This window comes from Microtus pennsylvanicus, chromosome 3, assembly GCF_037038515.1.
Source record: "Microtus pennsylvanicus isolate mMicPen1 chromosome 3, mMicPen1.hap1, whole genome shotgun sequence".
Taxonomy (NCBI): domain Eukaryota; kingdom Metazoa; phylum Chordata; class Mammalia; order Rodentia; family Cricetidae; genus Microtus; species Microtus pennsylvanicus.
The window spans coordinates 84,855,270-84,926,145 of record NC_134581.1 but is presented as its reverse complement, the minus strand read 5'-3'; the positions used below and the strand labels follow the sequence as shown (position 1 = coordinate 84,926,145).

The 70,876-nt window shown below is 43.3% G+C and overlaps 3 protein-coding genes across 9 annotated transcripts; 1 reads left to right on the top strand and 2 right to left on the bottom strand.

Annotated features, from left to right (window-relative positions):
- Positions 1-13,054: 13,054 nt before the first annotated feature.
- Positions 13,055-29,052, bottom strand: Ddx25 (DEAD-box helicase 25). Of its 3 annotated transcripts, none has more exons than XM_075966387.1 (12): positions 28,854-29,052; positions 28,218-28,284; positions 27,921-27,965; positions 27,146-27,281; positions 26,381-26,473; positions 26,170-26,272; positions 24,667-24,781; positions 23,216-23,393; positions 16,769-17,006; positions 15,774-15,936; positions 14,538-14,726; positions 13,055-13,261 (listed from the first exon to the last, which is right to left on the bottom strand). In XM_075966387.1, the coding sequence occupies exons 1-12, from the start codon at positions 28,914-28,916 to the stop codon at positions 13,200-13,202; spliced, it is 1,452 nt and encodes a 483-aa protein (XP_075822502.1). In that variant the 5' UTR covers positions 28,917-29,052; the 3' UTR covers positions 13,055-13,199. The 3 variants fall into 3 exon arrangements, with proteins under 3 accessions (XP_075822502.1, XP_075822503.1, XP_075822504.1); XM_075966388.1 differs by having other exon boundaries at positions 23,216-23,333; positions 28,854-29,049; XM_075966389.1 differs by having other exon boundaries at positions 28,218-28,261; positions 28,854-29,044.
- Positions 29,053-29,870: 818 nt separating this feature from the next.
- Pus3 (pseudouridine synthase 3) lies at positions 29,871-37,635 on the top strand. 2 transcript variants are annotated; one of them, XM_075966381.1, is made up of 4 exons: positions 29,871-30,045; positions 35,034-35,437; positions 35,543-36,108; positions 36,905-37,635. In XM_075966381.1, the coding sequence occupies exons 2-4, from the start codon at positions 35,063-35,065 to the stop codon at positions 37,404-37,406; spliced, it is 1,443 nt and encodes a 480-aa protein (XP_075822496.1). In that variant the 5' UTR covers positions 29,871-30,045; positions 35,034-35,062; the 3' UTR covers positions 37,407-37,635. The 2 variants fall into 2 exon arrangements, with proteins under 2 accessions (XP_075822496.1, XP_075822497.1); XM_075966382.1 differs by having other exon boundaries at positions 30,041-30,166.
- Positions 31,342-40,698, bottom strand: Hyls1 (HYLS1 centriolar and ciliogenesis associated). 4 transcript variants are annotated; one of them, XM_075966383.1, is made up of 4 exons: positions 40,417-40,698; positions 39,123-39,166; positions 34,350-34,464; positions 31,342-32,614 (listed from the first exon to the last, which is right to left on the bottom strand). In XM_075966383.1, exons 3-4 carry the CDS (start codon positions 34,361-34,363, stop codon positions 31,660-31,662), a joined length of 969 nt encoding a protein of 322 aa, XP_075822498.1. In that variant the 5' UTR covers positions 34,364-34,464; positions 39,123-39,166; positions 40,417-40,698; the 3' UTR covers positions 31,342-31,659. The 4 variants fall into 4 exon arrangements, with proteins under 4 accessions (XP_075822498.1, XP_075822501.1, XP_075822500.1 ...); XM_075966386.1 differs by lacking the exons at positions 39,123-39,166; positions 40,417-40,698 and adding an exon at positions 33,025-33,078 and having other exon boundaries at positions 34,350-34,465; XM_075966385.1 differs by lacking the exon at positions 34,350-34,464 and having other exon boundaries at positions 31,518-32,614.
- Between the last annotated feature and the right edge of the window lie 30,178 nt (positions 40,699-70,876).

Here is a 70,876-nt window from a genome sequence, read left to right as displayed (position 1 = left end):
GCATGGTGGCGTCTCCTCTGTGGCCATATCTTTCCTTCCTGGCCTCCTAACCTCTTTCAAAAGGCATTTCCTATGTCAGTGGCATCTTCTACTTCCAGACAGCGTTGCCTACTCTTTGCTTTCAGTGCGATGCTCTGCCAGACCTCCTTCATGAGCATATAAAGAAGGATATATTTCTCTGCTCGGCCTCTCCAGGATTCTACTCAAATGCTGAAAATAACCTAGAAAATCAAAGATTTGGATGTGTTCTAGGGGACACTGGGGCAGACTGTTCAGAGTATAGAGTTTATTGGAAGAGTTATTAATGACACAGACAGATGGGGGCTCTTAAGGGGGGAGATTAGGACCCATGTGGCAGAAGCAGGGGGATTTCTTTTATCTTCCTGTGTGTGAAGGGTTCACAAAAGAACCCTGTAGCCATGTTCGTTGCTTCCCAGGCAGGAAGCAGGTAAGATGGGAACAGGAGGGTGTTGGTGCAGGAGAATTGTCTTTATTCTGTCAATCATGTTTTAAATAAATGCTGATTGGTCAGGCAGGAAGTATAGGCGGGTCAACCAGACAGGAAGTAGAGGCGGGGTGATGAGAACAGGAGAATTCTGGGAAGGAGGAAACCCATTCCTCTGCAGTCCTGCCCAGATCACCAAAGAAGCAGGATGTGACCTACCCCACTGAAAAAGGTACTGAGCCATATGGCTAACATAGATAAGAATACTGGGTTAATATAAACTACAAGAGCTAATAAGAAGCCTGAGATAATGAGCCAATTAGTTTATAATCTTATGGAGACTTCTGTGGGATTTTCTTTTGCTGAGTGTGGGAACTGGGCAGGACAGAAACCCCAACAAGCAGGCCCTCGTGTTACAGGATGTGAGCACCAATGCTGCCTTTGATGTAACTCACTTCCCTTGGTGAGAAACCTTGGCACATGGATATCTGTTAGCCGGATTCACATCCATCACAGTATCTGTGAAAGGTGAAAGATAGCTGTGGAGGGACTGTGGCCTGAGCAGGGGCTGTATTCTAACAATGCATCCTTACTAGACAATGGTTCCTATGTTACACTTACATCTCAGAGTGGCTGTTCCCTGACCAGTGGCTACTCTCGTTTATGCAAGGACATTCCATACCATGCTGTTGTAAATGGTAGATCCTCTCCAGATGCAGCCTTTAAAAATGATCAGCACATTTCAAATGCTCAGTTGCTGCAGTGTAGTGATGAGTCAAGAAACAGATGCATGCTGTGGGATACTGTCCTTGTTCACTGTAAAGATCTGTCACTCGTATTGGCTCAATAAAATACTGGTTGACCAGTAGCCAGAGGCAGGGCAACCAGACTGGGAGAATTCTGGGAAGAGGAAAGGCAGAGATGCAGTCACCAGACAGATGCAGAGAAAGCAAGACGAGAATGCCTTACTCCAAAGAAAATACCAAGTCACATGGCTAAACATAGACAAGAATATTGGTTAATCTAAGTTGTAAGAGCTAATTAACAATAAGCCTGAGCTAATAGGGCAAACAGTTTGTAAGTAATATAAGCCTCTGTGTGTTTCTTTGGAACTGAATGGCTGCGGGGCCAGGTGGGACAGAAATGTCTGTCTACGGATGCAAGCAGGGAATGGTGGTGCATACTTTTAATCCAGCACTCAGGAGGCAGAGGCAAGTGGATATCTGTGAGTTTGAGGCCCAGCCTGGTCTACATAGTGAGTTCTAGGACAGTCAGAGCTACACAGTAAGACCAAGTCTTGAAAAATCAACACACACAAAAAGAGAAATAGGAAGGGTCTTTTGTTTTACCCTGATTTCAAACTTGAAAAATGGAAAATTTGTCTTCTAAGGCTGCCAGTTACAGTAATTCTCCTTCAGGCATTCAGAATACAGTCAAGGCGTCTGCTTTTAAAAAATTATAGGTGGCTTAGCTTTGTATTTAAATAGCAAACAAAAAAGAAAAAAACTTGAAAATTATTTGTCATCATAAAAATAAAGTGAAAAGAATTAAAATATTTATTGCCAGGCAAAAAAAATAAAAAAATTATAGGTATGTAAGAGACCTGTAGAGAATTGTTCCTCAACACAGTGCAGGTTTAGAGCTTTTCCATCATTGTAGAATGTTCTTGAGAGCACTGATGTAGGTGTGGGGAGCTCATTTAGTTCTTGCATTCTTCTCTCACCTCTGAGTTCTGACCCTAGAAGTCACAGGTAAGTAAGAAAAGTAAGCAGGTATTATGCCCTGCTGTGGTAGGCTGCAGGATGTTTGCCCTGATGAAGAGGCCATTACGTGTGTTTTCTCTTTCTCAGGCAAACCATAAAAGGCTGCATCTGATTTCATGAGCATAATGACCCCGAGAGAAGGGGCAGGGGCTTGAGCCGTGCAGGAAAAGGTTAACAGCGTTGGCAAACACTCAGAGAGAGGATCAGCAGAGGAGGCTGGAGCTGCTGGCACACACAGAGAAAACACCCAACCACTCTAAAGCGGTCAGTACTGGCTAAGAGGTTCTCAGTAGGTACACCAATCAGCTGTAGGCTTTGAGAGAAAAGACGGTTAGCCCTCACCCAAGGTTTCTGATTGAGGTGGTATGTGCTGGGGTCCATGGTTTTGTATTTCCTTGTGTGTATGCATATATGCTGTGTGTGCTCTCTTGTATACACACGGAGGCCAGAAGTTGAATTTAGTGACGTCAGCATGTTTTCAGCGAACCAGCAGTTCACCCTTTCAGTTACGCTGGCTAGGTAAACGAGCTCCCCACCCCCACCCCCACTCTCAGCCTCTAGGATGTGTTTCTGCCCTTTGTTGCTGGGACTCAGGAGGCTGGGAGCCACACCTAGCTTTTGTATGGGTGCTGGGAGAGCTGAACTCAGATCCTCATGTTGGAGCAGCAAGCACCGACAAGCACTTAACCACTGAGCCATCTTCCAGTTCCAGAATTTCTGTTTCCTGGCTCTGGAGTCCACACGGAAAGCCACTGCCAGAGTCTGACCTGGCAAAGATCAGCCAAGATGGCCAAGCAGCTGAGGAGTAATGGAGGTTTAGGTAGTACCAATGCAGGAGAGACCTGGAGTGGGCCACAGTCCACATGAGGGACACTCATTGTCCCAACTTCATTTGTATAATGGGACAATGTGCCCATAGTGTTTCTCAAAACTCATTTTCTTCTAAACTGGCACCGTTCTTTCTCTTGGACTATCTCACAGTCATGGGCACATGGTCAGTTACCCAAATGCAAATAACTGTAACAGTTCCAGGACCCCCCAGCCATCAGAGAAGATTCTGTAAGGGGGAACCCGGCTCAGCACGTGGGAGGAATGGAAGGTTATTCAGGTGTGTCCTTGAATGGGCAGGTATAGAACCTGACCTCCAACTTGCTCTTTGTTCTAATGTTCCTTTGCCTATGTCTGTGTACTATATCCATACCCGGTGCCCTCTGATGCCAGAAGAGGGTGTCAAGATCCCCCAGGAAGTAGAGTTACAGATGGTTGAGATCTACTATGTGGGCGCTGGGAACCCACCCTGGTTCTGGAAGAGTAGCCAGGCTGCGTCATCTCTCTGACCCCATCTCTGTTTTTCTAGTTTTGCTCCCTTCAGATGACAGACAGCAAAGCTGCTTGGCTAGTCCTTTTCTGCTTATTTTACACTTTAATTTATTTCTTGTGTGTGTCTGTGTGTGCACATGAATTCAGCGGTGCCACTGGCAGCAAGCGAGAGTCAGAGGATCACTTGCAGGAGCCATTTCTCTCCTACCTTGTAGGTTCCAGGGATGGACCTCAGACCATCAGAATTGGTGACAGGCACCTTTTCCCCCTGAGCCAGCTTGTCAACCAACATGAGAGGGATGGGCCTTGGTGAGGCCCCAAAAGTCCATCCAAAAGGAATTCATATTCCTTTTTCTGGATAGACTGACATTGTCCCAGCATTTAGTGATACAATGGTAACAGGTCAGAGGAAAAAAGAAAAGATACAGCTTACACAGAAAGAAAATTTTATGCATTCTAGAGATCAGCAAATGAAGAGAACTTCCTCGTTTTGTTTTCTTCCTGACGTAGATCACATGATGAGGACTAGGCCAGTTTGCAGCTTACTGTGTAGACGGGGCTGCCCTGGAACGTATGACCATCCCCCTGCTTCTGCATCTCATGTGCTGTTACTATAAATGTGTGCCCCAGTGCCCAGGTGAGAAGAACTTTCTGAAAGAGCTTTCCCTTAGTTAAAACTCAAAGCTCATGTCCTAAAGACTCACGACAGGGGAGAGACAGGGTAGGAGCGAACAGCCTTCTAAGTGAACCCCCATATCCAAGCTCTTGGCTTGTCCCCTTGATTTCAGCTGGAGTTTCCATCACGCCATTCAGTCCTGAGTCTCTCTGCCCCCTGCCCACCTCGATTTAATGACCTCAGATAGACATAAAACCGGCTGAGCTCAGAGTAAGTGACTGAGACATGAACATTGCCTCAGGTCCCCGCGGACCCCAGCTGGGTACCAAGCCGCCCTAGGCTCCACTTCGACAGGATAAAGTGAACTCATTTATTCAGTTATTTTAAGTGAGCTAACACGAACCAGTGCCAAAAGACCAAGACATAAATCTTTCCTAGAACCCAGCTTCGTTGCCAAACACCTTGGGTAAAACTTTCTGCTTGCTCAAGACAGTTTTCCCACCCCCCCCAAAAGTGAGGGGGGAAAAACGCTAAAACACTAAGGCCATGGGGATGGGGTGGAGCGGCGGTGCTAGCAGGTTCTGGGAATAACACAGTTGTCAACACTTGAGTCTCGTAAAAATTCTTCCAGTAAGAAAGGGAAAAAAAAACTTTCCTCATGGTACTGAGGATCGACCCCGGGGCTTAACCACTGAGTTAAAGGGGCTTTCTCTTTCTCTTCTTGATAAGGTCTCTCTATTTGAGCTAGCCTCAAATTCATGATCCTCCTGCCTCAGCATCCTGAGTGTTGGGATTACAAGTGTGTGCTACCATGCTCAACTTAGAGGTGTGTGTGTGTGTACATACGGGTTGCTCCTGGATATTGAAGGTAGGGCATCGGACATGGTAGGCTTTACTCCTGAGCTAATCTCTGGCTTTCCTTTTCCTTTGGGAGAAAGTCTCACTAACTGCCAAGGTTGGCATTGAACTTGTGCTCCTCCTGCCTTGGGCTCTTGAGTAGCTAGGATTTCAGGCCTGTGTGAAAATAGGCCCAGTAGTCAGATCTTTAAAAATGATGCCCTTGAAAGGTGTCGAGGCAGTGACTGGTCAGCTGCTCTGGCAACTTTTCTTCTTTCTTCAGGCTTCTTCTACTAGTGGGACAGAGTGTCACATGTCACCCTCTGGGCTATGATCATATTCTTTTATGTTTGTTTGTTTGTTTGTTGTTTTGTTTGAGACAGGGTCTGTGTAGCCCTGAGTGTCCTGGAACTCATTAACGTAGACCATGTTGGCCTCGAACTCACAGAGATTTGCCTGCCTCTACCTCCCAAGTACTGGAATTAAAGGTGTGTACCGCCATCGCCCGACAGTGCTTCCAAACTATAGTAAAATCAAGCATGCTATTCACAAGCATTTTGAAACTTCATAGATTCAGAGAGGCTTTCCCCCAGGAGCACAGAGCAGCTCAGAACAGGGGGAGAGTGCTATGTCGCACAGGCTTCATGATGCTATAGGAGCTACTGTTTCCTCCCCTTTGACAAAGCTCTTTCTTCAACGTTTCCGTTCTTTGCAGTAGACAGCAACAAACGTACAAGAAGTCACCCATAGCCTTACAACTCCCATAATGTGTCAAGTAGTTTTATGTTTCCAAGCTTGTCCATACCCAAATTTATATAGGCTTTAAGTATAGTTGTGGCCAATACTGAAGTAAGCTCCTTCTCTCTTTGGGAGTCTTACCTAGGCAAACATTCTGAAACTGAACTGTGGTCCAGAAGCTTACACAATCCCCAGGAGATCTGATTTTATACTGGAGTCAGTGCTGCAAGATGCAGTGGTCCACACGAACCTCTTCTCCACCCAGGGGCTTCCTGCTTTCCCTCTCCACTTTCTACTCTCTCCCCATGTCTGGGAAACACATGTTGGGTGCCCAGCCCTGGGAAGGGCATTGGTCCCAAAGAGGAGGAAATACAGGAGATATGGCTCTGCTGTCTCTAAGCCAGGGAAGCTGAAGCAGAGGTTGAAGCTCAGGGCACAGGGGCATCACTAATGAAAAGGATTGCAGAGATGGACAGGACAGGTAAAGAGCCTTCATCAAGCCTGGAGCTTCTGCTGGGGCCTCTACTTGAGCATGGCCCTCTGAGGACTACCTCATCCTTGAACCCGTCCAATCAACAGCCACGGGTTCTTGAGCTGGTGTCTGTGTGTCTTTATACCTACCATGGCTCCTGATGTTTTCCTTAAGACAGGACCGACTGATCCAGCACTTGGTCAAAATGTGTAAAGAAACCAAGATGTGTAGTGCCCGGCTGTCACCTCAGCAACCTGGGAGGCTGAGGCAGGAGGATTACAGGTGTGAGACCAACTGTATCTATGTAACGAGACTTTGTCTCATAACACAAAACAAAACCCAGATGCAACAAGAAACAGATTCTCTGCAGAGTGATATATGGACTACATTAATTATTATAGCCAAATGGTGTAGCCAAAACCCAGAGGGTTTGATTAATAAATTCTAAAGTTAATCTTGAAGAATGGGTGAGGATTTTGTTAAAAAAAAAAGAAATAGAGTAACCTAGAGGAGAAATAAATATTTAAACTACAGTCTGTACTGGTTAATCTTTCAACTGATACTAGGGAAGAAAAAACAAATACAGTCTGTAATGGTTAATCTTTCAACTGGTACTAGAAAAAAAACCCTAAATCAATAGATCACAGAATTCTATGTGTTCAGGATATAGAAATGTATTATGAAAAAGGAGATAGCAGAAGAAATGCAGAACAGATTTCTCCACAGCAGAGGTTAGACTTGCCCCACCCTGGTTGCAGGACACACACACTAGGCAAGTGCTCTACCACTGGGTTAAGCCTGGAGCCTCACAGTCACTGTTTCTTAAGCAGAAAAAGATGGGAAGATGTTTCTGGTGGGTTAAAGCAGAGTGCGGGCACTGGCTGCCAAGCTGGTGAACTTAGTTTGGCTTCCACAAGGTTGAAGGGGAGAACTGACTCCTGAAGATTCTCTTTTGACCTCCTCGTCCATATCATGGCATGGATACACACAGACACTAAACAAATAAGTGGAATCAAATATTAAAATCACAAAATAACGTAGCATAAATCTGAAATGTATCTAGAGTATTATTAACATTTAGAATCAATAAATGAAAAAGATGTCACAGAATTATGAACCTATTTCATTACAAGATTAAAAGTTATTTTTAATTGTGTGTGTATACGTGTGTGTGCGTGTGTGTGCATGCATGCACATGCGTGCACAAATGTGAGTTTATATATTTCAATACAAGTGCCTGAGGAGGCCAGAGGCTTTGAAATCCTAGGAACTGAAGTCACAGGCAGTTAGGAACTACTTGATGTGGGTGCTGAGAATCGAACTTAGGTCCTCTGCAAGAGCAGTCTATGCTCTTAACCTCAAAGCCACATCATTATATATTGGACTGTAACCTAAAATTTAAAAACGCAGGCATGGGAAATACATTCTCAATAATAAGGTTAGTATCTTTATTATATCTGGGAAAAAAATCACACAAGTATTTCATACAACTTGATAGCATGATCTTACAAGACAAATGATACTACAGATGCTTTCCAAATGGTAAATCACATACAAATAAGTAATCCCATTTGCATGGACAAAATGTCAATCAAACCCAGTGAGCCTGCAGTGTGAAAATGAAACTCTCCCCTGATCGCAAGCTGAGGCTAGACTGATGGTATTCTTTGGCCTCGGGAAGCAGCTTGCTGCCATCTGTTTACAGTCATAAGAATCCTTCAGTTTGGCATTCATACTTAACACCTTAAATCCTAAGAAATAATCCAGACTATTGTACAGTATTACTTATAATGTTGGAAAGCTGGGTACTACATGATCATGAGCAAAGATTTATGTGCATATTTCCAGACAATAATCTAGTCAATTATTTTACTAAATAATAATCCCAAGACTGGTAACAACAGGCAAAACCACACTTCATTATTTCACTATCAGACGTGCACTATGGTGAACTGTGCTCATGTCAAGACGAAAAGGGTGTATCAAGGCAGCAACCGCTACAGCGAGGGAGAGTTTTGTTACCAGCGCTTGCTTTTTATTGCTTTTATAATAGAAATATCAAACTAAAATAACCCATATTCTGCATAAGCTGATGGATCATGGTGTAAAGGCATGACCACTTGAGGAAGAATCCAGCGGATCTGAGACATAGAAGCTAATACCCACCCACCCCTCTCATTTGAAAGCCACAGTCTGTACAAAGCCTCCATAGCTTATATTTGTCATGTGTGTTGCTTCTTTGTGTGGTCGCAGAAACATGGTATCTCAAATGGGCAGAGCCTTAGAGATCATTTTGTGCCAAATTTGCACCGATTGTACATGTGCATACAAGTCACCGTCAGCTCTCTGACTGCGCACTCCCACGGAGGACGGTGAATTCTCACCACTTCACAGGATGGACTGTTCAGTGCGTATCTTCTCAGTACCAACAGAGGCTTTTATATGTGACTGGGCCTCTGAACTGAAAACTGGGCTTCCTAGTTAAGCACTTCATTCCAACCAAGATTTCAAGCCAAGACCATGAACCACAGGTCAAGAGTAAGACTGTCTATTGGTTCAAACTTAGGAAATTATTAAGTTCAAAATAGGAGAGCATCCATATTCAGTAAAGATATGTTCTCAGACCTGAAATAAATTCATAGTTATTTTGATCAAGAAGAACAGTAAAGACCCTGGTTTGCCATTAAATGAAGGACAGTTTCCCCAGAGTTTGTCTTCCTCATAGCAGAGCTTTCTGCTTGTTTATAACTTCCCCAGAAGTAGAAGGCGAAAACGCTGGTCCAAGGAGGCTGGGAAGTTAACGAGCTGGCTCGGGGGCCTTCTGTGAGGGTGTCTAGACAGTTACTTTTCTCGTCCAGCCTCACCATACTTCATGCGTGTTTCCTATTATTTTACTAGTTCTGTCTGAAGCAGAAATTCTACATTAAAATTGGAGAATGGGTACATGCCTTAATCCTACTCAGGAGGCAGAGGCAGCTGGAGCTTTGTGAGTCTGAGGCCCAGACTGGTCTAAATAGCAAGCTCCAGACCAGGCATGGCTGCACAATGAGGCTTATCTCAGACCTCTCTCTCTCTCTCTCTCTCTCTCTCTCTCTCTCTCTCTCACACACACACACACACACACACACACAGGTGGCTCATTGGTAGAGGCACTTGCCACTAAGCCTGACAGCCCGAGTTCCACGCCAGAACCACTGTGGTGGTAGGAAAGAACCAACTGTGAAAAATGTCCTCTGACTTCTACATGTGTTCTTTGGCATGCACGTGGTCACAACAGGGTAAAAAAATAAATGTAGTTAAGAACTGTGAGTGGTACTTCAGCCCCACCCACATTACAAACAAGAGTTTGCAAAGCAGTTGGGGAAGTCAGAAGAGTAGAGCAAATGGGCCAGGCCACACTATATGAACAGGCCAGAGCACAGCACACCTGACCTTCTAGGATGCCCAAGGCAGAGTCTGTACAAGAACCCTATCCTGGAAACGAGGGGCAGCAGCAGCAGGAGAAGCCAGCCGACAGGCATGAGGGGGTAGAGTGATACCTAATTCTCCCCATGCTAGATTGTAAAGTCAGTATTCCTCAAAGCATATAGCTAGGCTATATTTCATGTGTGGTGGGGCAAGATGACACACGGGGCTTAGATAGTCCTGATTATTCTCTGGAAGTGGCGGAGGGCTGCAGCAGTCAGGATCGAAAGGAACGGAACCTTCTGGAGCTCCCTTGGAAGACTATCAGTGTCGCAGGGCAGCACAGGCTCTGGGAGGACCACTGTGAGGATCCGTTGGCATGACTGGTCAGTGTGCCAATGGAAGAGGGTCCAGTGGGAAAGAGCTGCAGGCCTAGCCTGAGAGGCTCAGGCTGGGACTTGTCTTCCTGTTACCAGCCCAGCAGCAGGGATGTCTCTGGATTCTTTTTTTGACCTGTGCACCTATATGAACCAAGAGGCCCAAGAACCAAAGGCAGGTTTGGCACAGCCAGCCTCCTTCCCTCCCCGACCTCTGCAATCCTCTGAGACTTTAAGGGGAGGAGCAACACTTTGTCTAATCACAATAACGTCCCTTGAGCTGTCAGACATCCTTCCAGACTGCAGGAAACTCTTCACCTTTCCTTAGATCCGGCAACAGGCCCCAGGCTGATCACTGGTCACTCACGGTTCCCCTGCAGGTCACAACCCTACCACATGTGATCACCAAGTTCAGTAGGCTAACAGGACGGAGCTGGCCAATATAAACCTCCTGGATTTGGTTTGATCTTTGGTGCCAAGTAACACACAGCTGATTAAGCCAGCTCTCAGATGTTCTGAAACCGCGTGGCTGTTTCTTGTCTATTTATTCCCTCCTCAAGCCAGCACTCAGACGACCCGGTCAGGTCACTGTGGAGATAGAGAAACTGCTTATGGTTCCGAGCACGGAGCTGCCCGACTCGCCGACCTGTGACAGCAGTTTCATACAGCTGTGGCCTTGCAGCCTCCTAGGTGGTGACAAAGGGATGGGAAGAGAGGGACAAAGGGCAAGGCACAAGAATGTCTGGTGTTTGCAGACTCTGTGGGAAGAGCTGCAGGGGAAGCCTCCCAAGGGCTCTTGTGGGGCGGTGACCTGCTGAGGCCTCGCCAGAGATCTGCACTGGGGATGGTGTGCATGTACGGCTTCATTTAGGACACTGAGCTGACTGGGATGGAGAGCCCAACTCAATTCTCAAATAGCTAGACAAAAAAAAAAATAAAACAAAACAAAAAAACCTTATTATGTCTCTCATGCTTGCTTATCCTATGTTTTCCTATTGGGGTTCAAAACTATGGAAAAATGCGAATGAACGAGGAGGCATCAAAAGATGAAAAATAGTTACTAGGAGAGTTGCTATCATGGTCACCGTGACGGGCGAGGTACTGAGTACACAAGGTAACAGTTTCCAGTCGCAGAGAGGACAGCAGATGCATGTAAACAGGTGAGTAGATATTCCCAAATGACGGCTCCTTCTGGCAAACTCTGTCTCCGAGAACCTCTGGGCCTCAGCTTGCTGCAGACAGTGCCCCTTCTATCCACTGCTCAGCCAACACTTAGAGTTCTCTACCTAACATCTTCTGGCTTTGTCTATGCAGACAGGGACGGGCAGGATGAGCTGGCTCTGGGACACTGCCCCGGTGGACCCATGGTGAGAAGTATGTCCCACTTCCCTGGAGGCGGCTATTAGGGACCCATTTGTGTGACACTAGATATATATGTTCTTCCCTCTTAGCTGTTTGGATGCTGGCTTATACTGGGTCTCCGCCATTACACTCTCTGCTGAGGTGTCTTGAATCTTATTTATCTTCCTTTCCATGCTGCTTAGCACAAGGATGCATGATAAATACCCGGCATTGCATGGGGGAGCCTGCTGGTTCTTCCATCCCTACACTTAGGGATCAACATGGGCACAGTGCACTGTCAAAATAGCTAAGCCACAAACCGCATGCACAGCAGGGTGACAATCACTCACTGGAGACACCTCACCCACAGCAGGGTGACAATCACTCACTAGAGACACCTCACCCACAGCAGGGTGACAATCACTCACTGGAGACGCCACTCTCAGTGTAGAGTGTGGCAGAGCTGCAGGCTTCAGGCTTTCTGAGACTCTAGCCATTCATCCCATTTTTTTTTTCAAGCTCATGATTTAATTTCTAAGTAGCAAATGTGGTTAATGAAGAACATTTTTGCTGTCGAGCGTGGTGGTGCACTCCTTTAATCCCAGCACTCGGGAGGCAGAGGCAGAGGCAGAGGCAGGTGGGTCTCTATGAGTTCAAGGCCAGCCTGGTCTACCTACACAGAGAGTTCCAGGACAGTCAGGGCTGTTTCACAGAGAAACCTTGTCTTGGGAAAAAAAAAATTTTTTTTTTTTTGCTTGCAGAAATAGGTCTACATTATTGTGGAAGATTTAATTTTTTTCTTTGAAACAAACTTTTTTAAATTTTGGGACAGGGTCTTGCTGTGTTGACTAGGCTGGTCTTGAAATTGTGGCAATCCACCTGACTCTCCTCCTTGAATGCTGGGATTGTAGGTATGCACCACCATGCTCTGCTACCATGAAGCTTTTATAAACAAAATCTTTGATTCCCTGACATGTTACTTCTGGGTTTATTTTGCTTTTAATTTTTTTGGTGAATTTGTGTGATGCACGCATGTATGGGGTGTGCATGTGTGTGTCTGTGTGTATGCATGTGCATGTGAGCGCAGGTGCTTGCGGGCATGTTTCCGAGGCACTGTCTCTTACTGCACTAGGAGCTTTCCATTTCAGTGAGTTCCTAGATCTATGTCTCTGGCTCCCAACTCTGGCCTTTCTGTGGGGGCTAAGGATGTACACTCAGACTCTCAGGCTAGCACAAAGACAGCCAGCACGCTACCCTCTGAGCCGCAGCTCCTCAGGTCCTCGCTTCTTGTTTTTGAAGCCTTCACTGCCCATTTTTGGGAAATGTCTAGAATAAAACCATATTTTCAAAGACTATGATATAACATGACAGAATAAATCCTAATTTGAAGACAGTTAACAAGCAGAAGAGGGAAAGATTCTGAAATTCTGGATATCACTTAAAATATTAAAAGGTAAAATGTTCTCTCAGAAAATTTTAAAGTATACTTTTCACCTGAGAGCATGGGGCAGGAATGGGGAAATTAATATGCAGAAAGGGCAAGGTGCAGCGAGGCCTGACAATGGGTGGCTTCTGTCTCCAGCTGGAATTCTAAAATCAGTGATGTTCTACTGCCCCCTCGTGGCCAGGTTCATAAGTAGCTCAAAGGAGTAGTTCCTGAAGAGAGAAGATGCAATCTTGAGTTCTCATTTAGAATGGCCACGTGCTTTGAATCAAATTGGTTCAAAAAGACCCCAGGTCTTAGAATGAAGAGTATCATGACATTTATTTTTTCATCTGTGCCATTTTCACCTTGACAGAGCCTCAACATAGAAAATTATCTTCAAAACCTGCTGGAGCATTCTCACACAAACTAGGAGAGCCCACAAACAACAAAGGCCTTTCTTCAGTATTCGATCTTTTCAATCTCATCCAAGTCTTCTGGGTCAAGCTGCTTAATATTGCTATCTGAAAGAACAAAGAGAAAGGAAGCAGTCTCAGCCCAGGTCCTAAATGCAAGTTAATGTGAGCCAGCGAAAACAGTGACACCTTTGAAGATAACCCTTTTCTAACTAAGCAGGGTGTGGTGGCGGCACACGCCCTTAATCCCAGCACTCAGGAGGCAAAGGCAGGTGGATCTCTGTGCGGCCAGCCAGGTCTATATAGTGAGACTGTCTCAACAAACAAACACACACTTGCTCCTGTGACATTCTGTAGAGAAAGCCCAGGACAAGTGACACATCAAATAGTTGACCCACATACAATAACACAGCACAGATAGACTGGATCGAGAAAGTACACGTCCAGATACTTGAGAAAAAGAGGCTATGCCGACAGTGAGAAAAGCTGGGGAGGACCACGCCTCCCCACTGTAGTTACTTAAGAGTTAACATGGCAGCGGTAGCCTGCATGGACCCTTATCTCCTAGCCACTCCAGGGAATGTAAGATGGGGTGCCTAAGCAATCCTTTAGAGGGTCAGTGGGATATGCATCAGTCAGCCTGAAATTCTACCCCAAATGTTCTATGAGTCCACTTCCTGGGGAGGGTGCCCACTGCTAACAACAAAGGCCCATCAGGAAAACAGCACTTACTGCCTTTCTGCCACGCTCCCCGCTCACATCTATGCTCTCTTGGGCTTGGAGTAATTTTGCTTGTTTGTTTCAAGACGAATTCTTACTATGTGGCTCTGCCTGTCCTGGAACTCACGATGCAGACCAGGCTGCCTCTGCCTCCTGAGTACTGGGATTAAAGGCGTGTGCCAGTACACTTGACTTTTGCTGGTGAGGGGGTACAACTACTGGGTGATAAAACCCCTGACGCTCCTGTGAGGGCATTCTTCCAGTTGTGGGGCCCAGTTGGCTAGCTGAGGCTGCTTGTTTAGGAGTGGGGCTGGGGAAGGGTTACAAAGTTCAAGTCAGGTCAGAGAGTGCGGGACAAGAGAAGGAGAAACTATGAAAGTGGAAATTGGGAGACAATAGACCCTGAAGGAGTTCTTTACCTTGTGGTACTGCTCTATGGGCATAAAATTCTACAGACTGCAGAGTGAGCTCATGTGACTTCTACTTGACACGTACAACTTCTGCTTAACCACAAAGGAATTATGTGTTTACTTGTATGACTCTCTTCCTATGAATTAGAAGCAATTCCCTCACGACCTCTGCTCCACACAGCCCCTCTCTGCCCTCATGGCTGGTATGAGTAAGTCTGTGGGTCCCACTGCGCATGTGAAAGCCTGCTACTTACTGAAGTGGTCCTGTATTTTCATGAGCAGTGGCAGTTTATCCACTTCAATCATGTTGAAGGCGAGACCTTTTTTCCCAAAGCGTCCTGTCCTCCCTATACGGTGGAGGTAAGTCTCATAGTCTGGTTCTTCTGACTGGTTTATAGGAAGGTCAAAGTTCACAACGATGGTGACCTGCTTCACATCAATTCCTAGGAGAAGAAAGGAACTATGGTGTCTTGCAATAATTTCTTCAAGACAAACCCACCAAGAACTGTATTTGCCAAAGGAATTCTCACATGTGGGTCATAACACAGATCAGTCTGCTTGCACACTCGGTGCCTGTGCTGCTCGGTAAGAATGCTACATCTGCGGAAATCTAAACAGTCACAAGTCATGGATGTGTATAGGCGAGCAGGGAAATGGAAGACAGAGACCCTCGCCAAGCTCCTCCCAATCTGTGGCCTAAGTGCCCTGCAGGCTCCTAGGTCCATGGTCTTCTCACCCATTATGGGGTGCAGCTCAACTCTACTCCACGACTGGGTTCGCATCAGGTCTTTTTCATCTCTTGCCCAGCGTTACCACCTCTACATTCCATTCCATGCTACAATGTTTTTCCCTCTGTCTCTTCTCCCACTTCTCTAAAGTCTCACAGGATGGGCACCACAGCCATGTCCAGGGCACTTGCGCCACACCTAGAACATACACTCCTCCAGCCATCCAGCCATGCACAAGCTCACCTCATCCTCATGTTCAGCTCCAGTTACACAGGCAGCCATTTTCCAAAGTATTTCCCTACCCAGCTGAACTGTTCTCCAGGCTGGTGACGTGGCTCAGTGGTAGAGCTCCCACCTTGCAAGCACAGGGTCTGGGGTTCAATACCAGCATTAAGAACTAAGCTGAACTATCTTCCTTCCTTCAATACTTTTCAACCCTCGTGCTGCCTAGGATACCTCTATGCTCTCTGGGCCTTCCATCCCCACGCTGACAGGCTGCCCTCTCTGCTCCGAGCCTTCTACTGCTGCATGTAGCCAGCATCATGTGAGGTGGACACATAGTCAGCCACAGAGGCTACACACTATATGATGCAACTCAGGCATTAGTCTGAGACAGAGAAATACTGAAATCTCATCAACAACTGCCAGAGGCAACGTGCTGGGAGGAGATAGGGCAATGTTGGGGGGTGGCAGGCTCTGAGTTTGATTGCGGTGGTGTACACCACTGCATACACTTCACAGTGACACCCAACTCTCACATACCTCGAGCACAGACATTGGTTGTTATCAGAACTTTCTCTTTGCCGTCTCGGAACCTCTGGATGATGGACGCTCGCTGCTCCACCGTGAGTTCCCCGCTCAGCAAGGATACCTGGTGGCCGTCCTGCATCATTTCCACAGTCAGCCACTTGGCGTTGCGACGGGTCTGGGAGAGACAGAACAGCAGCAGGTCAAAGCAGACTGGCTCTCCTGGGATGCTCACGGGTGTAGGGTGAAAGCTGCGGAGGGGTTTTGTTTCCCCCCTTCTCTAAGTCTTGCAAGAAGCCTTAGACTGTGGCATGGCATTCTCTGCAATTCTAAGAATCATATTCTGTCAACCTGACCAAGCTTTGGCCTTCTTTTCCACAAACTGAAGCCAAAACCAAACCAACAAACACTACAAGAGTTCTTTGCAGGAGCCATGCGATTAACATCTTTGCGTACACAATAAAATAGCTCCCCCATTTCTGCTTCTTCATCATCAGCATCGTTTTTGTTAAATGGAACAAAAAGAAAACAACTGCAAAGCCAAGACACTGCCAAGTTTCCATGGCTGTCCTGGGGCAGCAGAGACCAGCTGAGAGCAGGAGCCATGTCTCAACAACCTGCTCACAAGGCTTAGCATGTTCACAGGGTAGGGACGAGAATAGAACATATGAACGTGAAGTGTCAGAGAGGAAAAAGAAAACACCCCCCCCCATAAAATAAGCAGTGGGACATCAGTATAAGTAACACCATGGACAGGGAAAGGCTACAGCAAACCTCAAGCCATGTGTGGAGGTGTCAGCAGCCGGGCCTCGGAAAGGGACCTTTATTTAAGATCCCATCCCATTAGTCAACCTTCCTAAGTTCTGCCCTGAAACTGGAGATTCTACTCAAAGTTGTTCTGAGGGTTAAAATGAACATGGAGCCTGGCTAGATGGCATGTATTCCCAGTACTGTCTCCCCTCTGCTCGTGTGGGATCTGTCCGTGGCAAAGACACAGGCAGCAGGCTTGCCTGGCAGAAGATGATGGCCTGGCCAATGGTGATGCCACCATAGATGTTACACAGGGCTTGATACTTGTCTTTTCTGTTTTCACACAACACATAATACTGTCGGATGTTGTTTAGGGTCAGTTCCTCTTTTCGTAACTTGATAACATTGGGGTCAGGAATGATCCGTTCCGCAAACTGCCACACAGAGTCCTCGAAGGTCGCGGAGAAGAGGAGCATCTGGCATTCGGAGGGTAAGGCTCTGGAAGAGAAAGGAAGGTGGCCGTCACCCAGCTAGCAGGCTGTCGCCCTTCAAGCCCCGGCATCAGCTGCTCTGTGCACACTTGTAGCATATGTGGTGCTGTGTGCCGTGATCAGCTCCACCTTTACACCACAAGTCAAGCAGCCTGTCCCTATCTGCCACCAACAATCTGGAAAAATATATATGGGATGTGAGTCTCAGAGCCAAGTTCAGACACGCAGTCGGGAGGGTCGGCAGTCATGCCCATCTCCTCCTACAGTCAGGAGTCTCACACTGGCACACATCTGAAGGGGATGCAGTGAACCACTTGTTTTAACAACCAGAAGAAGGGAATCAGAACAGGGGGTGGGGAGCAACCAACACAAGTGCTCCAATTATTATACAGTATCCTCCTGAGCAGGAAAGAGAAGGGGCCTTTTCAGAAGCCCCCTTCGACTACTAAATCTTGAGTTCTGACTCATTTACTTTACAACATAAACACATTAACTTACTGGTTAGAGGGTAGCAAGAGGGGAGTCTCTCTTGATCTCTGGCCATAGTGAATGGCTGGATCCCTCACTTCAGCAGATAAACACTACCAGGAGACTAGTGCAAAAATTCCATATTTGGAGCTATGAGCCGTAATAGTAGGTGGAGATAAGTCATGTGGCTAAAGGGAGCGAACCAAATGAAAGCATGTATACTTCCTGGTAGCCTCTTCTCACCCAGACTGCCAGCAGCCGAGCTCTGCCACCTGGAAGGAGACCTGAACACCATACATCTCTATTCCAATGCCCCCGTATGACAATCCCCCTAACGTAAAGCTTTCAAGGTATTGACCTTGAGAGCTGGCTAATGCAATTTAGTCTCTCAGATTATGGAAGAGCAGGCAAGTATTGGCAGAGAAGCAAGGTCAACCTTTGTGAAAGGCAGATGCAGCAAACAAACCAGGCAAGCAGCCAGTTTAGACGATGTTGTAAACTCAGAATTGGAGTAGGTGGGCCATCTGTCTATGTGTTACTTTCATTGGTTAATAAAGAAACTGCCTTGGCTTTTTGATAGGGCAGAATTCAGATAGGTGGAGTAGACTGAACAGAATGCTGGGAGAAAGAAAGCAGAGTCAGGCAGATGCCATGATTCCCCTTCCCAAGACAGACGCTGGCTAGACTCATGCCGGTAAGCCACGACCTTGTGGTGGCTTACAGATTATTAGATATGTGAGAGTTAGCCAATAAGACACTAGAACCAATGGACCAGGCAGTGTTTAAATGAATACAGTTTCCTTGTAATTATTTCAGGTGTAAACTAGCTGGGGAGCTGGGATCCCAGCAGGAATGCAGCCCGCCGCTCCTTTTGCAACACAGAATAGACAAAATAGCAGCAACAATACCCTACAAAAATACTGAAATTAGTACCCTCAGTGAGGGAAGGTAGGTGCTGCATCCAGAACACAAGAACAGGAAGTGGTGGAAAAGAACTAGAAAATACCACCAGTAGGATCCAGACAGGAAAAAGAAAGCCAGAGACTGCATTTTAACCTCAGACAGGGGAAGTGCACAACAAACACAGATGAACACAGTACCTGGAGGAATGCGTTGAGACTTGGCGCTAGGGCCAGGGGTCTAAGAGGTCAGTGTGGAGACGGATTTGTAAGCTTAGAGAGAGAAAGGCAGTACCTCCAAATTTTTAAATGTGGCTTCCTCAAGGGCTGAGTGCTGCTGTGAAAACAGTAGCCCCTCAGTTACCTCAGCCATAGCACCCAAATGAGCATGCGTCACCGTGTTGTCCCTGGCATCCTTTTCCATGACATGGAGTAGCTGCAGCCCAAGGCTTACAGTACAGTGTCTTACTGTGGCCTGAGGCCCCGTCTGGGTTGTGTAACTGAACATGGGGATTGTGAAATAGGTTGCAACAATGAATTCAAAGGCAAACACGTCATGAACCTGCGGTGTTTCTAGCAGAGCTTGCCTGGGCTGCACAGTGCAACTTCACTGCAGTCTTGGCTCTTGTGCTGTGTTTGCCACTGAGGCCATACAAACTATCAGCAAGTGCTGCTGGAGACACTTGGCTCAGACTGGTCACTACTGTATATACTGTACACTGTATGTGGATGAGGGCCCTACACAGCTTTCTGTTCTCACAGAGATATCCGCAGCATGGTCTCAAGTCAGTATGCTGTAACTGCTGGGTGGTTTGACTTTAAAAACTGCTTAAGTTGCTGACTTCAGTTTCATTAAGAAAAAATAAATCACAACTGTGGCTTGGAATTAGAAAAAATTTCTAACAATTTCCAAAATGGTGTGAAACACATTTCCACTGTTTGTATTAAATACTTACAAAAAGAGGTACTTCCAGCATTGGCAATTTAAACATAGCAACTCTAGAAAATACTGAATAAGCTTTGTTTCAGACAATATTTCATTCTTGATATAAAAGGCACACCTATCTCATCATTATGCAAATTTATCACTAATGATAAAATTATATGCTTACTAAAGACTTTTAAAATAAATCTATTTATGACTTATTTTCAGTAAATGCTTGACATGCATACTTATTCCATGCACCTAGATATTATGCACAGAGCAGACACGGGTCTGCACCCGGTCCTCTGAGTATATATTAAAGCTTTCAGCTTACTGTTTTTATGGGACTCCTGTGTGTGAGAACAAGTGGGTCTCTGACTCTGGTACCTGCTCTTCTGTCTCTTTTCCTCCTGTTGGGTCACCATGTCCAATTTTGATATGAAAGTTTTTCTTCACCTTTTTGTATTTTATTTTGTCAAGCTTAGTTTCTAATGAGAGACAGAAAGGGAGTGGATCTGGAGGAGCAGGGAATGGGGAGGAACTTGGAGGAGTGAAGGAAGGGGAAACTATAATCAGGATATACTGTAAGAGAAAATAAAGGGTTGGGGGAGACCCGTTTATAGGCCTAAATAAAACATTCTCGGAGCAAAAACAAAGGCCGAAGAACTGGTAACAGAGGACACAGCTTTCGGTGTGAGAGTTGATTCTTCTAAATCTGTGTCAGACATGTAATCCCATGCTACACCAAATCCCAGCAACAAAAACATGCCCCCTGTTAAGCATGTTGGCTCACACCTGTAATCTCAGCATTTAGGAGGCTCAAGTAGTAGGATTGTCATGAGTTTGAGAATAAGCTGGATATAGATACTCAGTCCTAGATCAGCTCAGGCTACAGCAAAAAAGTCTTTCTCAACACACACACACACACACACACACACACACACACACACACTGTAAGATACTAAAATTTTAAAATGGAGATGATATCTATGAACTTTTCATAAAACAAAAGACAGGTTTGCTCACATCTCATTCAAACATAAACTAATGGTAGAGTGTAAATATAAATTCTGGCAAATTCTATTCATCCCACAAACTCCTTACCAAACAAGCAAGAATGGTCCTAACAGCTACATGTCTTGCATAATTAGCACCTGACATCTTAAAAAGCACACAGTATCTGACCCTAATATTGAGCCTTTCATTCTCCAAGTTTGGGCCACTTTTCAGTTTAAAGTTTACACGCAGTTAAGATCTTCAGCTATGAGGACATGTGCTCACGTGGTGACAATACTTTTGGTGGCTCTGGAAAGATGTACAATGGGTCAAAGACAGATGTTCTTCTCCAAACTGGAAACACAGTGAAAAGGAGAACAGAGAATGGGTCACCTGGAAACAGAAATGGCGCCCGGCTTTAGTAACACATGTGTAATTATTTCCATTTTTAATGCTTCTTATTTGCAATGACTGTGTCCTACACTGGCTTTCTCAACAGTTGGTCATTCTATGAAAAAAAAAACAACTTCCGAGAATTTCCAGAACTTGCAGGCACAAGGTTCGATAATAAAAGTCAACAAACTCCAGTGAGAAATATCAGGATACGGAGGTGGCAGCAGACCCTGGTAGGCTAAGGACAAGGTCTGGGACAACAGGGTGACACCAAACCTTTCAGCCACAGAAGCAGAGGCTCACAGGGCTAATTATATTTAAAGTTACCCCAGAAAACTGTTTTGTTTTCAATAAGCATCTGAAATTGGAGGAAGAATGGTTTTTAATACAGGATTCCTATGCAACAAATACCAGTCAAAAACCAGGTTTACAAGACAATAAAAACATGCCAAGACACAGACAAGCAAAAAAAACCAAACCATGAACTTCTTATATGCTTTAGAAAAGAGACCAGAAAATACAACCCAGCACATTAGGGAGATTACACAAGCGCTCAGGAACTGGGAAATGCAAGGCAGCCAATGAACCAACAGCACAGCCATGATTCAGCTACACAGCAGGCCTGGACACCCACACAGGCAGGAGAGGGAGACCCTGAGATACAGAAGCCAGTGGATTAAAAGCATGACTTGAGGCCTCGTGGTCTTTCCTCCATCCACTCTGGCATGTCTCCTACTGCTGTCCCCGCTAAACTCCTGTTGATGCAGTCTTGCCAGTGATGCTTTGTGGGTGTAGCTTTTGACATTACTAGGAAACACAGTATCACAGCAGACTACCTGTTCCTTGGACCCTTCAGCCTCTTCCCCCCTCTTCCTCAGCAATCTCTGAGCCTTAGATTTCTGTAGAGGTATCCAATGGGACTTGGCTCTACAACTACATTTTGATCAGCTGTGGTTTTCTATAATGCTTTCTGTCTGCTGCAAAGAGAAAGTTTCCTGGGGTGAGGACTACAGGTATCTGAGGGCTTCAGCCCTACACAAAGCACTACAGACAGCAAGCAATGCTGAGAGCAGGAGAACGGCCTTCCCCAGGGCAGAGTGCACCAATTGGTCAGCCCTGAAAACACACATACAGGTAACATTTCGCAGACCAAGCAGGTTTTACTAAGGAAGGTATGTACAAACATATAATATATGTATCTAACAACAATTAAAAATAGAGGCCATGGATTTGAAAGAGAGTAAAGAGGGGTACATGGATGGTTTGGAGGGAGGAAAGCAAAGGAGGAAATAATGTAATCAGATTATAATTTCAAACATAAAAGAAATAATTAAACCCTTTAAACATAAAAGCATGATTTGACTATGTGAAGAAACCACTTGCATATGACACGCATGACAGAATGGTTAGGGAAAAGCTAAAAATCCTTACACAGGGATAATGCACAGGAAAAAGGCAATAGACAACAACTCTAGAGGAAAACTTGTACAATAAAAAATAATACTAACACAACCATGCTGGGCCCAGCAGTGAACAGTGCCTGTGTTCACATGCGTGTGCTTAAAAGGATATAAACAGGGTTGGCATAGTCAAACTCTTAGGATTTAAGCACTGAGAGGAAACGGAATGGACAAGGGTTGTAGTTTAAAAGAATTCAGGCCTACTTTCTACACTGACGAGACAAAGACTTTACATCAGGTAACAGTAAGGTGAGCATATTATTTAAGATCTGAAGATCGACATCAGAAAAGACAGACATGTTCTTGGGACTGAGCAGGTGGGGACTGTTGCTCTCATAATCAGACTTTCAATAAAGTTGAATTTAAAATTGAGTAAATACTACTTTCTCCCCCTTGAGACTGGGTTTCTCTGTGGGTTTCTTCTGGCTATTCTGGAACTTGCTTTGTAAATCAATCTGGCCCTCCAACTCACAGAGATCCACCTGCCTCTGCCTCCTGAGTGCTAGGATTAAAGGCGTGAGCCACCACCTTAACTTTATTAAGAAAGAAAGGAACAAAAAAGAGCAATGCGGATTCTTAACTTCCCTCTCCAAAGCTCAATGCAGTAAGTGTGAGAAGGCCCAGAACTGGGTTACCGGAAGCCCTTCGGGTGATCTGGCAGAGAAATCGGGGGAAACAGATGATTCACTTACAACTTAGAAGCAGGGCCAGACCTGCTCCAGCACCATGTGCTTTCTATTCTAGCTCATTAGCCACCACGCCTCCAGCAGCCTTCAGCAGATTCAACTGGATTCTGCTCGGGGTATAAACATGACTGGCAACACCTGGTGTGATCCAGGACACACACTTCACCTGTAGGCCTGCTCGCCAACAAAGGTACGGCAGAGGGCATACCACAGGGTGAAGGCAGGCACTGTAGCAGTCTGAGGGGTCCCTGAGCTGCTGAAAACCCAAAGTCAGTCCGAAGGTGAAGACGGCAAGAAATCAAGCAATGGAAGTGATTAGGAAGGGCAGACAAACAAAACTGATCATTTAGCCTGAAAATCCAGGAGGAACGGATGAACGTGAAGATTACCTTTGGATACGAATACTCTGATCTGAGAATCCTTGGGTGTCAATCATCACATCTGCTTCATCCAGGACAAATACACGGATCTTAGTCAAATCAATCAATTTTCGCTTGAAACACCAATCTAGGACAGTCCCAGGAGTACCAATTATAATCTGTTTGGTGACTTCAGTGCCCCTAGGAACTGTGGAGAAAAGGGTTTTAAGTGTTCCTGTAGATAAAAACAGTTCGACTCACTGTCACAGGGCACAGGCCAGGGTGATATGATATAGTGCTTGGTGGTGAGAGAAATACAGCATCATTTCCCAAGTGCAAACCCCGAGGGGCATGGATGCATTTAGATGCTGCAGAATTTTAGGATGGGTTCCAAAGTTCTAAGGTTATTGTAATAATAGTCCTATATATTTGATGGTGCTCCGTGGTCATTTAAAAAGCTATGCTTTGATAAAATGGATACTGTGACATTCTGTAAGCCCAGCCATTCAGAAAGCTGAAGTGAAGTGATCTCTTGCTCACGTAAGTTCAAGACCGACCGGCCTGGGCAACACAGTGAGACATTGTCTCAAAAAAAAAAAACCAAAACAAAATAAAACAACAACCCAACCCCTCCCCAATGAAACAAAAACCAACCAAACAACAACAAAAAATCAAAAGCATATAAACAAAACCACATTCCACATTTCTATTGTCCCAGGGGACTAATGGCATGGCTAAGGGGACACTGGTTAGGTGTGGCAGTACAGGAAAAGATGCCAGTTGTTCTGGAGACTGCAGTAGGGGTGACGCGCACGGCCAGTCTGTCACTGCATGAACTGGGAGACCCCATTCAGCTACAGGAGCTGGGGGACACTCAGGGTGAGAGCACTTAGCTAGCATGCCCGTGGCCCAGTGTCTATCTCCGGCACCCCAAATCAAAACCAAACCCTCCAAACAGCAAAGCCTTTCCAAATGGGAATTAACAAAAATATTCAGTAATAATCTAGATGCAAAAAACACGTGATGCTGGGGAGCCAGTCAGAGGGTGGTGTGACGGGCTTCTGGGTTGTGAGCACACAAGGAAACAACCATGCAGATGATGCTCATGGGCTCAAGGGAGAGCAAAGACTAGCTCCTGTCCCTTCCTGGGGCAAAGCAGTGCAGACTTCCATCTCCTCATCTTCGTCCTTTAAACATCTCAGTTTCTATGATAAGCATGTAGAATTTTAGTAAAAATTCTCCAATAAAACTTGTTTGGCACAAAACCATCAAGTCTCAAAAAGCAGACCATAAAAACAGCATCCTCTTACAAGATGTGAACTTGTTTGCTGTGCCCTCATTTTACGACAGGCTGCACCAGTGCTTAAGCCTGGACTGCTTCATTGAGAGATATTTTCCCCACTTCAGAGGTGAGAAAGCAGAGGAGCTAGGTGTGAAGCCAGGATTTAACAAGTAGCCAAGACAGGCTGACTGATACATACTTCGATTTCCTCGAATGGCATACATCACTTCAACATCCACACAGAATTTCCCCATCCTTTCAACCACACGGCCAGTCTGCAGAGCCAGTTCATAGGTGGGAGCCAGGCAGAGGCACTGTGAGACAGAAGAGGGGAGGGGGCAGGTTCATACAAGCCACTGTTCACATTGGAACCACAGCTAAAAGTTGTACGGGAAGAGTCACAGAAATGGCACTGAAGATTCTAGCTGATGAGACATTTTAAATTGAATATAATTTGGCAGTTGATAAGTAGCTGACAGGTTTGAGGTGAATACTAGGGGCATTGGAGCTGAAGGGAAAAGAAATGGTTACTTTATATACTTCTCTCTATGGGGCTACTTAGAAACGCAAGTTACTGGTCACTGTCTTTTGATGGAGAAAGGGATGTAGCGAGCTGGGAGTCCATGAAGAAGGCATGACGAACCACAGCATACAATACCTATCACCTTCTACTTGCTCCTAAGAGTCTGCCTGTTCCGGCATGATCTGCTTTTAATCCATATTATAGATGCATAATCCTGCCAGGATAATATTCCCCTCCTAGGCCCTCCCATAGAAATGGTGACTGTTGAATGAAGACGCCAGTGGAAGAAACTGATGATATTTAAAGTGTTCATGTTCAGGGTCTATGGTAGAGAAGGTAACTACCAAAGCACTGAAATAGTTTCCACACACATTTTCAAGACAAGGGCTCAAACATTGAATAATTTAATGGATACTAAAATCAATAACCTTATGTGGAAAGCACACTCCCTGGGCGTGGCCTCCATCACACACATCTACAATTTATAGGAATCGCTGCCGGAGGAAGGCTTTTTATCACATATGGGAAGTCAGCCCATGAAAGAACTTTCTGGTGCCCTTTGGAGGAAAAAGGGAAACAGTACTAGATTTCCTTTTTGTGAAAAAGAAATGAGGCCAGAACTGTGAGCTGGGTGCCTCAACCAGGCATTGTGATGATAGGAAGACACTCTGAGAAATGAGGGAATTGTATGCCTTTCTGACCCTACAGCTAAGCAGCCGCCATCACTACATGCCTACTTAAAACCAAGCATAGTGCTAAAAAGGGTAGGTGACTTTAGGAAGAGAACACACACCTACACACTCAGTTATCATCCAATGCTTAATGAACTGCCTCTATGATCCAGGCACTGCGTGGGTGTGGGGAGTCCAGCATGAACGGGTCAATGAGTAGCCATGTCTTTAGAGAGATGGCTTTACAGGAAGGAAACAGATGCTGGGAAACGGGCACTCAGCTAGGTGGGCAGCGGTGGGGAGGCTGGGACTGGAGGCAGCTGGACTCTAAGGCTGGGGCTGGGCATCGCTCATTATCCCCATACTCTACCCAGGGCGCTAGGATTTTAGGAAGGAATGCCTAGTCTTCGTTTTCCTGCAGTAACCCTAATATTTGCGGAAAGACCTGGCACCGCTGAAACGTTGCTGGCATGGCAGTCACAATGATTCCACCACTGCCCTTCCTTACCTGTGGGAACAGCTCCAAGGCATTCACTCTGCTGAGCATCGCTAAGACAAAGGCAGCTGTTTTCCCCGTTCCAGACTGGCTCTGTGCTATGAGGTTCTGGGGACTGTGAAACGGAGGAGAGGACTGGGTATAAACTGAGCACAAGATCCTGGGTATAAATAGAAGAAACCAAAACCAACCAACTTGGAAGACCACTACCCTGTAAACTCACGGATGTGCGAGCATCATCGGGAGGGCCATCTCTTGGATTTTGGATGGTCTGTTAAATCCCATTGCATAAATCCCTTTTAGTAACTCTTCCTTTCTGTAAAATAATAAATAAACAGATGAATACATAGGTAGCTAAATAAATAAAATTCCCAGACATGCAAAGCCTCTGTGGTCAGCGTGTACCACATTCGGGAGTGTACACTTTGCAGCTGAGCACTGGGACTGTTCTGACACAGTGCCTGACAGAGCAACTTCAGGAGGATTTATTTTAGCTCATGGTTTGAGAAAGGGGAGAGTCCACTATGGTGGGGGAGGGCATACGGGTGAAGAGAGTCAGGCTGCTGCTCTCACTGTGTGCTGCCACTCGGCCGGCTTTCTCCTGCCCTACCTGTTCCTCAGAGACCCCAGCCCACGAGACAGTGCCGCCCACAAACAGGATGCTCTTTCCTCCTCACCTCAACACCCTGAGTTATAGCTTAATGACATGTAATATTATACAATCTATTTGACTACAGCATACTAGAGAATAAACGGGATTCTGGTGGTTTTAGTACCAGCATCCTAGTTAGTGCTTGCTGACATGAGCTTCTTAGGCACTAAGAGTTAAGGTACTCACAGCTGTAGCTAACACGCGCCTTCTTAATCACTAAGAGTCAAGGTACTCACAGCTGTAGCTAACACGCGCCTTCTTAATCACTAAGAGTCAAGGTACTCACAGCTGTAGCTAACACGCGCCTTCTTACGCACTAAGAGTCAAGGTACTCACAGCCGTAGTTCTTCAAAGGTTTTCACCGAGTAGAGTGGAGAGCTGGGATCCTTTTGTAGGACTTCCACTCGATGGCTGGATTCTACTAAGGACTGACGGATTAATTTGTTTAAGAGTGAATTGGCTGCCAAATCCACTAGAAAAGCAAAAATAAAAAAAGGCATCAAACCTCCTAAATGGCATCTAATTAACTGCTTTCTCCCACACAGTAAAGTATACAAAAAACAACTACAGCTTAGTCTCATCGTTCTTCTACAGAAAGTTCTAGAAGGAATTCCGTAGCACCGAGAATGTCCTCTTTTGCAAAGATCCAGTTTCTTATGCTCTGTTGCACCAACCCCTGACCTTGAACAAACCAACATTGAATCATGACAGGACTGAATAATTCTTCCTTGCAAAACTGAATATTCTTAACCCACTCCTTGCAGTTTTCATCTTGTCTAAAGAAATACACCCCTCCTAACTTAGTATTTTTGTCTGATAGTATTCATTCAAAATAAAGCAAATGGCTGGGCGATGGTGGCGCACGCCTTTAATCCCAGCACTCAGGAGGCAGAGGCAGGCGGATCTCTGTGAGTTCGAGACCAGCCTGGTCTACAGAGCTAGTTCCAGGACAGGCTCCAAAGCCACAAAGAAACCCTGTCTCGAAAAACAAAAACAAAACAAAAATAAAGCAAAGACAGTGCTTTCCCAATGCAATCCTATTCATTAACATTCCTGAAGTGATGATAAACGGAGCAACGCCAGAAAGCGCGTGCAAACAAACGTCTCTTACCTACATCGTCTTCTTCATCTTCCTCTTCAGCGTTAAGAGAGCCGTCTAAAATGGCAAAAGAAAAACAATGAATGTAAAGAAAAACGTTGAAAAGAAATACAGTGGACTCTTAAAATTTCTCACCGGTTTTATAGTGTATGCAGACAGAGTCACTTCTAGGGAGATAAAGTGATTGGGAAGGTAGGGGACGGTTGTGCATGCAAAATTAAAGGAGCCGAAGCTGTTTCAACTGGCAGATACTGGGGGAAAGCAAAGATGTTTAATTAAGAGAGTCTACTTTAGCCTAACAGCACTCACCTATGTTTGGGACTGTGGTACTTCTAATACCACGGAGGTTCTTTCTGGGGTGGACGAGATTTGAAAACTATTGAAAGGCACAAATTTCAACCAATGTTAGGAAGCAGGACATCAAGCAGCAAGCCTGGTGCTATCCTACAGCAGCGGGAGGGAAGACCACCCCAAACAGCTTCCTTTGCAATGTTAAGGATTAACGATTTCATCAGTCGGGCCACTGGATGAATTATCCTACAAAAGGGTGTGAGTTTCCAATCTCGTCTGGAGCTCTCTTAGTCTGAATATGGGCAGTACCTGGATGAAAGGTGGTTCACAACACCTACAAGGGAAAGGTGGCTACGAAGAAGGGAAACCTGCTAAATGGTGAAAATCAGGAGAGGAGAAAACTCAGCAGTGCTAGGACCAGCAGCTGTGCCCTCTATCTGTATTTCCAGGGGTCTTCGCCCTTTCAAACCCAAGGTCTGCCCTTCCTCTGGGAGGGTCCTTTCCCGTGGTCCTTCCACCCCTGCCCACACCTCCCCCATCACCTGACACCCCACTCCAAACGCCAGAGGGGCGCTCCCCCTCCCAGGGGACTTCCCTCGGGAGTCCTTGTTCTAGCTCCCGCCCGTGGGCCCTCCCCTGCTCAGCGGCGGTTACGTGGCTGTTTAGCCGCTCGTTCTCTGCCGCCCCAGCGTCGCCTCCCCAAAGTAACGACGCCATAGCTGTGGTCTCCGCTCTCGCCCCCGGCACGTGCTGCCGCCCCCGCGCGGGGAAGCGCCGGCTCGGCTCAGTGACCAATGGTTAGGCTTCGGGACCGGCGTCCGCCTCGCGACCACCCGTGGTGCGGCGCACTGCGCAGGCGCGGGCCCAGCGCGGGGCGGGCGGAGGGAGAGCGAGGTGCGGGGCGCAGCCGTGCGGGGCACCCGCGAGCTTTCCGTTTGGCCAGCCGGCCATCGGCACAGCAGAGAGAAACTGAGCACGGAGGCGGTACCCGCACCGCGCTGCAGGCTCTCGTGCTGGTGTCTCCCCGGACAGCTCCCCCTGGTCATAAAAGGTGTGAGATTGCACAGGGTAGTGGAGGAACAGAGGGATTTGACTGGAGGTTCGGAAAGAAAGCAGAATCCAAGTGCAGACATCTGTCTCATCCCTGGGTTTCTCTGATGTGCCCTCCTATACACGTATTTTAATTTTTATTCTAAGGTGTGGTCGCGTTAAAGCAACACTGGTCACCACTACCTACATCATATATTATTGCACAGCTCGGGAGTAAATCCCTTATGCTAAGTTTGGACCAATGAACCAGAATTTTATGTTTTCCGACTGGAATTTTAAGAGTCGTGGCAACATTTCTAGAAACGACAAAAACAGAAAAGCAGCAAAACTGTCGCCATGATCTCTCCGTGGTGCTGAAGCAGCACTCCTTCGCTCTGCACTGTCACAGTCTCACTCAGGCTATAGCATTTCCCTTTAGCCTTTACGTTACCATTCTAATAGTAGATGTCTTTTACTCTCAATGTTAAATTTCTGTTAATTAAACGATGTGCAAGATTGGAACACGATCTTCAATCTCCTAGTTTTTATATAGATTAGTCAGCATTAAAAAAATTATTTTAGACCATAATTATAATTTCGTCATTTGTTCTTCTCATTGATTGTGCCTTGGGGTAAAGACAGGGCTGAGTCAGAAACCCGTGCTTACGATGGGTTTTGGCTTAAAGCCGGCCACCAGACCTCGGAACTACATTTCCCAGAACCGCAGGCGCGCCTCCCGTGAGACGGCGCATGCTTACTGGAGACACGAAGTCTCAGCTTCCTGCTAGTCGCGTGGCCGCGAGCTGATGACCGGAAGGTAAGTATGCACTCTTCCAGGTGGGCTGTTTTGAGTTTTAGAGAGGAATGAGCAAATGGAAGCTAAGTGACTATCTCCTGCCCCGGTACTTAAGGGCTTCAGGAAGGCGCCGGTGGATGAGGTGGGACTTTGGACAGCGCGCGTGTGTGTCGTGTCTGGGACTTCTTGGAGATAGGTCCCACCAGCGGGGCTTAGATTCTGCAACTGGCGTAGAGGGCCTCTGAATTGCTCAAATACTAACAATAGTGTAGCCCAGTAAAGAAAGTATGGGAGGAAGTCGTGGCAGAAACTAGTTTATTTTGGGTTTTGCTCTACGCTTTACTTAGTTATACAGAGTTAATGATCGTAGCGCGTTTTGAACCCTTTATCACGAGGAAATGTTTATCCACCCCCCACCCCCCTTTTGTAAACTTCAAACACTCCGAGGCTTACTATTTTAGGGTGGGTGCTTAGTACACTCAGGAATTTCCTTTGTGGGTCCACCTTCCAAATTTCATTGATAAACCTAGTGTACTGGGCCAAGTCTTGGGGTCATCCCACTTAAATCTGCCTCATGACTGGGTTTATCTATGCTTAGGAGCTAAACTGGGATTCATACCTTCAAAACCCCTTTGATTTAATTTGAACTTTGGGTCCAGGCAAACTTTTTTTTTTTAAATCAACTGTTTTGAAAAAGCTGTTCTATTTTTAATCTTGCACCTAGAATTGAGTCTAAAACTTTTTTTGTGCTCTGCATGTATGATGGATCTTGCTGAGTTACAAGGTCCTTAATTTGTATCCCCAGGCATTTGTGGCATCGTCCTTGCTCAGATGTACTATTGGAGTTTGCAGATTTTACTTTCCTGGAGTCAGTCCCTCCACAGCATTTAGCTATTACTGATTATCTTTCTTCCTGATCATGTCCAGCTGTGGGTGGCCCTTGGGTCAATGTATTCTATCTCTAGCCTCAGATATTGTTTGGAGAGTGTTTCAGTAACTAGCAATGACCAGGACTATTCATGTTTATTTTCCTTTTTGAATAAACACTTTAATAAAAACTTCAGGCCCACATTTAGTGCTTGAAATAGACAACTCTGATCTTTAGGTATTCCTTACTGGATTATCAAGAATGTAAATTCTAGCAAAAACCCAGAACTAGTGTTTTGATCTGTACCCAGACAGTTCATTTCTGTGTCTTCATGTCAGACTATATACAGAAACTTTGAGTATCATTAGATGATCAGAGGAAGAATCATGGCCTAGAGCTGGCTGAGGCCCTCTTACACAGGGAAGTACTTAAAACAAGGTTCAAACTCATCATTTGCCAAATTCTTTAATAGTTGAGCTTAATACCCACTAAAAAAAAACACCACAGTTTACAAGTCTTTTCAAAATGGCACTTACTACTTTGACAAAATTCACATTTCAGGTAGTTCCCCCAACCCCCAAACTGCTGCATTTGAGAATGTCAGTTTAGAAATCTAAGTGGCGTATGGTACCTAATGTGACATAGGAAGGACCAGTGAAGTCCTTACCCTGTGTTCTGCATGCTTTTCTAGTCAGTTGTATTTAAAAGGAGAGAGAGGAAGAACTAGGTTATCCTAAAAACGATGGAAGGAGACAGGTAAAAAAGACTTAAGAAGGAGAAAGAGGGAAAGGAAGCTTCTTAGGCATGACACCATTTGCAAGGTCACAACGGACACCCCACCGAAGGGCAGATCTTTTCTTCTCAGTTGGTACTAGGTAATTGTTTGGAACATACACATGTTGAGGCTTGGACTGGGGTTCTGTTCTGGAAAGCATTTGTCCTCGGACATTCCAGCGTAGCTCCTTTCTATGATCTTCACCAGGAAACCGCATTGAATCCCAGTCCCTTTTGTATTCAAAATATCTGGCTACTCGGTCTATCTTGCCCCGGTTTCTGCTTAACTGATCCAGCCTGGGGAGAATAAAGGATTTGGGTCTGCTGGCAACAATCAAGTCTTGTTCATAAACAGGAGGGCCCATTTCTTCTCTTCGCAGATAGCAAATGAGCTGGTTTTCTTGTGAAATTCCTTGATATTCACGTGATAGGTTAACTTGATATTCATGTGGTAGGTTAAGTTTCTGTGAAGCATCATTTGGGGATTCTGTGCCTTCTTGAAATTGTAGGTTCATCAGCTTGTGTCGTAAGTCCCAGAGATCCAAATCACTTTCTGTACCAGATTCGGACTCACTGATAACAGACTCATCTGTCACTAGTACTTCCCCATCTGGCTTTCTGCGCAGAACCTTTCTCTTTATCACCGGCTTTCTGCATTTTTGGGAAGCCTCTGAAAATGTTGATGAAGTGACGCGGCTTCTGATGTGTGGGCAGTGCAGCTGCACAGGCAGAGTAGGTCTCTTTCCTGGGGTCACTGAGGCTTTACTGTAGGGATCATACTGGCTAGCCTGGGCTTCTCTCCTAATATCTCCTTCGCCCTGCCCTGCACAGATATGTGTAAAAGCTGTAGCAGCAGCTAACATTCGTTCTTCTGGGTCCATACTGGCCCATTTTTGTCCACCGGATCCTATCAGTTGCTCCATTGCTTCTTCTACATTATAAGGCTGTCTGTAAGAGATAACAACTGGTCAGTTTCCACCTCATTAATTGCTCATTCTTGTCTCAATTTTATAGTCAAATGGAAAATCCAAAGCAATAATAAATTCAATAGTTGTGTTAGAGTTCTATTACTTGCTGTCATGTCTACTCTTTTCTTACACTGTTACTGCCACATCACATTTAGTGGCTCCTATGATATGGGCTGAGTTCTGGCATATGGAAAGCTTGAGACTTCATGTAATAGAACATGATGCTTATTGAACATTATATAACATGCTTAGAGGATGCTTTATGCATATGGCATTATTCATGTTTATTAATCCATATAATCCTTATATTTTAGGATGAGTTCTTTTTCATAGGAAGCTTTAGGAAGTTAACTTGCCCAAAGGTAGTAAACAGCAGAGCTGGAATCGTACCTTGGCAGTCTGAATCACACTGAGTCTTTGCTTTTACTCCTAAGTGATAATGACCTGAAGATCAAAAAAATCAACATAATGGGCTGTACACATACATAAAGCACACATATGTATGCATATACTCTGTGTATATGTATAAGACAAATCTGTCCTAATAAAATTCAACCACCTAAACACCTAGTGGTTGGTTTCCTGACTGGGATCAAGGTAGTTTTATCTATTGCTTGCTACTTTGCTTTCCCTATGCTTCTCTTGAAGTTGAAATACATGCTTATAGTTTCAAAGGATTTTCCCTCCTTGATGAACCTTCTCTCTAAAAGACAGTTTCTTAGCAGTTTTCTAATTTTCCGTATTAACACTAAATTTTTTTTCACTAGAGAGGAACATCGCACAAAATCTTTCTGAACTTTGAATTGTGGTGATTCAGCTGGCAGCACATGAAAACTACTTTACCATTTAATGTTGTATCAGATTTATCCAGTTCCTTATTGACACTAGACTTATAGTCACTTGTTAATTAAAGTACAGTGAGTACCTTGTAAGCTTTTACACACTTGCATAAGCATGTAGCATAGGTTCAATTTCCAAGATGGGATTACCTGTGAGTTTTCCACTCCTCCACAGTAGTATACCATCAAACTTTCCAATCCTTGTAGACTGTTCCACAATTAATTGTTCTCAAGTACTTGAACATGTTTTACTTAGCAATGCCTTTCCCCTAGGGATACAGCTTAGTGACTGAGTAATTGACCAGCATATCATACAGGAAGCTCTAAGTTCACTTTTTTTTTTTTTTGTCTTTGATTTTTGAGACAGGGCTTCTCTGTAGCTTTGGAACCTGTCCTGGAACTAGCTCTTGTAGACCAGACCAGATCCTCCTCTCTCCCCCCCACCCCCCCAATGTTGGGATTTAAAGGCAAGTGCCACCACTGCCTGGCTTCTAAGCTCAATTCCCCACCAGGCTTTCTCTGATAGTTTAGTAATATTAAAAACATCATCTCCCCATATTTCTTCTAGTAATTTTAGTTTCACCTGTAAGATTTTAATGTTTAATCTTTCATCATAAACTCCAAAGATTAGAAGGGAACCATTTAGTCACAGTCAGCCCTAGAACAGATGTAGAAATGCTATCCAAGTAATTTCAGTCATAAATTAGTTAGAACCACCTAAGTGTTCAGACTGTGGTATTGCTGTTTGGTTACTGAAATACATGAGAAATTTCAACTTCCAGATCTAAATTATGTCACACTAACTCTTGTATAACTGTTATAGAAATCTTTTATAAACGAAAGAAATTTGGTTGTAAAAAAGCTAGTAGTTATTACCTTTTTTCTGCCATTACAACTGCTTAAAGAAAAATTTATCTCCAGGTTCTACTTCTAATGTGAAATATAATCATTGATTATATTTCTTCAATTAAGACAGCTTCTATTGGGCCACCTTTAAAACAAAACAGAACTTTAGATAACAATATATATGCCACTTACTTGAAATATTATAAAACAATAGAAACAGAAGTAGTCATATAAGTAATTGTCACTATTAAAAATACTGTATAAATTACTGAGAAGTCAAGAGGAAATGTTATAGGGAGGAAAACATTCTAAACGAATCATCTTGGTTAGTAAGGAATAGAGAAATGAAATTGAGGCATTTCCCTAAATTTTAAAAAATAGGTGCATCCTTCCCTTTTCCTATGTGAAGTAGCCAGATAGAATGTAAAGGGACAGTGTCTGAGTGATGAATCCATACTAATTAAACTGTACCTTGGGCAATCTAAACCTACACTTTTAATATCAAATTAAATCTGAATGTTCTTTTGTTTTCTCAAGGTAGTATCTTGTTCTGTACCCCTAATTGGCCTAGAACTTGTGCCCCCAGGTACTGGGGCTATAAGATTGCACTGCCATGTGCAGCTTAGATGATAACTCATTCATGTGACACTAACATCTCCAAAGGACCAGGCACTGGAACTGATGTATTACTTCACCTTTTTTTTTCCCATGCAGGACCTGCATGATTTCTTCCTACGGCTGTCATGGCTGAAAACATAGACAGAAACCAGATTGAGAAACTTTTAAACAGAGTAAAGGAACTGGAGCAGGAAGTAAAAAGACTTAAGAAAGAACAGGCCAATAGTATCAAAGACTCAAACATCAGAGAAAATCCTTTAGGTTCTGGAAAAGCTAAGCGTGCATTTGATTTCAGTGCTCATGGCCGAAGACATGTAGCTCTAAAAATAGCCTACCTAGGCTGGGGTTACCAAGGCTTTGCCAGTCAGGAAAACACAAGCAATACCATTGAAGAGAAACTGTTTGAGGCTTTAACCAAGACCCGACTGGTAGAAAGCAGACAGACATCCAACTATCACCGGTGTGGTCGAACAGACAAAGGAGTTAGTGCCTTTGGTCAGGTAAGGGCCAATACCTTATTTCTCAAAGCATGTAATAATGGAAATCTGAGTGTACATACTGAGTCTTTAGATCATCTCTGAAACAGTTTCTCTTTAATTCTACAGGTGATTTCTCTGGACCTACGTTCTCAGTTTCCAAGGGGCAGGGATTCAGATGATTCTAACTTAAAAGATGAAGCAGATGATGTTGCTAAAGAGATCCGTTATACCCACATTCTCAATCGGGTGCTCCCTGCAGATATCCGAATATTGGCCTGGGCCCCTGTAGAGCCTAGCTTCAGTGCTAGGTTTAGCTGCCTTGAGCGGACTTACCGCTATTTTTTCCCTCGTGCTGATTTAGATATTGTAACTATGAATTCTGCAGCTCAGAAGTATGTTGGCACTCATGATTTCAGAAACTTGTGTAAAATGGATGTGGCCAATGGAGTGATTAATTTTCAGAGGACTATTCTGTCTGCACAAGTACAACTAGTGGCTCAGACTCTGGGTGAGGAGAGAAGGCAAGAACCTTTCCAGTTATGTCAATTTGAAGTGATTGGCCAGGCATTCCTGTATCATCAAGTTCGGTGTATGATGGCTATCCTCTTCCTGATTGGCCAAGGAATGGAAAAGCCAGAGATTATTGATGAATTGTTAAACATAGAGAAAAATCCTGAGAAACCTCAATATAGGTAAGTTAAACCAAACTAATACATTCTTTTCTTTCCCATGATTACTGAAATAATAATGTGGTTCATTAAACTTTATACTATTAGATTTTGTTTTGTGTATGGGTGTTTTGTCTGCATGTATGCCTGCACACCACTTGTGTATCTGGTAACCACGAAAAGGGTGTCAGATATTTTAGAACTGGAGTTACAGAAGGTTGTAGTCCACTATGTGGGCACTGGGAATTGAACCCGGGTCTTCTGGAAGAACAGTGAGTGCTCTTAACCACTGAGCCATCTCCCCAGCTCCCTTCACAAACTTCTGATTTGTAGAATGTTATGAACATATACTAGATTTTTCCATTAATAAGGAAATAGATATTTGGACTGGGCTTCTAATTCCCAGCTTCTGAAATTATAGGGAAGGTAGAAAAGAGGCTTTTCTTTTGTGAACAGGCTGTGGCTAAACAGTGATACCAGTAGTTCATTCCTAGGCTGAACAAATCTGGATAAATAACCAGTCTTAAATTTTATGGTATGGGGAGCCAGAGCGTCTTACAGATTATCAACCCACATCTTGGTCATTTGTTGCCACTGACATTAACTTAATACCAATCAAATTGATCATTGCTTTTTTTTTCCTTCCTTTTAAAATGAAGTCAGAGTTGCTCCAGATTAAGACAGTGTTGTATTTTCTTAGATGTTACTAACCATTGGCATTAGTAGATCTTCCTTATCCCCTTAATATCAACTAAAGCTTGGTATTTAAAAAGGAACTATTGGCTAACTGCTGTGCATTCTTGCATTTGTTTTTCCTTAGCATGGCTGTTGAATTTCCTCTAGTTTTGTATGACTGCAAATTTGAAAATACCAAATGGATTTATGATCACGAGGTTCAGGAATTCAATGTTACCCACCTACAACAGCTATGGGCTAATCATGCTGTAAAAACCCACATGCTATATAGCATGCTACAAGGACTAGATTCTGTCATGATAACATGTGGGGCAGGAACAAAGACAGATGAAGTAACAGAATGGAGAAACATTAAGCCCTCTGTCATAAAGCAAGCTAGTGCCTTTGTAGAAGGAGTGAGAATGCGCACATATAAGCCCCTCATGGATCGCCCTAAATGTCAAGGACTGGAATCCCGGATCCAGCATTTTGTACGTAGAGGACGCATTGAGCACCCACATATATTCCACAAGGAAGAAACAAAGGCCAAAAGGGACTGTGCTGACACAGAAGAAGAAAATAATGTTTCAGAGACTCCAACAAAGAGGGTCTGTATAATAGATGCAGAAGGTAACACTATTGTATAGGCCCAACAAGCTAGGCTCTCTACCAGGACAAGAAGCAACAACCAGCTAAAATTCTAAAGACTGGCTCATAAAAAAAGACCTAACAAGTCTTAAACAGTAAAGGGTCTAAATATTCTCTAATTCCTGTCCAAAAGAATTATGAAATGAAAAAGCAAAAAGCACTTGTTAGCTATACCCCTGGAAATCTGTGCCTTGAATGTAAATTCATTAAAGCCTGATATTACAAATATCATATGTTCCTTTTTCTTTTCTCTTTTTTGCTAAGTCAACAGCATCTCACACTTGTTCCTTTTCAAGGCAAATGAGATAACCACTTATGGGAAAGATCTTTGCCAGAGTGTCTTACTTTCTTATTAAATTCCACCAATTAAAGATTGGATAGATGGGTTTAGTGCCAGGTGTGATGCTTCTTGGAATCTACCTCAGTGTAGTATGGTATGTCTTTTTTAAAATGTTTAGTTATTTATTACGTATACATTGTTCTGCCTGCAGGCCAGAAGAGGGCGCCAGATCTCATGGATCATTGTGAGCCACCATGTGGGTGCTGGGAATTGAACTCGGGACCTCTGGAAGAGCAGCCAGTGCTCTTAACCTCTGAGCCATCTCTCCAGCCCACAAAGTATGTTTTTAATGAGGCAGCTAGTGTAGAGGCTGGCAATTTTTTTCTACCAAGGGTAAGAGTAGATATTTTAGGTTCTGAAAAATAATGTATGTTGCACTCTTCTTATGACCCTTTAGAGATGTCAAAACATTTTTGGATTTTGTTGGCCAAGTTCTGGAAGTTCAACTTTGCAGAACTGGGAGACAAAGGGGTAAAATCTGTTTTGAGCCAATCAGGTATACTGGCACACACCTATAATCCCAGCCTTTGGGTGGAAGCTGGAGGTTCAAGGCCAGCTGGGCTATAAGAAACTCCTCAACCAAACAAGAAAAAGTTTTGATTCCATGGTAGAAAATACAAGTCCTTTCTAGGGTTGGAAATTAGCACATACTTAGTGTGACCACAAAGCGACGGAAGTTTAATTTAGGTCAGCCAGTATGTCAGTCATATCTTACGGGGTCACTAAGAAGTTTTAAAAGCAAGAAAATTATGTAGCAAAAGCACTGCTAATATGCAAAAATACGAAATTCTTGACGCATTGTCCTTTGTAACAGTGCCATAGCAAACGAACTTACAAGATTCCTACTTTAGTAACTGTCACTGCAAGTGTTCTTCAAGTTTACTAGACTTGTTTATAAAACCCAAATGTTTGTCAATCAGCCAGTAACTAGTTTGTTTTTATGTTCAAGACTCAGAATGGATTGTATCTGGATACTGCTCAATACAAGGAACACACGGACAGAACAATATTTACAGTAATCTGGTGCTGCCTTAAGTCCCATAGCTCCTAGGGGTGGAGTATATAATCACAGACTTGTGGGAGTTCCAGGTTTAGAGGACAAAGTGGGTAACTTGTGCAGAAGAAGTGGTGCCACATGATCACAGCTTTCACAGCCTAGCAGAGGCGCTCGCAAAACTGTGATACCAAGTGACCTAACATTTCTGGTTAACGTAACATTCTAAAAAGAGTTGCTTTGTACTTTAATTTTCAAGTCTTAAACGTCTGTATGTGTGTGTATCACATGGGTGTCTTTAGAGGTTGGGAGAAGGCATCTTAAGATTGGGCAGTTGTGAGCCATCACTGGGTGCTGGGATCTGTTTGAGCAATTTCTTACCATATTTTGGCTTGCCTTGACTTGCGTCAACCAAAAGGAAAAACCTAGAAAAGAAAAACAGACTAAGAAATAGCCCATATTTAAAAAGTCCCCCTCCAAAGCCCTAACTAAAAGGTGTTCTGCTCAGGAGTCTATAGAAGCCAGAGCCTAAGGCTTTAAATTCGAATAAAGTTCTTTTAAGACGCTCTGAATCTAAAAGAATGATTCAGTGACCTTATGGTTGATAGGCATCTCAGAAAAAGCAAATGAGAATACTCCAGAATGTATATTTGCAAAATCACTGAAGTAATATTAAAACTCAAAGATAGGAGTGATGTTGGAGAAATGTAAAGAAGGGCTTAAGTTTTACTTTCTCCATTTAAAAAGGTTTTGGAGTTTAATTGAAATATGTGTGCGCCTGTCTCTCTTCTGGAGCTGGCCTGGGACGATTGTGGACACTAAAGCCAAGAGGACTTTTAAATGGCATGTTTACAAAACATTGATAAGCTGTTGTCCTTTGTGTTCAAACTACATTCCCTTTATTTTACCCCTCAAATGTGGTGGTGCAACTTTTCATAAGGTCTACAGGTTATGGTCAGTTTCTTTTGATTCTAATAAAACACGACAATCTCACCAGCTAGAGAGAAACTTACACAGAAGCTAAACCACCAATCTTATATTTTGTGAATGACCAAAATACCTATTTCTTTTTTAAAAAAATCTTAAGCAGTGTAATGGTCCAGGGTTATTACCTAGTTACAGCTGAAAGGATTCGGAGGGTGGGATTTTTAACTCTTAAATTCCTGGATTCGGATATAACTGAAGTTGTGTAATTTAACTTCCCAGTCGAATGACGCCTGCTTTCTAGGAAATCTCGTTACCCAGTACAAGCGTTAGCGTGAATTTCATCAGCACCGCGTACTGAAAAACTTAACAAACATGAAAGGGCACTGTTTAATATTTTTGTTTGCATTATTAATGAACAGCTTTTCTAAGGTTTATCTCTACCCGGGAAACAGTCACACAGAGCGGGTCCTTCAATTTTACCCGCTATCCTAAATCCTAAGCAAACGCTATGGAAGGCTGTAACCCGAACGTGAGACGACTTCCCTGCTCTTCGAACAAAAACACGGGTCGCACCATCTGGCCGTGGGCGTGCCGGTTCCCCAGGGACCGGTCCCCAGCCTCCACGCTGGCCCCGAGGGCTCAGTCAGCTCGCTCAGCCTCCGGGCAAGAGTGGCGCGTACAGGGTGCACATTGTGACCTGGAGGAGCTTGGGCGGCCTCTGCCCCAGGCATCCCACGCCGGGATTTACCTTGAATGCAAGAGCCCGGCCAGGGAGGGGAACGCAAATCCACGCGCGGCGATCCAGGGAAGGAGCACGGGCCTCCGCCGCACCCTGGCCCAGGAAGTGTCCCCCGCTGCCGGCTCCGCGCTCGTCACCAGCCGCCACCACCGCTGCCGCGGGTTGGGTCGTCTCCTCGCCGCCCAGTGAGGACCACAGATTCGCAATCACACGGGGGACAAATCGCCCACGCTCACGCTCAATGCTGTCGTTAACGGTCGGCCGTTCAAGTTTAAATCCCGGAGCGAGCCCACGCCCCTGGCTCCGCCCACCAGCTCTCTCATTGGCGTAGAAGCCAGACGTCTTCCACGCTTACATAGAGATTGGTGCGTGTTTATTTTTGGCCCTCCCCCGCGGGCCCGGAAGCGGAGTATGGGGCGCGGAGCTGAAGTGGGAACCCGCCGGGTAGTGGCGCGGAAGCTTTGGCATTGGTTCCCTTGATGTTAGCGGGGCCGAGGGACAAGGGGCTGGCCCTGCTCAGTGCTCCAGCCGCCCTTGGCGGAGTGGAAGGGAGGGTTCTGGGGCGCCGCTGGCCCGGCTCGTGGGTCTGCCTTCCCTTCCCTGCCACCCGCTGCAGGGCGTCCTGACCGGTGCCCCCGCAGCCCTCCCGCGGCACAGTGTGCTCTCTCCCAGAACGCACTATTATTACTCTTTTTCTGAGCGTACTCTTGACAAAATAAAAATTTATTTTTTAAATTATTAGCTGGCGCTTTGAGAGAGGGAGGGAGGGAGGGTATGTACATGCCTGAAAAGAAAAAAAAGGACCCCAGTGCGTTGGGAATTGCTGAGGATAAGATCGGAAAAGAGGCCCCCGTACTTCAACATTCTAGTTATTGGGATGCTTCGAGTCTAAAGAATTTTTTATCCAAATCCTTACGGTTTTATTTTCTAACACAAAAATAAGCAGAGAAAACAATCTTTTTTTTGTTTTGTTTTGTTTTCGAGACAGGGTTTCTCTGTGGTTTTGGAGCCTGTCCTGGAACTAGCTCTGTAGACCAGGCTGGTCTCGAAGTCACAGAGATCCGCCTGCCTCTGCCTCCCGAGTGCTGGGATTAAATTAAAGGCGTGCGCCACCACCGCCCGGCTGAGAAAACAATCTTATTTCTTAAAATCTAGAATGCGTAACTCAAACACTCCATCCTATCCTTTATGTAGCTCACTTTTTCTCAGGATCTTATTTATTTAAGAAAACTGAGTGAATAAAATCGAGATAATGGCAGAGGTAGACCAGATATATTTTAGTGACTGTCTCTTGATTTAAACATAACACTTCTTTAGTGCACACATTCTTTCCTCGGGAACAAATATTCTATCTTCATGTTACACTGCAGATTTTTCTTTTGCATAGAACGTCTAGTTAACATGTCTAAAACAGAAGGATAGATGATTTATTTATTTATTTTTCTTTAATATTTATTTATTTATTTACTTTCAGTTTTATCCCTATACCTTAACTGAGGAGCTTGCTGTGTAGCCCAGGCTGGCCTGGATCTCAAGATTCTCTTCTGTCTGTCTTCCACTAGTATTGCAGTTGTAGGACTGTGCTCGCCTGCCCACAAATGAAGATAAACCTAGCAGTCCTATAACCACACTTCATACATGATAGTTCAGATGGTTTAATGTCCATGTTTAGTTTTTCACTTGCTTCTCCTTAAAGTCAGAATTCATCAGATTTGCACATTGTGATTGGTTTATCTTCAGTTTCTTTTATTCTAGAAACATCTCCATTCCCCTCCTTGTACCTTACTTTTTAAAGGAGCCAGCTTATTGGACTGTCTTTCTGCTTACACAGTTTGCTTTTGTTTGCTCCTCCTAACTAGGTGTAGTTTATTTTAGACCGCCAGCATCTTTATAGATTCAAATATTTTCAACTCGTTGTATAGTCATGCTTAAGTTAACTAACCTTCATGATATCTTTGCTTCCTTACCCCTTTGCTGGCATTTTTAAATTCCCTTAGCTACAATTATCAGGTTATATCCTGTCCCTGTTCTTTTCAATATTTTTCTTCTTTGTCTTCTCAGCATAGAGGAATAGCAGTAATGCCAACAGCAGAATGAAAACAAGCAACTTTCTCTTGACACCGCTGCTGCTCTTTCGCTTTGTCTGTCTGTTCTCTTTTCTTCACTTTCTTGTTCAGTTGCTTCTGAGTTTTGCCTCATCTGTAAACTCAGGCTACTTTTGACAGTCGCCAGTGAACTTAACAGACACTGGCTTCAATTCTCATGCTTAGTCCCATGATTATTTATCCAATAAATATTTATTGGGCACTCATGCAATTTACTGTGATTTATGTTTTGGTGATTTGATAACTGAATAAAAACTTAAGCAAGTGAGAGACTGGGAATGCAGGATCTTCAGTTTGAGGCAAGCCTGAACTACATAATGAGATTGTCTCAAAACACAAGAGGCTGGGGATGCAGCTCGTGGTCGAGCACTTGCCTAGCATGTACAGGATTCTGGGCTTAATCCTTAGTACCAAAAACAAAAGACACATACTGTGGGACAATGGTCTTGTATCCTGTAAAGATTCATCACTTGTATTGGTTTAATAAAATGCTGACTGGCCAGTAGCCAGGTTGGAAGTATAGGTGTGGGGGAGGCCAGAACAGGAGAATTCTGGGAAGAGGAAAGGCCCAGTCTGCAGTCATCACCCAGACGCAGAGAGTACAAGATGGGAATGCCTCGCTGATGAAAGTTACCAAGCCATGTGGTTAACACAGACAAGAATTATGAGTTAATTTAAGGTGTAAGAGTCAGTTAATAATAAGCTTGAGCTAATAGGCCAACCAGTTTGTAATTAATGTAGGCCTCTGTGTGTTTCTTTGGAACTGAATGGCTGCAGGACCGGGTGGGACAGAAACCTCTGTCAACAGACACAATCTCAATCCTAAAGAAACTTCTTGTCCTTTAGGAGTAATTGACATTGATCAATCACAAATTTAAATTATGGCCCATCAGCACCAACGGGTGACAAATTATTCAGAGAGAACTTCTGATACACAGTTTCAAGTGTAAACCTGAATATTTCATAGCACACCCCAATTCTGCTTCAGTCTCCATAGCTCTCTGGATAAAACCAGAATCCCTTCCAATGGCCTACATGACCTACCTCTTCATTTCATCTCTATCATCTACCTTTTTCCTGGTTCTCTTTCAGTCTCTCATCCGCTGCGACCTTTGCCTGTGCTTTCCCACTACCTATAACACACAACTCACTGCATCGGCCCTCCATGTCCTTTCACTTATCTCTTAGTTCTTGGTTCATGACACAATACTGTGTATCCTTTGATCCATGATGTGTGCACAGTTCTATGTAAAATCTAGATGGGAGATAAGTGCGTATTCCAGGTGTAGGTTGTGGTACTTTAGGCTAAGCTGGTAACGGCCAGGATGTTAAGAAGGGGACAGAGAGATGTATATTGCTGCTGTGGCTTAACAAGGCAATGTCAGTGGAGGAAAGATTCATTGTGCTTAAAGGTTGCATTCATGCTCACTTAGCTCTACCATTCCTGGGGGTTAGTGAGGCAGAATATCATGGTGGGTGCATGAGGCAGAACAGAGCTGCTTATCTTATGGCCGCTGGGAAGCAGAGAGACGGAGAGGTAGCTGAGAAGGGGCTGGGGTATACCTTCTTTACCTACTTCCTCTAACCAGGCCCCACCTCCTAATAATGCCACCAAATTATGAACCTTTATTGAGTTGATAAACTGCTGAGGTTGGACCCCTCTGATCTAACCACCTTCCAATGAGTTGATTCACCCACTGGGGTCCCGTCTTTTAAACCATTGAGCTTAGGAGATGCTACACATTCAGAAGATACCTTGAGATATCCTGGGGAGATGAGTGTAAGCAGTTAGATTAAAGACGTTTGTTGTGTTGATGGAGAACTGAGTCGGCAGTTAAGAGCTCTAGCAGAGGACCCAGGTTCGATTCCTAGTGTCTATGTGTTAGCTTTCAACTCTCTGTAACTCCAGGCCCAGGGCACCCATTGCCTTCTGACCTCCACAGGTACCAGGTGTGCACATGGTGAACATGCATATGTACAACAGGTAAAACACTCATGTACTGTTGGGCCCTAAAGCCCCACCAAGGAGGAGGTCACCCCAAGAGACGCTGTCAGCACGGTTGATGCAATAGCAAGAGGACTTTTTATTCTGCCATGGCAGAGGTCCCTCAGCCTCGAGAGAAGAAGGACGCCTGCTTTGTCTATTACAAGCTCTTTTAAAGGAAAAACCACAAAATCAGGGAGGGGGTAGTACAAAATCAAAGGGAAAGTCCAAAAATCATTTGTCAACTATTTTGACTAGTTCATTCAATGGTCAGCTAACTCTACTTGTTCGATGATATAGCGATTACAAGGAGGAAACCTGCAGGTCGTCTCACCCCAGTTCCAGGGTCTGGGTCTATTGAAGAAAGACTACAATGGGGATGGAAAGTACTCAAAGCTCCAGTGTACATGTGGTTGGATATCAGGATCCTGGTTCCCAGGAAGAGGGGTGCAGTAATGCTAAGGTGCCTCAAAGTCTTTCAGTAGGTAAAATAATAAAGTAAATAAAGAAGTGTGTTAAGTGATGTGTGAGAACTGAGGAAACATTTGTGCTTTACGCAGATAATCTTCTTTTTGTAAGCTTGGATAAACTTGGTCAGTAAATGAGAAGACGCATATTAGCATAGTACCTATGAAATAATGTATTTAAACACAGTGTGCTATTTTTATTCATTATTCTCATTAGATAATGGCTCCATGCCTTTTCTTATATCTTTTATGGATCAATCTGTCCTCGATATCATTACCAGATGAGGTTTCCTAAAATGATAATCAAGTCACTCTGCTTACATACCTACAGAGTAAATTCTGTCCCTGGACCCTATATGATCTGGACCAATGTGGTGGTCTGAGTAGGGATGGCTCATGCATTTGAATGTTTAGTCACCAGGGAATGGCACTATTCAGGAAGGATTAGGAGATGTGGCCTTGATGAAATAGCTGTGACCTTACTGAAGGAAGTGTGTCATTGGGGGATGACTTTGAGGTTTCAAAAGCCTATGCCAGGCCCAGTATTTCTCTCTTTGCCTCCAGATCAGGATGACTCCCTTAGCTGCTTCTCCAGCTCCACCATGACAATAATGGACTAACCTCTGCAACTGTCAGCAAGCCCCAATGAAATACTTTCTTTTATAAGAGTAGTCTGGGTCACGGTGTGTCCCTGTCAGTTTCTGCTGCCACAGTAGCAGCTGGCCTCTGTCGTCAAAGTAGTTACATCATTACCTGTTCCAGGTTCTCATAATAAACAAATGGGAGGAATGTTCATTTCTGCCACTGCCACTAAAGCAGTTACATCATCGCCTGTTGCCAGGTACTGTTCCACTATCAGTTATGCTACAAGTGATGATTTAATTATATTTTTTAAACAAATATCCCATATATATATATATATACATATACATTTCTTTGTATAAAATTATACCTATTATGCTTCCCATACATTGCTTAATAAACTCATCATCAGAATGGCTTGATTTTCTTGCCATATTTAATATGCTACTTACAACTAGCTTTTATAAATTGAATAATTTATTGATAATTGAATAATTAGATTTGATATAATTAGACTCTGAATTGGAACTCCATTTTTAAAGATTGTTGTTGTTGAGAAGACAACAGTTCTGTTAGTCTGTCCTTTGACACAGTCTTTGATACCTACTAAATCTGGCAGTATGTTATTACTTATGGCAACTTTTCAAATGACAGTCTTTAAATGCATGCACAAATTCTCTAAATACTAAGAAGAATGCTTACAGTTTTCCTTGAAAAAGAAAGAAGTCATATGCTCACCTTTTGTTGACTAATGTTCCTTCATTCATAATTTTTCCTTTGTTTGTATTCTGTTTTATTTATCTTTTTCTTTACAGAAGCATTTATTTGGAAACTGTAAGTGAAGACTTATGATTTTTAAAATAGAAGTTCATTCAGTGATAATGTACATTGTATAATATAGTTTGGAGTGAAATTTACATTTGATAGTTTAAGCCAAGCATTGTTCTTTAAGAATCATGTTATAGGGCTGTATCGATGGGACGGTGGTTAAGGGCATCTATAGGCCAGGCGGTGGTGGCACACATCTTTAATCCCAGTACTCAGGAGGAGGATCTCTAAATTCAAGGCCAGCCTGGTCTAGAGAATGAGTTCCATGAGATGCAGGACAGCCAGAGAAACCTTGTCTGGAAAAACTAAAAGAACAAAACCAAAAACAGCCCCACTCCTCCCCTCCCCCCTAAAAAACCCCAAAAACCATGTGCTGCTCTTGAGAGGACTTGGATTTGGTTCCCAGCACCCACAATGGGCAGCTTTAGGGACTCCAACACCCTTTTCTGAACTCCTCAGGCACCTTCCCTCACTGGCACAGACACATGCACATACACGGGACAAGTAAGGACTCAGGACATCCTAAGAGCAAGTACTCAGCACGAGGGAGATTTATTTGCCCCAAGAGAACAATGGGCAGGAGATAAGAGAGGCAAATACAGGAAATAGAGGAAGAGGAAAAGGGAGAAGGAAATAAGAGAGAATGGGAAGGGATATTTGCCCCAGGGGACAAAGGACTGCCTCTGGATAGAGAGGAAATAGATCTGGTCCATAGGCAAATGACAGTTTATAAAGGTAAAGCGGGAAACCCCATATTAGGATGAGGTGTTTAATTTTAATTGTGCATGTTAATCAGGTGAGCCAAGGGGGGCTTTTGATTGCAGGACCGTGATAGTCAGCCTCAGGATGAGGAAGTAGACATCAGTGACTAGCTGTAGGAACATAATCTAATGGTTTTTAGCAAGGCAGAGGAAGTGGGGGAGAAGGGCAAGGCCTGCCAAAGCCATGTTTGCCACGCTTGAGCTGATTAGAGTCCCTTCATACATAAAATAAAAAAAGAAATTAATAGCACGAATTCCTTTTGGAATTATGTTTAGAGAAAGCATCTAAGATTTAATTAGAAAATTCATAGTTCACAGAAATCCATGCCTTGTGTTGCCTGTTTGAGAGCATCATCATACATTTCCTGAAGACACAGAACAAAATTTACAGACTTGACATTCTGTGTGCCAGAAATTTGTACTGGACCTACTGATACTTTGGATCTCCTGATATACTGCATTCGAAGTGACTGATTATATTTATCAACCAACTGTAACCAAGATTTGTTGGCTTACAATGTGTGTACTAATCAGTCATATAATTATTATTATGTCATTGTTTACCCCAGTTTGCCTCCCTATCTCAAGAAAATGACAGGCCCAAAGTGAAGGGGCCTTCTAACTCATCACTTATGTAATTTAATTTACCCTGGTTATTCTGGAGAAAATTAGAAATGCTAATCTGTGTATGTTGCCTTCTACCTCCACGGGAACCTGATTGATAAGCCAGAGCACAGGCAGGTACTGTTTCTTTCTTGGAACGTGCTTCACAGAACTGTCTGCTGTTTGGGAAGGATGTGACTAACTCAGATGACAAGCCCCACTTTGTCCTGGCACCTTCCAGAGGAAAAGATATGGGTTGTTCCCGAAGAATTGGTTTTGGAGAGAGGACAGTTAGAGCTTATGACACACAACAAAGGGATTGTGTCTTCTTTTCTTTTTAGATTTCTGTATTTAGTATGTACAGTGTTCTGCCTGCATGTCCGCCTGTACACCAAAAGAGGGCGCCAGATCTCATTACAGATGGTTATTAGTCACCATGTGATTGCTGGGAATTGAACTCAGGACCTCTGGAAAAGCAGTCAGTGCGTTTAACCTCTGAGTCATCTCTCCAGCCCTCAGGGTTGTATCTTCTTAAGGAAATCAAAGAGAGTTACACTTTTTTGTTTGTTTTTTCAAGACAGGGTTTCTCTGTGTAACAGTGAAAGACCCTCGGTTTCAAGGGCGTTTGGAAATACCCCCAGACTCAATAAACCAGGCCAGCGGATGCAATCAACAAGAGGCTTCTTTAATGCTCACAAGTGCTTGTGGGTGACACAGCAGCTCCCGCCAGCTGAGTCCCCAGAGCAAGCTATCCAACCAGCATATATAGGATTTTACAGGTTACATGATGGGGGAACATAGCAACAGCAATTTCATTGGTCCTTTAAATGGCGGGCTTGGGTCATTCTGGGGACAGCATGGGGAAGCATAGCAATCCAACAGTTTTGATAAGGTACCCTAGGGGGCTGCTTTGACAGTTTTGATAAGGTACCCAAGGGGGCTGAATGTTTTCTCATGACCAGATGCAACCCACAGATATCGTGTTCTGGTGCCAGTTGTCCGTAATGGAGACTGTGTCTGACCCAAAGGTCACATATCTCTGTCTCCTAAAGGTTAATTCAGTTCACATCTCTCGTTTATCAGGGATGGCCAGGGCACCACTCTCAATTTGCAGGGGGAAGCTCTGGTCTTGTAAATAAAACAGCCAGTTGTAAAATGACCTAAGCTTCCCAAACATGTAAGAAAATAGCTCACTGTGAGTGAATGACCCTTGATCTGCTGAGAAAGCTGCTGACAGTCTGTTCTCATTCTCCTCTACATTCTTATTTTTGGAATCTACATTTTTATTTTCTTATTCTTGGACTCTTCAACAGCTGTCCTGGAACTTGCTCTGTAGACCAGGCTGGTCTCGAACTCATAGAGATCCGCCTGCCTCTGCCTCCAGAGTGCTGGGATTAAAGATAAGTGCCACCACCACCGGGTAAGAATTACACTTCTTAATAAAACAATCTAATGGTAGACACAAAAAGGCCACAATGCTACACATACCTCAGTGCTGTCTACTCAGGTCCTGTAGGTGCAGATACCTTCTTTAAGCCTTTGGTTCCAAAAGCGTACTTTGGAACCAAAAAAAAAAAAAAAAAGTAGGGGACAGAGAATACTGATAAGAAAAAAAGGCAGCTCCGCCGGCGTAAGAATCTAATTAGGTCCAATCAAAATGCCCATCGTTTTATTAAGAATGGCGCTCTCGGGTGGCCTAGCACATGGCGGGGAGACAGGACAGCAGGGAGCCCCTGCAGACCTGAAAACCACGTGTTTCTCCTCTAGGAGGCCCCTTACACACCCTGTGGGAGTGGTCCTGACCCCTCCCTGGGGGGATTTGGGGTCCAGAGCAAAGCAACTCCCAGGCCAGGAGCTGGGGCTACGCTCCCAACTTAACAAATACAGTTTTTAATTTGTGTGAATGGTCTTATAATTATTTCTAGGAAATACAGGGCCCTTGACAAACACAGCAGACTCATAGGAGATGGACCTCGACAAGAACCACAAAGTCATAAGAACCACGTTGTCCAGTGTTATGAGCCGGGCATATGTACAATAAATTCGTGTAAGGAGAGAGAGGACAGAGGAAAAGTCACAAACTTAGCTCAAAACGATATTATTTTCTTTTCTCACATTTTCTCTAAAAGGCTCCTCCTTGTGGCTATAAGGAAGAATATTCCTGGCATGGCCTAACTCCCTTTGGGCTCCTTTCCCCTTTTCTGAAGTTTCTGTGCGGCAGAATTGCAGGGGCCAGAGCTTCCAGGAGATGGCGCTGTGCATCTGCTCAGTAAAAGGGTGAAAAAAAAAAACCCAGACGGAATCAATGACAGAGTTCTGCAAACTTGGTGGCTCAAGACAGTTTATGTTAATGGTCTCTTACTGTTTCCAAAGCCAGCAAAGATTGGTCACTTTACTGAGTGAGTGTATCATTCTCATACTGTCCCCCTTCCTTGTGATGGTATTGGGGCCACCTGGGTGGTCCCACCTAATCTACCCTCCAACTCAGCTGATTAGCAATTTTAATTCTGCTTGCAGGGTCAACTCTTGCTTTGCCCCCAAACAGGACACACCCACAGGCAGTTGTTTAAAGCTTTCTTTTCTTCTTGATTACTCTCATGAGAAGTGTGTTGGATTTAATAGTCTTTAAAATTTCCCAACCCCAACTTTATTGATTCAATTGGAATTTGCTACCTAGTTTAAAATTAATTTAATTTGTCATTTCATTTTTGTACTTTTCTCTCTGTGTGTAAATGTGTGTGAATGCACATGTATGTGTGCAGGTGTGTTCACATGCATATGGAGCCAGAGGTTTATGTTAGTTCTCCACCTTACAGTTTTTTCCCCCCGAGACAGGATTTCTTTCCTGGAACTAGGTCTATAAACTAGGCTGGCCTTGAACTCAAAGATTCACCTGCCTCTGCCTCCCAAGTGCTGCAATTAAAGGTGTGCATCACCTGCCCAGCTTCCCATCTTGGATTTTGAGACAGGGTCTCTCACTGAATCTAGCGTTGCCACATTCAGCTAGAATAGCAGGCCAGAGACCTCCCAAGATCTTCTTAATTCTGCACCCTAGGGATACAGACATGTGTCATGACTCTCAGCTTTCACACGGGTTCTGGGGAACTGAACTCAGGTTCTCAACCTTGGGAAGCAGACAGTCTTTGTTTTTCCCCTTTTGCTACTCTTTACATTTAATTCGATGATTCTTTAAATAACAACTTGTGAAGAAAGATCCTTAAGTCATTTCTTTTTCAACATTTCTTTCCTACTGTAAGCACTAATTAATATCACAAGTTGTTTTAAAATATGTAATCTTTATTAAAAACATTTTATGTATATAGGTGGTTTGCCTATCTATGCACCAGATGTGTGCCTGGTGCCCACGATGGGCAGAAGAGGGTGTTGGATCCCCTGGAACTGGAGGTATAAATGGTTGTAAGCCTTCATGTGGATGCTGGGACTCAAATACAGGTGCTCAGCAAGAGCAACAAGTGCTCTTAACCAAAGAGTGGTATTTGGGGGATTCTGGAGACTAGGTTAGCAGGGGCAGGTTCTTGGGGATAACTTGAATCTTGACTCATTCTGTCTCTTGCTTTGCTTCCTGTCTGTAATGAGATTAAACGAATCTCTGCTATCACATTGCTCATGCTGCTAAGATGCTGTGCCTTATAAGATTCCCACATCAGTAGAGCCAAGGGACTGTGGACCAAAACCTCTGAAACTGTGAGCTGAAATATATCTTAAGTTTCTATCATGCATGTTGTCACAGTAACACTGGAACTGAAACAGTGAGTGGACGTTTCTAATCAGACGTGGAAGACATCCTCAGAGTCCTAGTGATGAAATAGTATAGTAGTCATTCAAAAATAAAATTATCTTAAACAGTTTGGGTTGCTATCACAAGAACATCAGAACAGACTTTTCTCTGAAGTAGGATATTTTGTGTTCTGCTTGTCTAATTACGACAGCATAATGTCAGAAGTCAAGGCAGGAGCATTCTCTTGCCTAGTGGCTTACTTTTGCTACAGAGAAAGCAAACTCCATGTGGAGTTTCTTTGATGCTCATTGTCTTCTCTGAAGTAGATTGGTGCTGAGGGGAGCAGACATGTTTCATTGTCTTAAAAAAGAAAAGCCTAGGTTATTAAAACATCTTAAATGCCATATTCTGTGGATCTCTGAAGTGTTTGAAGATGACCTGTCTATTTAAATTATATCTTTGTTTGACCTTGAAAACATAGCTAATGTGACCACAAGTTTGATTACAGGAGGTGATTAACTACTAACCTATATTTCTTTATTATCCTAAACAGTTGATAATAATAATTTTCAAGGACTAGAAATTTGTATTACATTGTTAAATGAGATGTGTAAGTACAAAACCTTGAACAAGATTAGAAATGTATGTACAATATGTTTTAATAAAATTAATCTCAATTTGTATCAATATATAAGTTGTATATAATATACAAAAGTAAAAGCAATTATAAAACATTTATACTAATGGGTGCTTTTAAAAAGTAGATTCAATAATCTGCCTTTTTAATCTTATCATGTCTATATTTTCCCTTTTCAGAGTAGATTCAATAATCTATCTTTCTATCTTCTCATATTTATATTCCCTTTTTTCTTTTCCTTTCTTTTTTCTTTCTTTCTTCCTTTTTTTTTTTCAAGATAGGGTTTCTCAGTACCTATAGATCCTATCCTGGAACTCACTATGTAGACCAGGCTGAATTCGAACTCACAGAGATCCACCTGTTTCTTCTTCCCAAGTGTTGGGATAAAATATGTGCACTGCCTGGCCTTTTTTTTTTTTAAAAAAAAACAACCTTGAATCTAAATTCCTTTGTTTAGCTTTTTTCCTGACCATTATCTGTAACAACTTGTAACCAACACATTAAACAAAAGCAAATATTCATAATCCATATTTTGGGAATGTGGGCATAGTTTTCTAGGCTACTTCCTGCTGATTGGGGGTGCTGATAATCTTATGGGGACCCAAAGAAAATTTAGGATTATGGTCAAGTCCTTACTGGAGTATTCTGTGAGAGTGGATCATTTCAGCCAGTAGTGGGGGGGTTTCAATCTGAAGATCTGAAAAGCAAAACAGCTAGCCACTGGTTCTTACTTTGACCTCAGTCTGAAATGGTAATACTGCCTTCTGAAATCTTAGAGTGAGACTGTGTTTTGAGAGCTGTTTCCTCTCTTTTTATAATCTCCCCTAGGGCTGGGATTTTAGTTTTATTGTTGGTGATGTTATTGTGTGTCTTTTTCCCTTCACTGGGATTTGCTGCTGTGAGATCATCTATTGTTTGTGTTTTTGTGGATGTAGCAAACTTCCTTGGGTTGGAATTTTCTTTCTAGTACTTTGTGTAGGGCTGGGTTTGTGGCTAGGTATTGGTTAAATCTGGTTTTGTCATGGAATATTTTGTCTATGGTGATTGAAAGTTTTGCTGGGTATAGTTTTGCTTGGCTGACATCCATGGTCTCTTGATGTCTGTATAATGCTTGACTAGAATCTTCTGGCTTTCTTGGTTTCCATAAGGAAGTCAGGTGTAATTCTGATAGGTCTGCTTTTATATGTTACTTAGCCTTTTTTTTCCCTTGCAACTCTAATATTCTTTCTTTATTCTGTATGTTTAATATTTTGATTATTGTGTGACGAGGGTACTTTTTTCTTGATCCAGTCTATTTGGTGTTCTGTAAGCTTCTTTTATCTTCATATGAGTATATTTCTTTAGGTTGGAAAAGTTTTCTATGACTTTGTTGAATATATTTTCTGTGCTTTTGAGTTGGACTTCCCTATTATTCTTAGGTTTGGTCTTTTAATGGTGTCCCATATTTCCTGGATATTTTGTGTTAAGCTTTTGTTAGAGTTAGTATTTTCTTTGACCGTTGAGTCTATTTCCTCTATCATATCTTCAATGCTTGCGATTCTCTCTTCCATCTCTGATATTCTGCTGTTTATGCTTGCATTTGTGGTTCCTGATCATTTTCTCATAATTTCCATTTCTATAATTCCCTCTACTTGTGTTTTTTTTATTGTCTCTATTTCAGTTTTTAAGTCTTGAATCATTTCTTTCATCTGTCTGATTGCGTTTTTTTGGTTTTCTTTAAGGGATTTGTTGATTTCTTCCAATTTTTGTTTGTCTTTTCTTCCATTTTTTTGAGGAAAAATTTTATTTCCTCTTTAAGGGCCTCAAACGTTCTTCTAAAGTTATTTTTTAGGTCATTTTCTTCTGCTTCATCTATATTGGGGTGTTCAAGTCTTTCTGTTGTAGGGCCACCAGTTTTAGTTGGTGTCTTGTTGTTCTTTGTGGTGTTGCATGTGTTCTTACCTTGTCTACTCATCTTTTACTCGGATTGGTGTAGTTGGGGCTGTGTCTCTGGTAATCAGTCTTCCAGGTGCCAGTGAATCTGAGGCTCAGATGGTTGCTCCTTGTGATGCAGTCAGAGCCATTGTTCCAGTCACCCCGGAGGTCACTCAGTGTTCCTGGAAGTCGCTCAGTGCTCCCAGGGGTTGTTCTGCCTTCCCAGGGGTTGTTTGAACCTGCTCCCTTGGATGTTGCTTGTTTAGGCTTGCTCCCACTGAGGAAGCTGCCTTGGGCCTGCTCCATCAAAGGTTGCTTACTCAGGCTTGCTCTCTCAGAGGTTCCTGATTTGTGCCCATCCCACAGAAGTCTCTGTCTCAAGCCTGCTTCCTCAGCAGTTGCTTCCTTGTACCTGCTCCTATAGACGTTTCTGCCTTGGGCTTAGGGCTGGGATTAAAGGCATGCACCACCATGATTAAAGGCATGTACTGCTCGATTTTTATGGCAACTAATGTAGCTACTGGGATTAAAGGTGTGTATCATTGTGGTTACTGGGATTAAAAGTGTGTATTGCCATAACCTGATCTGTAAAGCTGACCAGTGGGACTGTTTTACTTTCAGATCTTCATGTACTCTTTATTTATTAAAATATAATTAAAAAACCACTACATTCCTGCTTGCTTTTGTCACAGGTGGTGCCTTCTTGCTGAATTTTGCCAGCTTGGAAAGGGCAGAAAGAGCCTCTGGGTTCTCTTATAAGATCACCATTCTTATTCATGAACCCTACCCTTAAGGCATAGCCACTTCCTCAACTATTATTATATTAGAAAGTTGATTTCAAATCTGAATTTTGACACCTACATACTGTAGAACAAATAGACAATCGAGTAGAATGTTGTGTCTAGTGATACAACACAAAATCCACACAAATAGTTTCTCATGCATCATTGCTCAGTATTTTGGCTTTTTGACAATGGCAGAGGATGCCATTTGGTAAGCATCACACATTAAATTTTTTTCTGGGTCAGTGGTGTAAAGTTTAATACTGTTTTGCAATGCTGAGCAGCAGCAGGTGTAGTAATATGGGGCAGCGGCGGGGCTACGTCCCCAAAACCCCAGCCGCCTGCCCGGCTAGCTTATGCCCCAAAATAATTACATGGACACTGTATTCTTTTAAAAACTGCTTGGCCCTTAGCTCTAGCCCTTACTGGCTAATTTTGATATCCCAATCAACCCATCTCTAATAATCTGTGAGCACCGGTCTTACCGGGAAGATTCTAGCCTAAGTCCATCCTGGGTCGGAGCTGGGGCATGGCATCTCTCTAAAGCGTCTGCTCTGGAGAGGAGAGCTGCAGAGTCTGATCTCACTTCCTCTTCTTCCCAGCATTCTGTTCTGTTTGCTCCTCCCACCTATCTTCTAACCAATGAAAGCCAAGCAGTTTCTTTTAATTTAACCAATGACCTTCCTCCATCAAGCAGGGAATTGTGGCCCCCCAGTTATCACCACACTCAGAAGGTAAATGTTGGATGCCCTATAATGCATTATGCTGCTGGGCTAAGTTTCTCAGGCTAAGTATATTAAATTTAGTTTTATCTGCATGATATTTCCAGTGTGCAGTGGGTGAAATGGGGGAGTTTTCTACCATAAGTTGAAGAGTAGTTAATTTTGTATTTGCACATGGTTTCTGGCACTGAAATCCTTGTGATTTTCTAAGTGATAAAAATAACAGGGACTCCTTATGTTGTAGTATTTGACCTTCTGTTCTCAGCTCCTGAAACATCTCTATGTCTTTCACTATCGATAACAGACTTCAGACAGACCCAGGTTCACCCTGGGGAGATGATTTTGGGTGAATGACTTAGATTACTGTAGAACTGGGATTGATCATAGGGGATCCAACCAATGTGATTGAAAGTTAGAGCTTTCAGCCCCCTCCGTCCCTCCACAATCTCTGGGAAGAGAGGAGAAGGACTGGAGGTTGAGTTAAGCACCAACAGCTAATGACTGAATTAAAATCATTGCTGTATTATAAATCTTCCATTAAGATTCCCAACAAAAGTAGTTTGGAGTATACTGAGCTAGTGAATAATAACACACTTGTTGAAAGACCCTCAGAGAGGACCTTTCCTCTCTGATGAAGACCCCAGAACCAGGACACTCCGAGACCAGGCCACAGGATGCAATTAGCAAGAGGTTTATTGAGTAAACACAGGTACCTGCGGGCAGCAAGTCTTTCGGAGGACTTGCGCGCCTGCCAACTGGGGGGAGGTCTTTTTATAGGGAAGAGCAAAAAGCAAGTTTACAGAAGCAAAAGCGTGGTTATCAGTCGACCAGAATGAGGCAGGGGCATGAATGGTTTCCTCTCTCAGCAAGGGTGTCAGCAAAAAGCAAGCTTACAGAAGCAAAAGCATGGTTATCGGTTGACTGGAATGAGGCGGGGGCATGAATGGTTTCCTCTCTCAGCATGGATGCCTGGTAACAGTCATCCTGTTCCTATCTTATAGCTAACCTGCTTTGTTGATATCCTATCTTATTGACATCTTGCCTTGCAGTCTTTCTATCTCTATCTCCTGCTCTCTCAGGCACATGGGATGTTCTTATGGGAGCAGGCTGGCTGCTGATCTGGAGAGTTTTTTTTTTAAAGCAAACAGGACATTCCCCCTGGAGCATGCTAGCTGCGGGTTTTGAGGAGGGGGTCTGTAGGGTCTTTCATTTCCCCCTTTTTCTTTTTTGTTAATGAGTTAAATCTTTTACTCAAAGCAATTACAGAACCTCGGTATCTTGTTGTGGTAACATGTGATAATGATGGGTCAGTCCTAGGGCCTGAATGACTGACAGCTTGTCTTTTATAAACTGGACCAGGAGGTTTAAGAAGCAGGGCCCAAACAGGAGAATCAGAAGGAGGATAATCAAGGGACCCATCAAAGAAGACAATAGAGTTGTAAACCAGGGAGACTTATTAACCCATCCTTCGAACCATCCTTGTTGTGATTCGAACAGCTTTGTCTCTGTCTTAACCTCTCTCTAAGCTTGGTCATGGATCTTCTAACCAATCCAGTATGGTCAGCATAAAAGTAACATTTTCCCCTGAGTGTAGCACAAAGACTCCCTTTCTTTAAAAGCAACAGGTCCAGGCCCCTCCTGTTATGGAGCACCACCTCTGAAAGATTTGCTCAGACAATAGCCATATGAAAACTAGTACAACTGATGGGACAAAATAACTTATACTTTACAGAGCAGTATTGGGAGAAGATAGTAGAACATCTCTAGGGTGTGCATAGCTCTTAACAAAATTATCTGAATGAGGCTTGAAAGTAACTACATGGTAGACATTGTGAACCACTGTAGACCCGAGAATAGCACCCAAACACTGTGGCAATAATAGTCTATTGACTACAAAGAGCTTAACTCAGCCCTAAGAAACACATGGATGCCTTCTCATAAGAGGCAAGTTCAGTATTATGAATACAAATCTCTTTTGCTGTAGACACCGGGAGTGTTGTTCCTCAACTCCAGAGAATGTGCCAGAGAAGTCAGTTTCGGTCCAGCTAGCACCACATGGCATCTACAGGTTTCCATTGCATCCTGTAGCATCAGCTTTATCCAAATGTACAGGGTTGTGTCCATTGTGAGAACTTTAACAAACAATGAGAGAAAATGCAATACAGGATGACAAATGTTTAAAACAAAACAAAAAGCCCTAAAGCCAGAGGACAGCGAATGAGGACATAAATATCTTTTTGAGACTGACCTTACCCAGGCTTTACATTTGTAAGTACAGCATTAAAAAAAGTTTTAACATCCCATTGACATCTATTTTATCATATATTGAACCATATCTGTTTATCTTTTGAAAGCCATATCATTTCATAACCCCACAGATTAAAACAAGATTTTCCTGTAGAAAAACAAAACCTGTCAAGAGGTAAGGAAGCTTTAGGTGTGTTTGCTTTTTCTCTGAAGTTATCTGCACAAAACGGTCTGATCCGGAAAAATCTCAAACTGTAAAAAATAATTCCTGTCAATAGGTCCCAGACACACAGTGGAGGAACAGAACAGAATTGCCTTTTGCTTCTGCTGTCTGATATTGTGCTTCAAAAGACCCTAAAAAAAAATGAGCAGAGTTCTGTGGGTTTCTGACTCTAGGAAAGAAGAGCCTTAAAGGTGACGTAAGCCCACCTTATAGCGGATGTGCCTGCCCTGTGTAAGCCTTGAGCTCAGGATTTCATCACCAGGGTCAGCCACTGTCAGCCGATACATGAGCAGCAGCTAACTAGCCAGGCAACAGAACTAGTGGCAGCGATTGCCGGGGTGTTTTGAACCCAGGACAGGACAGGAGGGAGGGAGGTCTTTCCAGTCATTTTTGCTGGTCTCCAGGGCCAATTATGTCAATTTGTTCTTTTAGAATCTTATTTATCCTATCTATCTGACCTGAGCTTTGGGGTTGGTAAGCTTAAGTTCCAATTGATCCCCAATGTCTTGGCCACACCCTAACTTACCTGGGCAACAAAGGCAGGTCTATTATGGGACATGATTGTCTTGGGAATCCCAAACCTTAGGATGATTTTTTTTTTATGATCTTCTTAGCCATTACATTGGATGTCTCAATCTTGGTCAATGTATGATGGCTGTCTTCTTTGGCAAATGTGTGGCCTCCTGGAGGCTCAAAATTTCAGCAGATGTCAACAGTCCTTTTTGTCTGTATATTGCTTTAAAGCATACCTGCTGTTAGTATAGACGTTCCCTCTGCCATCTGTAGAGCTTGTATCAAAGCCACAAGTTCAGCGTTCTGGTCGGGCCGCCATCCCTGAAGGGAGGTTACTGGCCCAGATCATTTGCTTCCTGTCCACCACTGTTGCCCCCACCTTCCGCTTACCTTCAGTCTTGTGTACCTGCTTAGCTCGGACCGCCAGCCTTGTGCCCCTGGCAAGCTTCGCCCTCATTTTCAGCTCTGCCTGGCACAGCTTAGCCTGCCATTTTGCCATTCACCTGTCCTTTATGCAGATGCTGGTAGGGTCCATAGTCCATCGACGTCAGCCCAGCACAGGAGCAGTAGTCTGGCACAGGAGGGCACCTGTGGTAGCATTGTGACTGCTGTATCGCGGTCTGACATGGGTGAGGGGAGCAAGACTGTAAAGTGAGCAGTTAGGGCTCATGCAGGCTTTAGGGCAAGCACAGCACCAAGGCAGTTGCTAGGAGGTGAGGATTTCTTCAGTGGTGATGGCAGGGAGAGGTGGTCATCCTGGTGAGGAGGGCGTGGTAGAGGCAGAGGCAGACAAGCAGCCTGCGTCTCCTGCAGAACTGAAAACAGCAGCAAAAGCAAAAGTCCCTCGTTTGTTCAACAAAAGGCTTTGGTCATACATTCAGAAGTGACCAGGGAGGAACAAGTCATTTATTTGTCTTTTTCCCAAATTTCTAGTTCGTAAGGTGTCCAGTTTGTATTTTTTACTCAGTTCCAGTGTCCCTCTTCATTTGTCTTTGATCTTCTGTTGCCCAGGCTCCTAATCTGTCTGAGTCCTATCTTTCTTTTGCTTCCCGCCTCTCTCTCTTTCGCTTCCCTTTCTCTGTCCCTTGTTTAACAACTTTTTTTTGGTCTCTCCAAAAAAAGTAGGTATAATCTTGTGACCTATCTACTTGCTGTAACTTTTTCTTATATCTGATGTTGCCTGTCCTATGTAGGCCATGGCTATTGCTATCTGCTGACCTTCAGAGGTTGGGTAAAATGCCTGTAAACTTTTATTAATCATTTAAGGAACATAGATTTTAACTGGCCCCTGGAGAACCTCTCTTACCTTGGCCGAATTAGTGGGGTGCCTTGCAGCCCCCCCCCTGAGATTTGCCATGAGCCCAGCATTTTGACTGTCAGTTTCTCCCTTTAAGAATTAATTAGACATTATTATGTAGAAGAATGAAGCTAGATCCATATTTATCTCTATGCACAAAACTGAAATCCAAACAAATTAAAGACCTTAACATAAAACCAACAATATTGAACTTTTTATAGAAGAAAAAAAGTTTAAAATTCATTTTCAAACACAGCCTCAGTGGCATAGACATTGAGAGAAACAATCAATAAATAAGATTTTTAAAACTGAGACGCTTTTTGTATAGCAAAGGATATAATCAACAGAATGTAATATCAACCTGTAGAATGGGGAGGTATCATGAGACATATAAGGAACTTAGGAACTTAATCCTCATAAAAACAAATATTTCAGTACAATTATGTCACAGATCAAAACTGTAAATTCTCAACAAATGAACTTGAAATGACTGAAAGATATTTAAAATTTGCTTATATATAACATCCTTAATCATCAGGGAAATGCAAGTTAAACAATTCTGAGATTTTATCTTATTCCTGTAAAACTGACCAAGATTAAAAATATCATTTGACAATTTATGCTTACAGCTACTTTGAACATTAGCATGGTGGATTTTCAGAATTAGATAACATATTACCTTAAAAACTTAGCGACATCCTTTATATTATCATTGACAGAATCTGAAAACAACCCAAAATGCACCTTTTTTATATTAATAATAAATGAGAATCTTTGCCATGTTTTTTTTAAATAGTCATACACATTATAAAGAGTCAAAAGGGCCATTTTAACTCAACCTCATCATTCAGTAACACCCCCTTTGCCATCGTAGTGGGGTGAGAGGCTTTAGCAGATCTTTGCCTTGTGGAGCAACTCGGGGCCCCCACCTTATCACAAGCATTGTGAGCAGACAAGTGTTAAATTCAGATCTAAACATGGGCTGGCTTAGAAGCTCAGCTGGGCTGTTCATATGGCCCTGGCCCTGTGCCAGGCCTTTTACAGCAATAGTTCTTGAAGACAGTGTAGTCCTGCATCCATCTAAACAGAGCTGGGAATTTACTTTCCTCTGGACACACTGCATAGTAAGAAATATAGAAACCAACAATCTGTAGTTTTTTTTATAAGCATATTATTTTAAAGTGACTTAATTTAATTTTCCCAATTTTTAAACCAGAGGCTTTTACCTGGATGCAGCACATGATGACTGGTATAGAGCATCCCCAGAAGACAGATGTTATCAGGGCTGGTAGGCCCTTTTAATGTCAGCTTACTCCATTACCTGCCACTCCTGAATCCACATTCACCATTTACCAACAGCCACAGGGATATTTACTTGCAATCTCTTGCCCTACTGCCAAAATGGAAAGGTCCAGGTTCTTTAGGGGACCTTTGCTTTTTAATAGGGTATCCGACCCCAGAGAAATAGCCTACTGTAGGTTCCCAGGCTTACTGGGTCCTGTGGGGAAGAATTTGCACCAGCTTGGACCCAACTGGCTGGCATGTGTCTCCACAGGAGGCCTTAGTTCTGTGACCCTGGCGCTAGCACCAGCTATTTCCCCTGGGCAAGGGCCACAGATCTTTGGCACAAGGTTTTCCATGGCATTTGCAGATGGGGGCTGCCATTCAGTCTCTAGCACCTTATTTTCCAAGGAAAACAAGCCTTCTCCACAGGAAACCCCACTGGGGATCCTCCCAGGACCTGGCTTCAGCCTCAGCTCCATCCACAGTGAGCTCCTAGTTGTATAGCACAAGCTTCCCTCACCCCACCTCCGTACTCACAGCAATCTAGCAGCTTTTCTCTGAATGGGATTCCAGAGGCCCCAGGAGGCATTCCCTCCAGGGAACTTGTGAGGTCAGGATTGGTCCACCATCTGGAAGCCTCAACTCAGTTCCTCTTAGCCAGTAGCAGCTGGGAAGACCTTTGCATTGGCTGTAGGTGGAGGGAACACCCTAGACTGTCTAAGGCAGCCCTCCTTCCCCAGTCCTCCCCTGCGGTGCTGGTGGGCTTCAGGTCAGCAAGGGAGGACATCACTCTCAGCACAGGGATTTCAGGGGGGCCACAGCTGCCCCCTTCTCTGACTTGGGCCAGGGTTGCTGTCATGCCCTGCCCTGCGTCCTGCTGAGAAGTTTGCTCAGAGGCTGGTTGCCCCGCCTAGGCCTGGCTCCAGGCTGTGCCTCAGGAGATCACCGCCCTGCTCCCCCCCCTTGCAACAGCAAGCAGGGCAGTTCAGCAGCACAGCCTAGAGAAGTAAAGGAGGGGCAGACTGTCAGCGTTCCTTTTGGATTTTCATAGAGTTGGGGTCAAAGAGGTGGTTATTTACTGCCCCATGGTACCAGATTTAGACTCGAGTACAAACAGATATACAAAACAAAGAACATATTAAGCACAAAAATACACAGACAATACAGATGCGCCAGCGCGGTTTCGGCGTAATGCCGAAAGCAAAATTTCAGACGGAGACTATGGGAGTCCGGACCTCCCTTCTCCAACCAGATCCACGTATCTTTCCGACACGGGTTGAGCCCCGAAGGCTCCAGACGCCCCTGGAACGTCTTCCAAGGCTGCGAGGGAAAGTCCGAACTTGTCAGTTCCTTTCTACCTCGCCAGATTCAGAGCACTCAGATCTGAGTGTACAGAGCTTAACAAAGAACACAAATGACACAGACACAGACTAACGAATTGGTGCTGGCCAGCTTACCTCCCAGTGGTGGGTCGGTAGCTCCTGGGTGGAGGTCTTCAATTCCCGGCCAACGCACCAAATGAAAGACCCTCAGAGAGGACCTTTCCTCTCTGATGAAGACCCCAGAACCAGGATACTCTGAGACCAGGCCACAGGATGCAATTAGCAAGAGGTTTATTGAGTAAACACAGGTACCTGCGGGCAGCAAGTCTTTCGGAGGACTTGCGCACCTGCCAACTGGGGGGAGGTCTTTTTATAGGGAAGAGCAAAAAGCAAGTTTACAGAAGCAAAAGCGTGGTTATCAGTCGACCAGAATGAGGCAGGGGCATGAATGGTTTCCTCTCTCAGCAAGGGTGTCAGCAAAAAGCAAGCTTACAGAAGCAAAAGCATGGTTATCGGTTGACTGGAATGAGGCGGGGGCATGAATGGTTTCCTCTCTCAGCATGGATGCCTGGTAACAGTCATCCTGTTCCTATCTTATAGCTAACCTGCTTTGTTGATATCCTATCTTATTGACATCTTGCCTTGCAGTCTTTCTATCTCTATCTCCTGCTCTCTCAGGCACATGGGATGTTCTTATGGGAGCAGGCTGGCTGCTGATCTGGAGAGTTTTTTTTTAAAACAAACAGGACATTCCCCCTGGAGCATGCTAGCTGCTGGTTTTGAGGAGGGGGTCTGTAGGGTCTTTTGTTGCAGGAGGTCCTCCCACTCCTCCAGCCAATAGCCGCTGAGATACCAGCCCATTGGGGCGTGGTCTCTCTCCCTTTAAAAAAGCAGCCACTTCCCTCTCCTCTCTTCACTTCCTGCTCCGCCGGCAACTAGACTCCTGGTTGCGTAGAGGGCTGTTGCCTGGGACAGTGATCTGTAAGTTTTTTCCCCTTTAAATAAATATCACCCTATTAATCATAATCCCAAATTGGTGTGGCATTGTTTGTGACTTACACCTTCATTTTGGCACCCAACGTTTGGTTTTAGAACCTCTCCCGGCTCGCAGCCGCGAGTTCGGCTTGGCGGCCGGAAGTTTGGCTTGGCGGGAGCCCTTGCTTCCTCAGCCGCTGCCTGTGCCTTGCAGCGGCGGCCTTGGCCTCCTGTGGTTTGCTCTTTTCTGAATTGTTTTTAAATCTCTCTTGCAAGCACAGCTCTTAAAGTGGCGTGAACCACAGCACGCGGTTGCTGAAAGCTGCAACCCCTCAGGGTGACTCTGTCACGTGGAGGCATAAGCAGCTTCCAGATTGCTCTTCTCTACCCCTGGATTCTGGGTTTCTGGTTCCGTCTCTGGAATTGATTTAATTACATTTACTTTGTTGAGAAACTTGCATTTTCTAGTTTTTAACATCTACTAAGGCACTGAAACAGGACCATGTTTTCATCGTGACTCTGCAACAGCGCCACCTGCTGGATAATAGGTAATATGGCAATTTTCGTTTCTAACGCAAATTTTACTGCTTTGTTTTCACTAATACAATGGATTAGTAATTTTATATTTACTAATACAATGAATTACATCATACAAGGTTTATATGATTATGGGAATACCTTAATTTGCTTGTTACTAGGCTTCAGTTTTCTTTTCCATATTCTATCATTAAGGAAGAATATGGCACTCCTAAGAACGATTGAATCTTTACATACTAATAATGAACAGAAAAATATGGCACTCCTAAGAACGATAGAATCTTTACAAACTAATAATGAACAGAAGAATATGGCACTCCTAAGAATGATAGAATCTTTACGAACTAATAATGAACAACTAATTGACAGGATTAAAATTATTGAAAATCAGAGGTTATCTGAACAAGTGGATACTATGACAGACAAAATTGATTCCATATACAAGGGTATTAGAAAGTTACCTGAAAGGGTTCAGGCTGTTGAATTTGACCTTCAGAGTTTATCACAAAGTTTTGATAAGGTAACAGACAGAATGTACCTCCAAGATGGGAATCTACATGATATACAAGAAAAATTTAAGGAGGACATGTTATCTTTGAAGGAAAAAATTAAAGCTTTGGAATCACAGGTGCAGAATGGGGACCAAAAAATTGATACCTCAGTGAAATCACTGGAAATATATACAGGTCAGGAGATTCAGGATTTAAGAGAGACAATGATAAAAAGGTTTGAAAAGATTGGAGAAATTATTGCAGCTGGTGAACAGAGTAAGGAGGCACAAGGACAGGATACAATGCCTCCACCAGCTATTAGAACTGGCTTACCCAGGGTTCTAGCGACATACCCTGTACTTAATTCTGACAAAGCGTCAACTTCTAAAGGCTCAAAGGGAGTCAGAGAAGCTAGATGGACACCAATAGCAATGAATGATCTGAAAGAAATTAAGCAAGCTGTTGTTAATTTTGGCTTGCACAATGCATACGTAAAGGAAATGATAAAGACTTGGGCTTCTAATGCTAGAGCTACCCCCCATGATTTCCATCAGTTAGTGTCTGCAGTTTTAGATAATGGACCTTCCTTGATGTTTGGAATTTATTTCAGAGAAGAATCCAAACATATGGAACAGCAAGGAAGAGCAAAAGGTATTGAGGTTTCCCAAGATCAAATTCTTGGTGCAGGAGAATATGCTGATCCACAGGTCCAAGCTCTTTATGACGATGAAGTACTGTGTCTATGTCACCAAGCAGCTTTAAATGCTTTGAATAGGATACAAGATCCAGCAAAAAGGGTTGAATCATATACCAGAATTAGGCAGGGACAGAGAGAACCCTTTATTGACTTTTTGCAAAGATTGATTAAGGCTCTGGACATAGGGGTAACAGACCCAGAATCTAGACGAATACTTCTTGAATCTCTAGCTTTTGAGAATGCAAACATAGAATGCAAAAAGATAATTGGGCCTTTAAAGTCTAGATCAGCACCTATGGATGAATGGATTCAGCATACGATGAATGTTGAGACGTTTAGCTATAATGATGAATCTTGGGTAGGAGAAGTGATTTCCAAAGCAATGAGGAGACATCAAACTGCCAGGTGTTTTAATTGTGGTAAATTAGGACATTTACAAAGGGATTGCAGGCAAAGAATTTCTAGGAATAATATCTCTTCTGGGAATGACAAAAATAGGAGACCTCGGCCTTCAGGTATATGTAGGAGATGCGGTAAAGGCAGGCATTGGTCCAACGAATGTAGGTCAACAACAGATAGATGGGGCAATCCGATATCATCGGGAAACTCCATGGGGGGGCCTCTCGCAGGCCCCCAAGCCAACAGTGGCCCAGTCATTCCCAGTCACAGTGGAGAACGTGCCTCACCAAGAAAATTAAAAGCTCCAATTTCTGCTGTAAAAAGTAATACTGGTCTAAATGATGAATTACGTGTGGAGGATGAGTCAAAAAACCCAGTAGGACAGAGTAAACGTATATTTTGGCAGACTTCTATTAATGATCAAAGACCAAAGCTAAGAGTCTGTATAAATGGCACTTTTATTGAAGGCTTATTAGACACAGGTGCGGATGTAAGTATCATTACCCCAGAATCTTGGCATCCAAATTGGCCTCTTCAAGAGGTAGATGTTCAGTTCCTAGGAATTGGAACCCTATCTCGTGTAAAACAAAGCACAAGATGGGTTGAATGCATAGGGCCCGAAGGGCAAATAGGAAGACTAAGGCCATATATAGCCAATATTGCCATAAATTTATGGGGCCGTGACCTGCTACAGCAATGGAATACCCAGATTAACATTCCTGTATTTCCAGGAATTCATAATTCTGGGAAGGATATGATGAGGTATTATGGAAAAAGGTCACCAGCCATTCAGGCTGTACAAGAACATACAGCAAATACCAAACCTTTAGAGGTACCAACAGCCCTACCTTTAAAATGGCTAACTGAGAAGCCAATATGGATCAAACAGTGGCCTCTAGCTGAAGATAAATTACAGGCATTGGAACAGCTGGTGCAAGAGCAACTAGATGCTCACCATATTGAAGAATCAACCAGCCCTTGGAATTCTCCTGTGTTTGTTGTAAAAAAGAAATCTGGTAAATGGAGAATGGTGACAGATCTAAGAGCTGTCAACAAAGTAATTCAACCTATGGGCCCACTACAATCTGGAATTCCTTTGCCTTCTCTGTTACCAAAAGGATGGCCTATTATAGTTATTGATTTGAAAGATTGTTTTTTCACTATACCGTTACAAGAAAAGGATAGAGAAAAATTTGCCTTCACAGTGCCTACTTATAATAATTCTCAGCCTAATAGGAGATATCAGTGGACTGTCCTCCCACAGGGTATGCTCAATAGTCCTACACTGTGCCAATATTTTGTAAGTAAGCCATTGGAAATAATTCGTAAACAATTCCCCAAGTCCATCATTTATCATTACATGGATGATATCTTGTTATCTGATTCAAATAAAGATACTTTAGAAAGGATGTTTGAAGAAGTAAAGAAAGTCTTGCCTAGGTGGGGATTACAAATTGCCCCTGAAAAGATTCAAAGAGGAAACTCTATTAATTACCTAGGTTACAGAATAGGGTTAGAGAAAATTAAAACGCAAAAGGCACAAATTAGGAGAGACCGCTTAAAGACTCTTAATGACTTCCAAAGATTGTTAGGAGACATTTCCAGTCTACGACCAGCTGTTGGGATAACACCTGATCTAATAGTTCATTTAAACAAAACCTTAGATGGTGATAAAGATTTGAATAGTCCAAGAAAACTGACAGCTGAAGCAGAAAAGGAACTGACAATGATCGAGGAAAAATTACAGGAGGCACATGTGGATAGGGTGAACCCAAATCTTAGCTGCATCCTAGTCATATTGCCTTCCAGAATTTCTCCTACAGGGATTCTAATGCAGAGGGAAGATATTATTTTAGAGTGGATATTTATACCTAATAAACCAAGTAAAAAATTAAAAACTTATGTGGAAAAAGTCTCTGAATTAATTATAAAAGGTAAGCTGAGACTTCGTCAACTAGCAGGTATAGACCCAGCAGAAATTATAGTGCCTTTTACTACTGAAGAAATAAAAAAGTTATGGGAAGACAATGAACCGTGGCAAAGAGCTTGTGCTAATTTTTTGGGAGAAATTAATAGCAACTATCCCAAAAGTGGTAGACTTAACCTCATAAAAAGAACTTCTTGGATTCTTCCTAGAATTGTACGTGATGCTCCAATAACTGGAGCCCGTACTTTCTATACTGATGCAAATAAATCAGGGAAAGCAGGTTACAAGTCAGATGAATTGAGTAAGGTGGAACAAAGCCCTTATAATTCTGTCCAGAAGGCAGAATTATATGCCATTCTTATGGTGCTAAGGGATTTTAAAGAACCTCTTAATATAGTTACAGATTCACAATATGCAGAAAGAGTTATCTTGCATATTGAGACAGCTGAATTTATACCAGATGACACAGAGTTGACTTCATTGTTTATCCAGGTACAAGACATAATCAGGAACAGGTTTTGTCCGATGTACATAACACACATCCGGTCCCATACAGGTCTGCCTGGTCCTCTAGCCCAAGGCAATGCTGAGATTGATCAATTATTGATTGGAAGTGTGTTGCAGGCCTCAGAATTTCATAAGAAGCATCATGTCAATAGTAAAGGCCTAAAGAAAGAATTTTCCATTACTTGGCAACAAGCTAAGGACATTATAAAGAGATGTCCTACTTGTTCTTTCTATAATCAAACACCGTTGCCTGCAGGGAGTAACCCAAAGGGTACTAAGAGAAATGAAATCTGGCAGATGGATGTGTTCCACTTTATGGAATTTGGTAAATTAAAATATGTACACCACACCATAGACACGTATTCAGGTTTTCAATGGGCTACTGCCCTGAGCTCAGAAAAGGCTGATTCAGTAATCACACATTTATTGGAAGTTATGGCCATCATGGGTATACCTGCACAAATAAAGACAGACAATGGTCCAGCATATGTATCTAAGAAAATGAAATGCTTTTTTGATTATTATAATATAAAACACATTACAGCTATACCAAATAATCCTACAGGTCAGGCAGTTATAGAAAGATCAAATCGTACTATAAAGGATATGCTGAACAAACAGAAAGGGACCGAAAATACCCCCAGAAATAGATTACATAATGCTTTATTAACCTTGAATTTTCTTAACGCTAATGAGAAAGGAACGATGGCAGCAGAGAGACATTGGATAATGGAAAAGTCTGCTGAACTAAATCAACTGATTTATTTCAAAGATGTGCTGACCTCTCAATGGAAGCCAGGAGATGTGCTACGTTGGGGAAGGGGTTTTGCTCTTGTTTCCACAGGAGAAGAAAAATTGTGGATACCATCAAAATTAATAAAGTTTCGATTTGAAGAGGAGAAACCTCTTGGAAAGGAGAAATGACAACTCATCCACAATGATGATATTCATACAGGTGGTAAGAAAAACATATAGAATGGGGGCAGGGTTCTGTTCTTATCTCCACAGGAAAACACTCATCTTTGAAAAATTCAAGGGACCCTGGATATTTGGATACTGACAGATGGAAAAATACCTGCCCAATAGGAAATATCAAGAAAACTGAAAGGGTTGTGTAAGTAATATTAAACCATATTTCTAAATTTATAAAGCTGGTTTTGAAGTTGGACTCTGGCTCAGTCCTTCTCCAATTCCAAGCCTGTTAGTAAGAGCAAAACCCAGAGTTTCTGGAGTTTCTGTCTCATGTCAAGAGCCATGATATGGGACAGAAAGAAATATGAGTTTAGAAAACATCTTTGCTTTTCTTCATATCTATCATACTTTTCATTGAACATATCTATCATGCCTTTCAGTGAATATGTATATCTATGTCTATACATGTCTATATGATTAATGTTTAAGTTTTTCACAATGAACAATGAGTTTTTCCTGAAGTGACATTTGAAGTTTCCAGGAAGAAGATGGGGCCCCATAACAACAACTCCACCTGGTTGATATGACGTCATGATACTGATAGCGCTACTACAAGACCTGCTTCGGGTACCAGCTGCACAAGACAGTTCCAACTTGGTTAGCTGAAATGGTGCACATCTTATACAACATTTTGGCCAGACCTGCACAAAATACTCAGAGACTATTGGCAATTTTAAAAGACATTGATCTTGAAATTTAACCATCATTTTACTTTCACAGGATCCCCCAGAAAGAACGTCGCCCCTATGACAGCTGGAAGTAATTCTAGAGGACGACGTCCCCTCTCCCAGTAAAGTTTGCCCTTGGGTTTAGGGACATCATTTAGGGGTTGATTATAATTAGTATACAATTGAGGGTTGGGGGAGGAATTTTATAAGCTCAGGGATCTTTTTGAAAAAAAAAGAGGGATGATGGGATAATAGATTTGTAATTGTGAGTTACTGTTTTTAGACAAATATATTGGTATAGATTCTTGTATATTGATACAAAGTTAAATTATATTGACTATTGTATGCATGCATGTTTCTACCTCTGTTTAAAACATTCTTATGTATTGACATATATTGTATTGATATATATATTGTATATATTTACCATATTGCAGTGTACATTTCTACCTCTGATTAAGATACTTATATAATGTTTGTATTGATATATATTTACCTACTGCAATGCATATTTGTACATTGTTTATATTTGGAGGTCATTGTCCTCATTTGTTTCACAGTCGTTTGTTGTCTTAGTCTTTAAGTTAGATAGATATTGAGAATTATATAGACTAATAGTCATCTAAGTTTGTCATTTATAATTAGACTAATCAGGTTCTTTAGATATATAGAGATTATACTCAGTATAGATAGATAATCTTCAACTTCTTCAAAGAGCTGTAGAAAATGGCCTTTAATCTAACTCAGAGTTTTGTGGTAGTGAGACACAATTGCTCCTGGCAACACCACTCTATTCCCGAGAGAATGTTGAGCACCAAAGACACTCCACCTGGAGCATTTCTTTTTGGCAGAACTGGCCTTGGGGCAAAGAAATGCCCATACCTCAACCACTGACAAAGATACAGAGCGTGCATCAATGGATAAAACAGGGCTGTCTTATCCTGCCAAGACAGGGTAAGATAGTTTTGAAAAGCTGCTTGCCTTTGAAAATGGTGTGTCAGTTATGTTAGGCCCTAGCCAAAGTTGGTTGCTTCAACGCTGCTAATGTGACTTTGGGTGATTGCCTAGGTAGCTAGTTGTCTCTGTGATTTGTTGCATGTTTTGGAAGTTGTTTTACTGAACTTCCTAATTACCCAGGTAACATTATTTCCCTTCTCAGATCTTTGATGGGGTTGAAGACTATATAAATGTAGTTACTTTCTCTCATGACTTGGCCAAGTTATTTATTATACAAGACCTAAGCTAGTTAGAATAGGATATTTGTACTTATTGTATATAATTTCATA

Excerpts from the sequence above, each read along its gene's own strand:
- Pus3 (XM_075966381.1), top strand. The coding sequence starts at position 35,063 with ATGGCTGAAAACATAGACAGAAACCAGATTGAGAAACTTTTAAACAGA. Across the intron at positions 35,438-35,542 it reads GAGTTAGTGCCTTTGGTCAG|GTGATTTCTCTGGACCTACG; the intron begins GTAAGGGCCAAT and ends TTAATTCTACAG. Across the intron at positions 36,109-36,904 it reads CCTGAGAAACCTCAATATAG|CATGGCTGTTGAATTTCCTC; the intron begins GTAAGTTAAACC and ends GTTTTTCCTTAG.
- Ddx25 (XM_075966387.1), bottom strand. The coding sequence starts at position 28,916 with ATGGCGTCGTTACTTTGGGGAGGCGACGCTGGGGCGGCAGAGAACGAG. Across the intron at positions 27,966-28,217 it reads TACCACAGTCCCAAACATAG|ACGGCTCTCTTAACGCTGAA; the intron begins GTGAGTGCTGTT and ends TTGCCATTTTAG. Across the intron at positions 15,937-16,768 it reads AGGCCATCATCTTCTGCCAG|ACCCGTCGCAACGCCAAGTG; the intron begins GCAAGCCTGCTG and ends TGTCTCTCCCAG.